At 37.9% G+C, this 58,305-nt stretch overlaps 3 protein-coding genes across 3 annotated transcripts; all 3 read right to left on the minus strand.

The window, feature by feature from the left end:
• Window positions 1-2,258: 2,258 nt before the first annotated feature.
• On the minus strand, window positions 2,259-4,037 carry LOC113114398 (microfibril-associated glycoprotein 4-like). The gene is made up of 6 exons (XM_026281331.1): window positions 3,879-4,037; window positions 3,711-3,763; window positions 3,421-3,627; window positions 3,087-3,183; window positions 2,767-2,934; window positions 2,259-2,577 (listed from the first exon to the last, which is right to left on the minus strand). Exons 1-6 carry the CDS (start codon window positions 3,967-3,969, stop codon window positions 2,321-2,323), a joined length of 873 nt encoding a protein of 290 aa, XP_026137116.1. The 5' UTR covers window positions 3,970-4,037; the 3' UTR covers window positions 2,259-2,320.
• Window positions 4,038-18,472: 14,435 nt separating this feature from the next.
• On the minus strand, window positions 18,473-49,347 carry LOC113114416 (microfibril-associated glycoprotein 4-like). The gene is made up of 5 exons (XM_026281350.1): window positions 49,305-49,347; window positions 20,272-20,473; window positions 19,556-19,652; window positions 19,224-19,391; window positions 18,473-19,032 (listed from the first exon to the last, which is right to left on the minus strand). The coding sequence occupies exons 2-5, from the start codon at window positions 20,425-20,427 to the stop codon at window positions 18,779-18,781; spliced, it is 675 nt and encodes a 224-aa protein (XP_026137135.1). The 5' UTR covers window positions 20,428-20,473; window positions 49,305-49,347; the 3' UTR covers window positions 18,473-18,778.
• Window positions 47,447-48,459, minus strand: LOC113114427 (microfibril-associated glycoprotein 4-like). The gene is made up of 3 exons (XM_026281365.1): window positions 48,378-48,459; window positions 48,054-48,221; window positions 47,447-47,888 (listed from the first exon to the last, which is right to left on the minus strand). Exons 1-3 carry the CDS (start codon window positions 48,457-48,459, stop codon window positions 47,638-47,640), a joined length of 501 nt encoding a protein of 166 aa, XP_026137150.1. The 3' UTR covers window positions 47,447-47,637.
• Window positions 49,348-58,305: the final 8,958 nt, after the last annotated feature.

Below are 58,305 nucleotides of genomic sequence, written 5' to 3' on the forward strand. Positions count from 1 at the left end.
AAGTACCTAATCTGGCCATCATAGAAAACATCATTCTGTAAGATGTATTAGCCTGATTCCTGATTGGGGACCTCAAAATGTCCACAAGGTCATTATTTATTACTATCCTTGTGGAGTCCTTTTGTCCCCATGACATATAGCATTACTAACACACAAACACACACTTAGTACAAAAAATCAAGAACATTATCATTCCATGTACAACAAACAAAGACCTTATTGTAAAACATGAGCAAACTGTGTTACTTGTACCCCTGGTTTCACAGACAATGCTTAAGGCCAGCCCTGGACTAAAATGTAATTCTGAGTGGTTTCAACTAAAAGACAATTGCACTGACTGATCTTAAAAAAAGAAAAAACAGTTGTTTTGTCTCAAGATGCACAACAGTAATGTTTTTTCTAAGGCATGTTACTGAAAATGACTTAAACGTCCTTACTTAACTATGATCCTTGCTTAGTCTAAGGCCTGTCTGTGAAACCAGGACATTAGTTCTCAAACCTGTACTAGCACCAACTTTAAATAGAAAAGTTTTCTTCTAAAATCTGGGATCCTCCTCTTTATCTGACATTTACATGAAAAATAAAAAATAAAAACACTTCAAATCTCTTTAGGACAGTAATGGGTTCGATTAAGGACAAGGTTTTGTTCATTTGACAACCTGCTTTGTCATACTCACCCATAGCCATCAGAAAGGAAATTTATTTCTACATTGATTTAATCTGAAAGTGATTATCTGATTGCAACAAACCCCTTAAGAAAAATAAAAGCTTAAAGGGATAGTTCTTCCAAAAAGTAGTGTATGAGTGCCTTTGTTTTGCTGAACATAAAATATTTCTACAAAGTGGACAAGAAATGCACTCTTCATCTTTCAATGTGATGAGTATTAAGTTTTATTCTGTACTATAGCAACAGCAGCTCCCATTGCATTTTATTTAAAGAGAAAATAAGATAAAGACCCCCATGCCATGCATATTATAAAATGTTCAATATAATTAATTACAGAACAATCACAGTGAAAAAAAAGCCATGAGCTGGGAAAAGAGAAACTGCCAAACCTACTGATGCCTTTTGAAACGACTGGATTTCACCCACAAAATGTTTTCCTCTCAAAAATGTAAGTGAATTTAATTTTACACATTAATAACTAAAGTTTTCTAAAGATGCCAGGGATTTGAGCAAAATAAACCTTCTTCTTCTGTGACAACTTGAAAAATGACTCTCTGAAAAATGATCAAGATAGTCTTGCTATCGCTAGATCGCTGGCATGATGAACTTGAAGCACAACGGTGACTGCACTTTTTCACAACAGATGTGTTGAAAATTCTTCCAGTGTCATGAAATGTTGACATATTGATCTAATGTCCAAGCAACACTAGGTGAACCTCACTCATGAGTTAACTACTGAAATATGTCAGGTCTATTTAACAGTAACACAGCAGATCAGGGCTGCATTTCCCAAAAGCATTGTAACCTTAAGTACATCATAGTCCCAATGAAACCTGAATTTAGGCTTACCATGCTTTTAGGAAAAGCAGCCCAGACCAGACTCCTAAACCTGTGCAAGAGTGAAATAAGGTTGGGTTTAAGACCCCGTTCTGTCATTGTCTTATCTGTGTATTTGTACATTTACTGGCATCATTCATTTCAAAATTTGGCTAAAACTATGTGGACACCCCTTTCTATTAATGTTACTGCTGGCAGTCTTACAAATGCAATGGCGAACAGAGAATCAGACAATATACCTGTGAACAAAGAAACATAGACATCTTTGACTGAGTCTGGTGTGGATGTTTAAAAACGGTCCTGCAAGCAAAATATCTCTCTGGCAACATTCCAGGTGACAAATTTAGTTTTTGTGTTTCTAAAACACTGAAATGTCCAGCGTGATGTGATTAAAAGATTCATTTCTTACAACATTCTACAAAATTGTATATAACATTGCATAATGCTATGAAATAATGGTAGTTATTATATAACATACAGTGCTGCTTTAAAAGTTTGTGAACACTTGATAGTTTTTAATAATTCTGCATAAATATAACCCTAAACATCATCAAGTCAAGTCCTGGAATTTCAACACAGTTTTTTTTTTTTTTTTAAAGGGCAAAGGATTTTTCAGGAACCTGCCAAATTATTTTTTATATATATTTTTTAATTCAAGAGAATATGAGTGAAATTGTTTCATATTAAAAAATTTCTTCATGTTTTGAAACAATTTTCATCATAAAAATGGACTTGTTTGTCACCATATTTAAAGATATATGCATGAAGCTGTGGATGTGCACAAAAAGCTGCAGTGAAGCGTTTGTAAGCCCGGCTCTACTTCACACGTTTGATCTTCATGGTGATGGACTTCAGAGGATCCCAGCTGTTCTTCCAATAGTACCAGGTGGCTCCAGTGTCCATTAATGTCCCATCATTCTCCCACAAATAGTGCCCAGTGGGGTTTGTGTAATAACATTTGTTGTACCAAAACCCTCCTCCAAAATATATCATAGCACAATTGCTCCCTGAATTATCTTGGTCGTTGTCATAGGTGGAGAACTTCATCCCATTGTGATAATATAAAGAGTCACCTACAGAAAGGAGAAACTTTCATTGGAGACATTTTCATTTAGACGTTTAAAATAAAGTGACTTTAAAAAATGTTTTATTAAAATCTTTAATTACTAAATACTTAATTACTATCATTTTATCTGCTTAAATTCTTCATTTCACTGGTACATTTAGAAATTGGAAACTAAACTGTCAGAAGTTTGTTTCACCTGCTCCTCCGTTGACGAAGCCGCTCACTTGCAGTTTGTATCCATCAGCCTCGGAGCCCACAGAGAAAGACTTGTACACAGCATAAGCCTTATTCCCATCAAAGTCCTCCAAATCTACTCTGAGTTTATACTGATCCTTACGCGTCAGCTGATGAAGAAGCTCTAAACCTGTCGAAAACATGAAATAAAACTGGTTTAATAACTTTAATAACAAATATAATCAGCATTTATACTGTAGTCCTTCCTGTCTCTCTGTTTGTGATTGTTTATTCTTTCACTGTTTGCGTTATTAAGCTCAAACGTCTGACAAAAATACACACCTAGCCAGTGTTCGCCTGTTTTATTACCGAAACCCGTCTTATAACTCTCCCATCGCCTAAAGAAATTCACCTCGCCGTCCATTCGCCTGAGAAACACCTGAAACATTCAGAAACCATTCATCGTTTTCACACATCATTCATCTTTTAAAAATATGTTAAAGGTGTACAACCTTTATTGTAACAAATGTAAATTCTGACAGATATAAAGAGCATAAATAAAATAACTGAGCGACTATTTGAATAACAGCTTATTATAGTTACTAGAAATCATGATGTCATTCATACTGGGGTGTGTCTGATAATAAAATATCCTTCTGCACATTGAATCACATACCAGCCAGTGTCCCGTTTCAATTTTTTCGACAGCCTCCACATCACAGTAGACCTGCACCGGTCCATCTGCTGTGGTGATGGTGTACACACCAGTGGTGCTATATCCACTCGCATAAATATCAGAGCAGTCTTTGACATAAAGAAAATCTGATTTGACCTCTTCACCGCACATTAAGACGGGAAACAGAGCAGACAAACACAGCAACACCTAAGAGACACAAACTCAAGATCTGAGTCTGCTGATCTACATCTGACAAAATCACACTCACATTCTCACATAAAGAAACTCACAATCATGTTAGTGATCATCGCTTCAGACGTCCAGCTCAGAGGATCAGATTCACCTGAAATACAGTTCAGACAAATACAGTCACTTTATTACAGCATAAACATGCATTCTGCCATTTTCTGAAGAAAGAAACCATAATATACATTTTCCTGTAAAATTATAAAACTCACCGTATACGCTCAGAATCTTGTGAATGTTCAGGCGATGAATGCATCTTTTTATATCTTTCTGATCATCAGGATCCTCCACTTTGTCTGACATGTACTAAAAAAAAAAATCTTTATAGGACGGTCATGGTGTTGATGCAATAAAAGGACAAGTTTTTTTGTCTTTGCTTTTTGCAACCTGTTCTATTATCATCAGAGGAATTGAAAAGGAAATTTATTTCAACATTGATTTTATCTGCATTTTCAACCAACGCCTCAAGAAACAATGAACAAGTTAAAGGGCTAGTTCAGCCAAAAATAAAAAAAGGTTGTCATTATTTAATTATCCTAATGTTGTTCTAAACCTGTATGTGTTTCTTTCTTCTGATGAACATATGTAAATAATATATAATATCACATAATATTTACTATATAATATGACATAATATTTTGAAAAGTGTTGGTAACCAAACAGATGTTGGTAGCCAATAGAAATTAAAGCTTTAGCCTAAGTTCTGCCAGGAAGACTCAATTACTTCATCACTTATTACCTTCATCATTATCCAATCACTTCTTTATACTTCGGTATAAAAGATCGTACTTTCACATGTTTGAGTTCCCAGATGCCGACGTGATAACAATTGCTCGCGTTTACTGCTAAACCACCATGTCCAACGATACCCCAATCGTCTTCCAACTCGGCGTAGCACGCACCTCCAACGCCGTGACTCGCCATGGGCTACGTGGTCTCTCGAGGATGTGTACAGTACTCTGGAATCAGCCGGCATTCCCGTCAGCCAAGGTCTGTCCAGAGAGGATCTTCTTCTTCTCGCCCAAAATACCCTGGGTAATCCACCTGAGTCCGTCTCTAATCTAGCTACTCCTTCAGCGCCCAGCCACTCAAAACAAGCCGGCAGAAAGAGAACAGCGAAGTCATCGTCACCACATCCAGCCAAAAGAACCACGGTGCATGCTCGGGCACATGTTCATCCGGACATCACCGAGCCTTATGTAGTTAAGACTCAACTCCTCCAAGCGGTTCAAAGCCTCTCCCAAACAGTCAAAAGTCTGGAATCAAGGATGGCAAAATTTGAACAGTCAGCTGCTAATTTCGATGGCCCAGATCCGGCTGGCAACTTCGCCGTAACTCCTCAATTTCGTCCTCCTGCCACGGGAATAAGCGATCCCCAGAGTGTTGCTTCTACTTCTTCAGCCCCGGCAAATTTTCACCAACCGGCTCAGACTCCATTTCAAGATGTCTCCGCTCCAACCGAAACTCCATTATTTAACCTTTCAACAGCAACCCCTGGCCAGCTATTCGGTAGGCATTTCATTACTCCAGCCGCTGCTGTGGTATCTCCCACATCAGAACAAACATCATCCAAGGTAAGGATTTAAACCTTGCTTCACTTCTGCTTCCCACGCCTGCTGCTGACAGGAAGGTGGTCGACTGTGGTGACGTGGCAGTCTAGCTTAAAACTTCAGATCCAAGGTTACAATGGAATCTTACATTCGCAGAGTTTGTCATTGCTTTCAGCTTATTCAGAGAGATTCTGTGTCAGGTTTTCCCAGGTTTTCTCGAAGGGAAGAATTGGATTTGTATTTAGCCATGATGGCTGACTTCAATCAACGTTACGGGGGGACATTATTCTACGAATATCATAAATCATTCTCCGCTAAATCCGCTTCCTTTATTTCGCTGTTTAACTCCAGACTAGACTGGTCTGTGACGGACACTGAACTGCTCGTTCGCCATTACAAAGGTGCCAAAACGCTGGCTTGTAACATCTGTAGTGCTTACGAACACTCAGCGTCTTTCTACCCCAAAGCATTTGCCAGCCAAGAGCCGCACGCTGTCCAAAGTGCTGATAACGTAAGGCTTCCACTTGACAGCAAGAAACGCTATATTACAGAACACAAAGGCGCTTTTATTTGCAATAACTTTAATGAATCCTTCTGTTCCTTCTCTCAATGTAAATATGAACATATTTGCAGTTTCTGCAAGGATCCGCATCCGAAATCGGTCTGTCCATGCTGATACAAACATCCAATCCGAGGAAAAGCCTCAATTCGGAGAAATCTGCAGTCTTGGACATTCTAAAAAATATTTTTAGCGACGTCGGCATCCCCCTTTCCGCTGAGAAAACTTTGGGACCCTCTACTTCATTAGAATTTCTGGGGATTTCCCTAGATTCAGTGCTAAAGCAAGCTTCTCTTCCCCCCGAAAAAACTCGCAAGAATGTTTTTTTTATCTTTCCCCTCCCTACATTCCATATCAAAGTGCAATTTGCTTTCGCTACACCTAAATTTCGCTATGAGAATCATTCCTCAAAGCAGGGCTTTCATTTCAAGATTGTTAACTCTGGCACATTCCGTGGAAAAACAAAGCAAACAGATCCAACTAGATGAAGGCTGTTTATCTGACATTAAATTAAGACTGCTTAACGAGTGGAACAGTATTTATTTTTTTTACAAGTAAGATTTTGAATCATCGCTCCAAATCAACGCGGCCCCTTCAATCGGTTTCGGGGGGGTTCTTCCAAGGGCAATGGTTTGCTGAAAAATGGCCCAACGACTTCCCCAAAACCACTTCTGACTCGGTTTCATCCGCGCTTTACGAGATATATCCTATAGCCTTCGCCAGCGTCCTCTGGGGCCCAGAATGGTCACGTAAATGTATCTTGATGCGCTGCGAAAATGAAGCCACAGTCGCCATCATTAATAAAGGTAGATCTTCTTCCCATATGATCATGCCTTTTCTGAGATGGTTAATTTGGCAGTCCGTTGTTTTTAATTTTATTATCAAAGCTGAACACATACCCGGTCACTTAAACGCTATTGCTGATGCGCTCTCTTGATTTCGATTTCAGACTTTCAGACAGCTGTGCCCCTCAGCCAACCCGGATCCTTCAATCTGCCCTCCGTTAGCAGACATAATACTAAACTAAATGACTTGCTTACGTCAGCTAGAAATTACATTTCTAAAGGCGTTGCTCCCTCTACACTCAAAGCCTACACATCTGCATGGTCCGCATTTCCAATGTTTTGTTTTTCCTTCCAAATTTCAGTTTTTCCTATCCTAATTTCGACCGTTTGCTACTTTCTCGTCTTTAATTAAAAAAATCGCAATCTTCTATCTTCTAATTTCTTCTATTCGCAGACTTCTCGCCGGCATCCAATTCTATGCTACATTTTATAATCCTAATTTTCAAAGCCTTTTTCCTGAATATTCCGTTCGATTACTACTTAAGGGGTTAGTTAAATCTTCCAACAAAATTAAAGACAAACGTCTGCCTATTACCCTGCCTATATTGAAAAATTAATTACTTCTGTCCGCTATGTCCTACTTTCTAAGTACCTCAATATTCTTCTTGAGGCAGTGTTTTTATCTGCCTTCTACGGGTTAATGCGTCCAGGGGAATTCACTTCAGAAACGAATCAATTTGATCCTTCTCGAAGCATTTCCTTTTCAGACCTACGATTCGAACCTAAATTCTTCACACCCTTCCTTAAGCACTCAAAACTGATGCGCAAGGTTCTGGTGCTACCTTAACAATTTCAAAAATCAATAATAATTTCTGTCCCTTCTCAGCCATGGTGAAATTCCTTAAAATCTGGCCTAGAACAACGCTCTTTATTTTACCTAACGGAGCACCCCTTTCCAAGGCCTGTTTTAGAACTCACTTAACCACTGTTCTCAAAAGCTGCAGTCTATCCCCCTCTCTCTATACCGGCCATTCATTCAGAATTGGGGCAGCTACTTCAGCAGCTGAACGAGAAATCTCTACGTCAGCTATTAAGATCATGGGCATATGGTCTTCCTCAGCATTTGAACCATACATCAGACTTGATTCAAAAACCATTCTCGAAGCTCAGCAAGCTCTCCAGTAACAAATCAGGTAAATTCATGCAATTACTGGTGGTGGTGTTACTGGCGGTTTATATACAGTCTTGTTCAAAATAATAGCAGTACAATGTGACTAACCAGAATAATCAAGGTTTTTAGTATATTTTTTATTGCTACGTGGCAAACAAGTTACCAGTAGGTTCAGTAGATTGTCAGAAAACAAACAAGACCCAGCATTCATGATATGCACGCTCTTAAGGCTGTGCAATTGGGCAATTAGTTGAAAGGGGTGTGTTCAAAAAAATAGCAGTGTCTACCTTTGACTGTACAAACTCAAAACTATTTTGCACAAACATTTTTTTTTTTCTGGGATTTAGCAATCCTGTGAATCACTAAACTAATATTTAGTTGTATGACCACAGTTTTTTAAAACTGCTTGACATCTGTGTGGCATGGAGTCAACCAACTTGTGGCACCTCTCAGCTGTTATTCCACTCCATGATTCTTTAACAACATTCCACAATTCATTCACATTTCTTGGTTTTGCTTCAGAAACAGCATTTTTGATATCACCCCACAAGTTCTCAATTGGATTAAGGTCTGGAGATTGGGCTGGCCACTCCATAACATTAATTTTGTTGGTTTGGAACCAAGACTTTGCCCGTTTACTAGTGTGTTTTGGGTCATTGTCTTGTTGAAACAACCATTTCAAGGGCATGTCCTCTTCAGCATAGGGCAACATGACCTCTTCAAGTATTTTAACATATGCAAACTGATCCATGATCCCTGGTATGCGATAAATAGGCCCAACACCATAGTAGGAGAAACATGCCCATATCATGATGCTTGCACCTCCACGCTTCACTGTCTTCACTGTGTACTGTGGCTTGAATTCAGAGTTTGGGGGTCGTCTCACAAACTGCCTGTGGCCCTTGGACCCAAAAAGAACAATTTTACTCTCATCAGTCCACAAAATGTTCCTCCATTTCTCTTTAGGCCAGTTGATGTGTTCTTTGGCAAATTGTAACCTCTTCTGCACATGCCTTTTTTTTAACAGAGGGACTTTGCGGGGGATTCTTGAAAATAGATTAGTTTCACACAGACGTCTTCTAACTGTCACAGTACTTACAGGTAACTCTAGACTGTCTTTGATCATCCTGGAGGTGATCATTGGCTTAGCCTTTGCCATTCTGGTTATTCTTCTATCCATTTTGATGGTTGTCTTCCGTTTTCTTCCACGTCTCTCTGGTTTTGCTCTCCATTTTAAGGCATTGGAGATCATTTTAGCTGAACAGCCTATCATTTTTTGCACCTCTTTATAGGTTTTCCCCTCTCTAATCAACTTTTTAATCAAAGTACGCTGTTCTTCTGAACAATGTCTTGAACGACCCATTTTCCTCAGCTTTCAAATGCATGTTCAACAAGTGTTGGCTTCATCCTTAAATAGGGGCCACCTGATTCACACCTGTTTCTTCACAAAATTGATGACCTCAGTGATTGAATGCCACACTGCTATTTTTTTGAACACACCCCTTTCAACTAATTCAACTAATTGCCCAATTGCACAGCCTTAAGAGCGTGCATATCATGAATGCTGGGTCTCATTTGTTTTCTGAGAATCTACTGAACCTACTGGTAACTTGTTTGCCACGTAGCAATAAAAAATATACTAAAAACCTTGATTATTCTGGTTAGTCACATTGTACTGCTATTATTTTGAACAAGACTGTATGTATATATCTGTATGCTCTATCGAGGTCTGTCTATGTCTGTCCTATCGCGGCTATTTCCATATGGTCTATCGAGGCCTGTCTATGTCTGGCCTATAGTGGCTATTTCTCTATGCTCTATCGAGGCCTTTCTATGTCTGTCCTATCGCGGCTATTTCCGTATGGTCTATCGAGGCCTGTCTATGTCTGGCCTATCGTGGCTATTTCTGTATGGTCTATCGAGTCCTGTCTTTGTCTGTCCTATCGCGGCTATTTCCATATGGTCTATCGAGGCCTGTATATGTCTGAAATAAAATGAAAATATTTATTTAAAAAAATATTCATTTAAACATAGGCATATGAGGTTTAATCTAACGTTTTTCATACTGATCATGCTAACTCTCTCTTTATATCTTCCAGAAACCTTAGCATTCACAACTGGTGTATATACTTTCATCTACTTATTTTGGGGGGAAGGCTGGCCCTGTCTGGTGGTTTCATAATCCATCTATTTTGGGGGTCGGAATGCGCCCCTGCCTTCGTCTTCAGGCAGGAAATGCATGTCCGCTACCCTCAGATTACGAACTATGGATGGGGCCTTACGCCAAAGAAATTTATAATTATGCTTGCTGAGTTGTCAATAAATGTATGCTTCGTACATTTTATCTCCCGAGTCTTTCTGGTAGAACTGTCCCTTTAAGAAAGCTCTTATTGTGAATTCATTTATAAATAAAAGTTAAGATTGTCTTAGCTTTAGGTGTTTGAAAAAAATTCCTGATGACTTTTTTTTATTCCTGCTTAACCACAATAATGTTACACTGAAATGCATGGTTATCTTCAAATGAGATGCACGTTAAAGCAGCATCCAAACTGCAATGTTTAACACACACAAGCACACACACACATTTAGATATTGCTCAATGGTAAGCCATGATGAACTTGAAGCACTAGAGTGACTCTACTTTTTCACAACAGATGTTTTGAAATTGTTACAATTTTTTTGCAATTTTTGACCTAATATCCTTCCGTCATGAATCAACTGCAGAAAACACGTTAAACACACCTAAACCTGTGCAGTCGCATGCAGGAGTGAAATAACTTCAGCTTTAAGGACCAGTTCTGTCAGTTTAATAGTCCTTTCTGTGTATTTGTCTGCAGCTACACCATTTATAACAAAATATGGCTAAAGGTATCCTCTTAAGACACGATTTTTTTTCAATGTCTTTACATTGTTTAGAGCATGAAAAATAATGTTTTTTGAGTCCTTTTATGGCATCAAACCCATGACTGTCCTATCAAGATTTGAAGTTTTTTTGTTTTGTTTAAATGTCACATAAAGAGGAGGATCCTGACAATCAGAAAGATATTTAAAGGGTTAGTTCACCCCAAAATGATTCATTAATTATTCACCCTCATGTTGTTCTAAACCGTAAGACTTTTGTTCATCTTCGGAACAACAATTCAGATATTTTTGATGAAATGTGAGAGCTCTCTGACCCTGACAACAACACAACTGAAATATTCCCAGTTCCAGAAACATAGCTAGGACACAGGGCCGTAGCTGGGGTCAGCGGGGCCCCGTTGCAGGTTGTACCAGTGGGCCCTGTTTGAAATTGTTTAATTTGGATGTCCGTTCTATTTATTTATTTGTGCTATATACACAATGTTTAAGTTTTTGTTTTCAAGTGTGTAGGTGTCCAGATACAGAAACCGAATAATTAAATGTATAATAGCACTGTATAGTCCTCACTGTAAAAATTGTATATACAATCAAACCAAAATTTATTCAGACACCTTCAACATTTCTAACATTATCACAGTTTATTTGCTATAGTTTGGAAAATGGTAATAAAATATGACAAGAACTCAAGAATTAAACTGTCAGAACAAATTAATCTTGATAATGTCATAACTTTGATAGAAAGGTATGTAATCAATTACAATCAACCAAAACTTCAGACAGCTGTTAGTATGACACTATTTACAAATTACCAAGCAATGCTTAATTTTGAATTTATTTATCGGTACAAGAGTGAAAATGTTAAGCTTTCGTGACTAAATGCAGTAGTGGCGTGTCAAATGTCCTAAACGTCCTTTTAGGCTTGCTTCAGCCAGACGGATGAGATCGTTTAAATGAGTCCATACCCCAAGATTACTGTTATAAACATGAGCCGCGTCTAAAAGGCAAAGGGGGAGGTGTTGCTTCAATTTATAACAAAGTTTTCAGGATTTCTCAGAGGGCAGGCTTCAAGTATAACTCATTTGAAGTAATGGTGCTTCATATAACATTATCCAGAGAAACAAAGGTTAATGATAAATCCCCTGTTATGTTTGTACTGGTTACTGTATACAGGCCACCAGGCCACCATACAGACTTTATTAAAGAGTTTGGTGATTTTACAGCCGAGTTAGTTCTGGCTGCAGATAAAGTTTTAATAGTTGGTGATTTTAATATCCATGTTGATAATGAAAAAGATGCATTGGGATCAGCATTTATAGACATTCTGAACTCTATTGGGTTTAGACAACACGTTTCAGGAACTACCCATTGTCGAAATCATACTCTAGATTTAATACTGTCACATGGAATTGATGTTGATAGTGTTGAAATTATGCAGCCAAGTGATGATATCTCAGATCATTATGTAGTTTTATGCAAACTTCATAGAGCCAGAATTGTAAATTCTACTACTTGTTACCAGTGTTTGGAATAACGGCGTTTAAAAGAACGGCGTTAGGTAACAACGTTATTTTTTCAGTAACGCAGTAATCTAACTAATTACTTTTCCTGTCGTTACAACGCCGTTAACGTTACTGAACGTTAAATGCGGTGCGTTACTATGCATTGATTTAATTAACTATGCAATCCAAACGGACCCCTGGCTCACACAGCGAGTGTGGAGGTGGGTTAATGATGAGATAAGCGGTTGTGATTGGCTAAGGCAGAGTCATGTGTTTCATGGTAGCCAATCAGAGCCAGTGTTTTTACAAACATGCCGGCACACGTGGCTGCACCAGCGGCGTCAAACACATACACACACGCAACAGCTACACAAAGATTAGCAGCAGAGATGGCGAGTCAGGAGCAATCCGATGAAAAGTTGGCATTTTCAAGGTGAAGATATAAGCACTACTTCAAATTCATTGTGGTCAAAGGCCAGAACGTGCATGTAATGTGTACATGTAATGTGTGACACGCATCTTCAAAGCTAGTGGACAAAAACATTTTTCTTACAAAAATAATACATGAAGTGCAGGATAAAACTCTTGCTGTCTGTTGACGTGCAATAAATATTAAAAGTTATGTACCTGTCTGTTCTACTCATTTCAACTGACTTGTGAAAACTACAAAAAAAAAAAAAAAAAAGTATAAATTCTCTGACATGTTTTTTTTTTTTTTTTTTTTTTTTTTTTACAGTAATGCAAATAGTTACTTTCCCTGGTAACGAGTTACTTTTATTATAGAGTAATTCAGTTACTAACTCAGTTACTTTTTGGAACAAGTAGTGAGTAACTATAACTAATTGCTTTTTTAAAGTATCGTTCCCAACACTGCTTGTTACAAGTATGGGAGGACCATCACTTCTACCACAAAAGACTGCTTTTTAAGTTATCTTCCTGATGTATCCAAATTCCTTAGCATATCCAAAACCTCAGAACAACTTGATGATGTAACAGAAACTATGAACTCTCTCTTTTCTAGCACTTTAAATACAGTTGCTCCTTTACACTTAAGGAAGGTTAAGGAAAACAGTTTGACACCATGGTATAATGAGCACACTCACACCCTAAAATTAACCTATCCTACAGGAAAGCATTAAAAACAACTAGATCTGATTACTTTTCTTCTTCTCTTTAAGAAGAAAACAGACATAACCCGGGTTATTTATTTAATACAGTGGCTAAAATAACGAAAAATAAAGCTTCAACAAGTGTTTTTGAACTACTTTACTTCTAAAATCGATGCTATTAGAGATAAAATTGTAACCATTCAGCTGTCAACTTCAGTATCGCACCAGACAGTGCACTATAGATCACCTGAGGAACAGTTCCACACATTCTCTACTATAGGAGAGGAAGAATTGTATAAACTTGTTAAATCATCTAAACCAACAACATGTATGTTAGACCCAATCCATCTAAGCTCCTAAAAGCATCCAGAAGTCATAGATCCTCTTCTGACTATTATTAATTCCTCATTATCATTAGGATGTGTCCCCAAAACCTTCAAACTGGCTGTTATTAAGCCTCTCATTTAAAAAACACAACTTGACCCAAAGAAGTAGTTAATTATAGACCAATCTCGAATCTCCCCTTTCTGTCCAACATACTTGAAAAGGTAGTATCCTCACAATTATATTCCTTCTTAGAGAAAAATGGTATCTGTCAGGATTTAGACCGTATCATAGTACTGAGACTTCTCTCCTTAGAGTAACAAATGACCTGCTCATATCATCTGATCGTGGTCGAATCTCTCTATTATTGCTATTGGATCTTAGTGCTGCGTTTGACACAATTGGCCACAACATTCTCTTGCATAGACTCGAACACATTTTGGCATTAATGGAAGTGCATTAGCATGGTTTCAATCATACTTACATGACCGCCATCAATTAGTAGCAGTGAATGAAGAGGTATCATATCGATCACAAATGCAGTATGGGGTACCTCAAGGCTCAGTACTAGGGCCGCTATTCTTCATGCTTTACATGTTACCCTTGGGAGATATCATCAGGAAACATGGTGTTAGCTTTCAATGTTATGCTGATGATACTCAGCTCTATATTTCTTCACGGCCCGGTGAAACACACCAAATTGTAAAACTAATGGAATGCATAGTCGAGAAATTTCTTACTGCTAAATTCTGAAATGCAGAGGTGTTAATTATAGGACTTAAAAACTCTGCATGTAACAACCTAGAACACTGTCTAAGACTTTATGGCTGCTCTGTCAATTCTTCGTCATCAATTAGGAATCTAGGTGTGCTATTTGATAGCAATCTATCCTTAGAAAGCCACGTTTCCAGCATTTGTAAAACTGTATTTTTCCATCTCAAAATATATCTAAATTACGGCCTATGCTCTCAATGTCAAATGCAGAAATGTTAATCCATGCATTTATGACCTCAAGGTTAGATTATTGTAATGCTGTATTGGGTGGTTTTTCTGCACGCTTAGTAAACAAACTACAGCTAGTCCAAAATGCAGCAGCAAGAGTTCTTACTAGAACCAGGAAGTATGACCATATTAGCCTGGTTCTGTCAACACTGCACTGGCTCCCTATCAAACAGCATATAGATTTTAAAATATTGCTTATTACTTATAATAAAGCCCTGAATGGTTTAGCAACTCAGTATTTGAATGAGCTCTTGTATAATCCTCTACGTCCGCTGCATTCTCAAAACTCCTACCTAGAATATCAAAATCAACTGCGGGTGGCAGATCCTTTTACTATTTGGCACCTTACCTCTGGAATAACTTACCTAATTGTTCGGGAGGCAGACACACTCTTCCAGTTTAAATCTAGATTAAAGACCCAACTATTTAACCTGGTTTACACTCAACACAATAATATGCTTCTAATATCCAAATCCGTTAAAGGATTTTTAGGCTGCATTAATTAGGCAAACCGGAACCGGGAACACTTCCCATAACACCCGATGTACTTGCTACATCATTAGAAGCTACATCATTTACAGCGATATTGTTGACTTGATTGCAAATGATTGCACATTTGCACAAAAATATTTAAACTGAACAGAGATGATGTCATCACTGTATTCAATGATGAACTGCCTTTAACTGTCATTTTGCATTATTGACATTGCATTGCATTGATTTCCTAATTATTGTTGTTCAGTTGCTTTGAAGCAATCTTTTTGGTTTAAAGCGCTATATAAATAAAGGTGACTACTGGTCATAGTACCATTACTGCTGCCATGGTTGTGTCAAATCTTAAATTAAATTAAGTAAATAAATAAATATATTTAAATAAATAAATTTATGCATTTAGCAGACGCTTTTATCCAAAGAAACTTCCATTTTTACCAATCATGTGTTCCCGGGGAATCAAACCCCCAACCTTGCGCTTGATAAGCAATCCTCTACCAATTGAGCTACAGGAACAAAATCTTATTGATGCTTTGGACAGAAAACTAACAGTGTGCTCCAGAGTTCCATTGTGGGGCCAGTTTTATTTTCTTGGAAAGGATATCAAAGAAAAAAATGAGAAATTAAAGACTTGTTATTTATACATATGCTTCTGCCATAGTATAGGAACTTGAGATTGAATTTAATTCATTGCAACCTGCTCTATGTGCTTAAATGTTTAGAAGCATATCTATTAGAAGTGGTGAACACCTCACTTCACTTCGGGGACTTTTCTAAACTTCCTGAAAACTTAAGTTGTTAAGCTCCTTGTGAAAATAGCAATCTTGAGAACACCATATTGACCAATTATATACTATCAAGAAGAATAAAATATCAAATATTCCTTTTATATGCAAGATTATTGAAGGTAGTTTATTGAAGGTAGTCTTTAATCAGCTGAACAAATACTTAAACTCAAACCTGTACAATTTTCAATCTGGTTTCCGACTGCATCACTGCACAGAGACAGTGCTCATTAAGATAATAAATTATATTTGCTTTAATTCTGATTCTAGCAAAATATCAGTGCTGCTACTATATCTTAGTGATGTGTTTGACACTGCTGATCATAACATATTTCTACAGAGAGTGGAAAACTGGGTCAGGCTTTCTTGGATGGTAATCAAATGGTTCATGTCCTTGACGTGGAGTCCCACAAGGCTCAATTATTGCACCGCTCTTAAGCCTGTATATGCTTTCAAGTCAAATAATGAGAAAGAACCAAATTGTCGTTCACAGCCAGTGTTGGAGAAATTACTTTTAAAAGTAATGCATTTCAATATTGCGTTACTCCCTAAAAAAAGTACATTTTATGGAAATTAATGCATTACATTACTTTTAGATTACAGTCAGGTGCAGGAACAATCAGGGCCAAGTATGTGAGCAAGTACTACTTTCCAGCCTCTCTGAGATCTAGATCTAGTTGTACAGTATGTAATACTCTGTCCGTGTCTGTTCTGTCTATGGTCACTGAATTCTCTCAAAATCTCAGTACCCTCAATGTACATCTCTGTCTGTTTATGTCCTGTTATTGTCACTGTACGTCTTAGTCACAAGCATTTCAGTGCCCACTTTTCTCCAATGTTAACTATGCAAAATGACAAATAAATGCCTCTTGACTCGTGTGTAGTCCGGATTGAAGTTCAAAACTTTGTAGAGATCTCCCTCTAGTGGACAGTGGGAGGTACAGTGGGAGGTACAGTGGGAGTCTCGTTTGTGACACTAAGGCCGGTGACACACTGGCTGCGTGGCGTGAACGTGATGTTTCTGCTGCGTGTCAGTTGTGTGGTGGCTGCTTCGCGTTTTCTGTGTCTTTACACACCAGAACCGTATGGGGTGTGGTTTGTGCATTTGCTTTGCAAACTAAACAACCATCCTCATAGTTAACATGGGAGCCGAATCAAAAATGTACACACCACGCAGCTGAAATGCTTGCGCTACGCATCCAGTGTGTCGCCAGCCTAAGTTTGATTTTCAAGTTTCAAATAGGCGGAGATAACATCACAGGCTCTGACGTAAAGCCAAAAACTCTGATTTTGCTGTCTACACGATAAAACTGCAACCAAAGTTTTTTGAAAATCCTCACCCTGGCAGGAGTTTCAGAAAAGTTCGGTTTGAGTAACCTGGCTCTGCTGTTACTACGTGTGGGCGAACATCCAAACCACATAGTAAAAGCTGCGGTTTTAAAAATATTCATGTGGACAGGAACTGATCACGTTACTTGTAAAGCATTACTCCCAACACTGATCACAGCTACAGTATGCTGATGATACCCAAATTTACTCGGCTTTATCACCAAATGACTACAGCCCCTGTTTAATTTAGGATTTATAGCTGGATCGATCTGCACTGACCGCTACAGTATTCTTGTCAGAGAACTCAGAGTCTTGTCTCAATGATAGCCTTTTAATGATTGCTCTGGCATCAATATAGATGGACATGTACAAGGTTTTCTAGAACAACAAAATAAAAATAATAATTAGCAGATGTTACATAAATGTTATATAAATGATAATGTTACATAAATGATATAAATAATAAACAACATAAAGTATCTTCTACTTATACAAATCACAGTGATCGATCGCTACTTTTAACTTCAAATGATTGACAGCATATAATACAGCGCGTATTTCACATGCGGTAAATACGTCACATTAATATACATGAATAAACTTAGAAACAGTATCTGCAACAACTATACTTGCAGTATAACATTAATATTCAAATAACAGTGGACTTACTTGTCCGTTACTCATATAATGTCCTTTTAATGCGAGCAATCCAGAGAACTTCCCGATCAGATCGGCTGATGCAACTCTCTGGCATTACGCTTATTCTCGGTCTATTAATCAGCGTAGGATCCGCAACTGTGCCGGTTGTGCACTATACCATTACGGGCAGCGCCAATTCTGTATGCATCTTTGTCACTACGCAAAACATGGAGAATTCGGAACAGCCCCATTGATTCCCTCTGCCAATGCATTGATGAAATTAACAGTTGGAAGTTTCAGAACTTTAATTGTGTTTCAAAACAAAGATGATGTTGAATGCACACTTTGACTCTAGGGGTCAAACAACTAAAAATCAAGTCAGGAATCTTGGTGTGATTCTGGAGACAGACCTTAGTTTCAGTAGTCATGTCAAAGCAGTAACTAAATCAGCATACTATCATTTAAAAACATTGCAGGAATAAGATGTTTTGTTTCAAGTCAAGACTTGGAGAAACTTGTTCATGCCTTTATCACCAGCAGGGTGGACTATTGTAATGATTTCAAATTGGTTTTCTGCATTTTAGAATAATTTTTGCTTGTATTATTTTATATTATCATTGTTTTTACGTAAATTATTTTCTTGATTTATATATGAAACCTATTTAGTTTGATAATGAAACACAAAGCAACCACAACAATATTTTGATGATAAACCTTTATTGTTTCAGACCAGATGTAATTCCAGCTGCTGCAGTGGGACAAAGAGGTTTTGCTGATGCAGAAGAGCACGAAGATGTATAAGAGGGCACATTCTTTTTTATATTTTATACATGACATTATGAGTGAAACTATTTAATATTTGAGATTTCTTAAACTTTTGAAATATTTTTCACAATAAAAAGTCAAGGGAAATGTTTGTTACCATATTTTAAGAAAGATCCACATGTATGCATCAAATGGATACGATGATATGCGCACAAGCTGCAGTGAAGCACATATAAAGGCTCTAATTCACACGTTTGATCTTCATGGTGATGGACTTCAGGGAATTCCAGTTGTTCTTCCAGTAGTACCAGGTGGCTCCATAATCCATTACTATACCCTCTTTCTCCCACAAATAGTGCCCAGTGGGGTTTGTGTAATAACATTTGTTGTACCAGAACCCTCCTCCGTAGTCCTTAGCACAATTGTTTTTATGATTATCTTGGTCTTTGTCATAGGTAGAGAACTTCATTCCATTGTGATTAATTAAAGAGTCACCTACAGAAAGAAGAAACTTTCATTAAAGGCACTGTCATTTGGAATTCCTTAATAAAATGACTTAAAAAAAAAAATAATAATCTTAAATATAAAAGCATAAGTTTAAACATTATGGTTTAAAAGTCCTTTTCAAAACTCCACTACTACCATTTTATTTGCTTGAAAAATTAAACATCTGTAGTTTGTTTCACCTGCTCCTCCGTTGACGAAGCCGCTCACTCGCAGTTTGTACCCTTCAGACTCAGAGCCCACAGAGAAAGACTTGTAGACAGCGTAAGCCTTATTCCCATCAAAGTCCTCCAAATCTACTCTGAGTTTATACTGATACCTGCGCGTCAGCTGATGAACAAACTCTAAACCTGTAAAAAAGCATGAAAGGAAACTGGTTTAATAGGTTTAATAACAAATATAGTTTGCATTTATACTGCAGTCGTGATTAAATGTCTACATTTTCAATGTCTTGATGGTTTCGTCTTTTTTTTTTTTTGCCTTTTTAAGCCCAAAACATCACAAAAACTCTCACCCAGCCAGTGTTCGCCGCCTTTATTACCAAAACCCCATTTATAGCTCCTCCACGGCCTATAGAAATTCACCTCGCCATCCATTCTCCTGAGAATTACCTGAAACATTCAGAAATTATTCAGCACTTTCACGCAACACATCATTTCATGTCATTTATCTTTTAAAAAGATTTTTAAGGTGTACAGCCTTTTTTACAAGCTTTGTTTTGCAACACATTAAAATTATTTTGTGTGATTTAAATGACACATAAAGAACACAAATAAGACCATGTCCACACTAATACGTTTTTGTTGAAAACATATATTTTTCTCTTCTCTCCGTTTTGGCCCTCCATCCATCAGAGTGTGTAGTGTGGACTGTGAAAACGGAGGCTTTTGAATACGATGACACACTTTTAGTTTTGTGATGCAGTCCCATGAACAATTCAGCCAAGATGGTGAACGACATTGTACAGCAATTGCTTGGCACATCTCCTAGTCTACATTCGCGCTTGCTTTTCAATGTTTCAAAGAACCGGAAAGAAATGGAAATGATAGTGTGGACGCGGAGCGTTTTTAGAAGAAAACTCAAATATATCCAGATTAGTGTAGATGTAGCCTAAAAGAACGGAGTGACTATCTGATAAATAGTTTATTAGAAATCATGGTGTCATTCACACTGGGGAGCATCTTATAATAAAATATCCTTTAGTGAGATAAAACACATTGAAATGCTTACCGTCCAGGGTCCTTGGTTATCTTGTCCATCAGACTTCATCTCACAGTAGACCTGCACCGGTCCATCTATTGTGGTGATGGTGTACACGCCACTGGTGCTATATCCACTCACATAAATATCAGTCTTTGGTACGAAGAAGATCAGATTTAACCACATCAGCGCCCATCAAGACGGGAAACAGAGCAGACAAACACAGCAACACCTAAGAGACACAAACTCAAGATCTGAGTCTGATGATCGACATCTGACAAAATCACACTCACATTCTCACAGAAACTCACAATCATGTTAGTGATCATTGCTTCAGACGTCCAGCTCAGAGGAGCAGATTAACCTGAAATACAGTTCAGACAAATACAGTCACTTTATTAAAACATGAACATGCATTATGCCATTTTCTGAAATAAGATTTTCAAAATGATCAGAATCAAACTCACCATATGCGCTCAGAATCTTGTAAATGTTCAGGTGACGTGTCTGTTATATTTTCCTGATCATCAGGATCCTCCTCTTTATCTGACATTTTCCATTTAAAAAAAAAAAAACTTTATGGGACAGTCATGGGGTTGATTCCATAAAAGGACCGGTTTTTGGTCATTTGGCAACCTGCTTTTTTTATCATCAGAGGAATTAAAAAGGAAATGTATTTCAACATTAATTTTATCTGATTTCAACCAACACCTCAAGAAAAGAAAGAAAAAAGTTAAAGGACTGGTACACCCAAAAAAGAACATTTCGTCATTATTTATTTACCCTCATGTTGTTCTGAACATGTATGAGTTTCTTTATTCTGTTGAACATAAAATAAGATATTTTGAAGAATGTTGGTAACCAAACAGATATTGGTAGCCGGTAGAACTGCCCCTTTAAGAAAGCCCTTATACTTCATTCATTTCTATGTAAAAGTAAAGATTTTCTTAGTTTTAGCTTTTTGCTGACTTTTCCTGATTACTTTATGATTTGCATCTCTTCTCAGGTGTTCTGGATCCAGACTGGAGCTTGTGTAAATCCTAATTACAGTACCACAGGATGTAAATCCCATGGCAAAAAAGGAGAAAGAAATAGAGACATAATTTGTATAGCTGTGGTTCCAACCAAGATAAAATAATTAGTTTAACCCAAGCTAAAGAATAATAATGCGCACTTGATCATATAAAACTGCTGTCACAAATTGTGATCTAGATTTAAACAGAGAGAGCGTGTCTGAACCCCGAACATTATCAGGAAGGCTATTCCAGAGTTTGGGAGCCAAATGTGAAAAAGCTCTACCTCATTTAGTGGACTTTGCTATCCTAGGAACTGCCAAAAGTCCAGCGTTTTGTGGCCTTAGGGAGAGTGATGGATTGTAACGTGGTAGAAGGCTAGTTAGGTACGCAGGAGCTTAACCATTTAGGGCCTTATAGGTAAGTAATGATAATTTATAACTGATGTAGAACTTAACAGGTATCCAGTGCAGAGACTGTAAAATTGGGGTAATATGATCATATTTTCTTGACCTGGTAAGGACTCTAGCTGCTGCATTTTGGACTACCTGTAGCTTGTTTATTGACGAACCAGGACAACCACCTAGAAGTGCATTACAATAGTCTAGTCTAGAGGTCATGAATGCATGAACTAGCTTATCTGCATCAGAAACAGATAACATGTTTCGTAGCTTTGCAATGTTTCTAAGATGGAAGAATGCAGTTTTTGTAACATTGGAAATATGATTTTCAAAAGACAAATTGCTGTCTAATGTAACACCCAGATTTTTGACTGTAGAGGAATCAACATCTAGTTGCAAACTGTAATCTACAAGATTCTGTGTACTGTTTTTTGGTCCAATAATTAATATCTCTGTCTTATCTGAATTGAATAGGGGGAGAATTATTGGTCATCCAATCATTTACATGTTTAACACACTCTGTTAGCTTAAATAAATTTAGAAGTTTCATCTGGTCTCGTTGAGATATATAGTTGAGTATCATCAGAATAACAGTGGAAACTAATCCCATATTTTCTAATAATATTACCAAGGGGCAACATGTATATTGAAAATAGTAAAGGACCTAGGACAGATCCTTGTGGCACTCCATATTTTACTGGTGATAAATGAGATGACTCCCGGTTTAAATAAACAAAATGATAGCGATCGGACAGGTAGGATTTAAATTATCTTAGAGCATGCCCTTGAATACCTGTATAGTTTTGTAATCGATCTAGGAGTATGTCATGATCTATGGTGTCGAACGCAGCACTAAGATCAAGTAAGACTAGAAATGAGATGCAGCCTTGATCTGACACAAGAAGCAGGTAATTTGTAATTTTAACAAATGCAGTTTCTGTGCTATGGTGGGGCCTGAAACCTGACTGAAATTCTTCATACAGATATTTTTTTTGCAACTTTTTCAAAAATTTAGACATAAAAATGGAATATTTGAAATGGGCCTATAATTTGCCAGTTCACTAGGATCTAGTTGTGGTTTCTTAATAAAAGGCTTAATAGCTGCCAATTTAAATGTTTTTGGGATGTTACCTAAAGATAACAATGAGTTAATGATATTGAGAAGCAGTTCTTTGGCTACAGGCAACAACTCTTTCAGTAATTTAGTGGGTACAGGATCTAATAAACATGTTGTTGGTTTAGATACAGTGATACGTTTATTTAGCTGTTCCTGTCATATAAGCACTGCAGTTTATCTTTGGGTGCGATGGATGAAACTGAAGTATTAGACAATGTAGAATGTACATTTCTTATTGTATTTCTGATGTCCTCTATTTTATCAGTGAAGATATTCATAAAGTCATTACTATTAAACGTTAGCAGAATATCTGATTTGGTTGGTTTCTGCTTATTTGTTAATCTAGCTACTGTGCTTAATAAAAACCTTGGATTGATTTGGTTATTTTCAATAAGTTTGTGGATATCTTACTTTAATTAGTTTTGTGTAATTCTCATTTGCCATTATTAAATTGTATTATATAAGCCATATCTCTGCTGTTTACAAAATATATAGTTTTCTAAAGATGTACAAGACAAAGCAAAATCAACCAAGTTCTTTTTCTGTGACAAGTGACCCATGACTCACTGAAAAATGATTAAGATATTCTTACTATCACTAGATTGCTGGCATGATGAAGCTTTTCACAACAGATGTTTTGAAAAAATATATCTAAATTACGGCCTATGCTCTCAATGTCAAATGCAGAAATGTTAATCCATGCATTTATGACTTCAAGGTTAGACTACTGTAATGCTTTATTGGGTGGTTGTTCTGCACGCTTTGTAAACAAACTACAGCTAGTCCAAAATGCAGCAGCAAGAGTTCTTACTAGAACCAGGAAGTATGACCATATTAGCCCGGTCCTGTCCACACTGCACTGGCTCCCTATCAAACATCGTATAGATTTTAAAATATTGCTTATTACTTATAAAGCCCTGAATGGTTTAGCACCTCAGTATTTGAATGAGCTCCTTTTACATTATACTCCTCTACGTCCGCTACGTTCTCAAAACTCAGGCAATTTGATAATACCTAGAATATCAAAATCAACTGCGGGCGGCAGATCCTTTTCCTATTTGGCGCCTAAACTCTGGAATAACCTACCTAACATTGTTCGGGAGGCAGACACACTCTTGCAGTTTAAATCTAGATTAAAGACCCATCTCTTTAACCTGGCATACACATAACATACTAATATGCTTTTAATATCCAAATCCGTTAAAGGATTTTTAGGCTGCATTAATTAGGTAAACTGGAACCGGAACACTTCACATAACACCGTACTTTCTACATCATTAGAAGAATGGCATCTACGCTAATATTTGTCTGTTTCTCTCTTGTTCCGAGGTCACCGTGGCCACCAGATCCAGTCTGTGTCCAGATCAGAGGGTCACTGCAGTCACCCGGATCCAGTACGTATCCAGACCAGATGGTGGATCAGCACCTAGAAAGGACCTCTACTGCCCTGAAAGACAGCGGAGACCAGGACAACTAGAGCCCCAGATACAGATCCCCTGTAAAGACCTTGTCTCAGAGGAGCACCAGGACAAGACCACAGGAAACAGATGATTCTTCTGCACAATCTGACTTTGCTGCAGCCTGGAATTTTTTTTTTTTTTTTTTTTTTTCTCCAGTCTGTCACCGATGGAGTTTCGGTTCCTTGCCGCTGTCGCCTCTGGCTTGCTTAGTTGGGGTCACTTCATCTACAGCGATATCGTTGACTTGATTGCAAATTAAAACAGACACTATTTCAACTGAACAGAGATGACATCAATGAATTCAATGATGAACTGCCTTTAACTATCATTTTGCATTATTGAGACACTGTTTTTCCAAATGAATGTTGTTCAGTGCTTTGGCGCAATGTATTTTGTTTAAAGCACTATATAAATAAAGGTGATTGATTGATTGATTGAAATTATTTCAGTGTCTTGAAATGTTGACATTTTGACCAAATGTCCATACAGCCCCAATGACAAAATAGTTTACTTAAGTACAATTTATTTGTATGCACTTTAGTATAACTAAATGCATTTGTGAGACAATATAAATTGGAACAACTAATTTTGTACTAAATGCATTTTAGTTGTGGAAAAGCAGTGCCAAAATTCAACTAAAGTTGTATTAAATATGCTTGTTTTTGCTAAATTGGAACTATTCCAAGTGTACTTAAGTACACTTTAAATATCCTTTGTTTTATTTAATATTTGAAATGCAGAATTCATTCAGCATTAACTTTTTGTTACATTACATTTGCAATTCAATTATACTGTAAGATTGTTGAGCGTGCATTAATATTATACTAATAACGAACTGAGGTAATATATTCAATTACTGTGTGCTTCTAATACAATAGATTAACTTTTATAAATAATGGCCCAGCTTAAGAAATGTCCTTTTACTAGCACCCCCTAGCATACCACTCAACTCAATTAACCACATGTGCTACCAAAGCAGATATAAACTGTGAAAAGCACTTTTTAACTTGTGGTTAAATTATTGAAAAGTTGTTCTCTGATTTTTTTTTTTTTATAACTACATTTAGAATGTATTTTCAGTTAGTATAGTCATGTTAATCTATGTTTAGAAAACGTATTAAAAAATAAATATATTTTAAATAGATAAATGTGAAATTATTTGATGTATGAATGATTTCTGAATGTTTCAGGTGTTTTTCAGGCGAATGGACGGCGAGGTGAGGTTTCTTTAGACCATGGGAGAGTTATATGAAGGTGCAGTGGTAATAAAACAGGCAAATAGTGGCTGGGTGAGTGCATTTTTGATGTTTGGGGCTACCAAAAATAAAAAATCTGACATGGAAAACTTAAACATTTATTTTGTACTGCAGTATAAATGCAGATATATATTTTGTATTTGTTTTATGATCTACTAAACTGGGTTCCTTTCAATTTTTTTAACAGGTTTAGAGTTTCTTCATCAGCTGACCAGCAGGGATCAGAATAAACTCGGAGTATATGTGTAGGATTTTGAAGGGACGGAACGCTTATTCTCTTTACAAGTCTTTCTCTGTGGGCTCTGAGGCTGCTGGGTACAAACTGCATGTTAGCTACTTTGTAAATGAAGGAGCAGGTGAAACAAACTACAGCCATTTAATTTTCCAGTTTTCAGTTGTGTGACCCTAATAAGAGTTTCTCCTTTCTGCAGTTGACTCTTTGAGTCTTCACAATGGAATAAAGTTCTTCACCTTTGACAAAGACCAAGATAATTGGAGTGACAGTTACGCTGTGAAATACTCTCTAGGAGCATATTTGTTTATTTGTGGGGAAAAGATGATGGCAGTTTGGTTTTGGGGCCCACCTGGTACTACTGGAAGAACAGCAGGAAATCTCTGAAGTCCATTACCATAAAGATCAGACATGTGATGTAGAGCAGTGGTTTCCATATACCTTATACCAATATATACCTTATACCTTATACCAATATTCCATATTCCATTTCAAGTAAACATATATCAATTTAATAATGTTTAGATGATTCTGGCTTCCCTATCATTCGAATGTTCTTGCTTACTGCTCCGCACTTTGCTTCCTTCTGTATTTTTATCAGATTTTTATCAGATTTTTATTTAAGCAGATCAGCACAGTGCTCAAACAACACATTTTTGGAATGAACACTAAAACTAAAAACACAAAAAAAATAAGACTCTGCCTCTCACTGCCAGGAGCTTACAAAGAAAATGGCTCCTGCTGAATCTACATGCTACATGATTTTCTGCAAACTTCTACAAAGGAGTGCGGTTCTTGAAACAAAGTTACTTGCTGGATCTCCAAAATAGGTAGAACACACAGCAGACAGCCGGTGCATCCTGTGAATCTAGTGAATTTTTAAAGTTTATACCAAGTGTAGAGGAACCAGACGAAACTGATCATCACATTAATTGATGGCACAAACAGGGAGCGAGACCCAAAATCAGGCTTGTGAATACTGGTATTCTACCACTCCCTGTACATCTTGAGAACAGATTTGAAGCATTAATGAATGAGGTTGAGGAATCCCCAAATGTGATTAAACATGGATCGGATCAGCCAGCAGCTAACACTGCTACTAACAGGCACTCCAGGTCTAGCAGACAGTGGGATTCAGAACCATCATCCATGTGGGGAAGAATTATATTTGTAAAGAGCTGTCATAACTCCTTAAGAAGGACTTCAGTGAACTCTTTTTGAAACACTTCGAAGAGTCAAAGTTCAGTCTTTCATCAGTTGACCACTCCCAGCAAGGGGAACTAATATGTTTTCACATTTGCTTGGGCTGAACACATGGCTACAAAGAATCTTAAATTTAAAATCAATTTCATCGACAACTTTAATCTTTTCTGGGGCAATAGACAACTCTTTAAACTGGATGGCCTCCACCCAAACAAACTTAGTGCTAGAGAGCTAAAGGACAATATCTACTTCTCCCTCTGTCATCCTTCAGTTGTGTGTGCCAAACTACTCAACCTGAATGGCACAAACACATCTGGAAAGAGTATGAGTGACCACAGGACTTCATATTCCACAAGGACACTGATAACACCACGCAGCCACAACAAGCACTGCCCATGGCAACCATCCCGACCCTGACCACAAAGCTCATCACAGACACATGGTGACATCCGAACAGCTCTAAGACTCATCACCCAAGGATGACTTCTAGAAAACAGCCAGGGAAGCCAGGAAAACAAATCATAGCCAACAGAAACACCAGAGCCACAGCCCTACTCACCAGACACATTATACCTCTCTCCAGCATCTCCACTTCTAAGCGTCTCACAGAAAATGGAGAAACTGGTTTATGCTGGGACCAAGCTCTCCCACTGTGCTGCAAGCCCCCAGATATCCACTAAGCTGTTATTGAAAATAAGAACTTGTTCTTAATTAATTTGCCTGGTTAAATAAAGGTTAAATTAAAAAAGGGCGGGCCCCACAACCACCAAAGCCTGTGGGCCCAGCTGGTCCTCCTCCTGTGAGAGCTCTCTGGCCGCTGTCACAACACCAGGGGCCAAACCCTCCTCCATCTGCTCTAGGTGAACCAAAAACCAAAAAATAGCATCTCTCAGTGATATGGAACCCAGTGTGCTTGTAGTGTTCTCTACTTCTGTTTTATCATGTTATATAAAGTCTAAAGGCCCATTCACACCAAGCACGATAACTATAAAGATAACGATATTAGCGTCCACACCAGCGAACGATATCATCTGTTTATTCTGAGCGCACGTGCGTCTGCCGCTTTAAATCCTCGAGCTCGTTACAGCAGGATGGATTCTGATTGGATGTGAATGTTTGTATCGTTCATCAGCTGGAAAAAAAAATCGTTCTGAACATGATTCCAACGATACCATTTTCTGTGCCTTTATCGTTATAGTTGTAGTGTGGACTCTGCTATTCTTTAATATTGAGAACGATTTTTAGAACTTTATCGCTATCGTTATCTTTATAGTTATTGTGCTTGGTGTGAACAGGGTTTAAGGCCTTCTCAAGATGTACAGCTGAATCTTCTAATCTCTTTTATTCTTCTATTCTGTTATGCATCAAACTATTATTGATGTTGAGACAAAATGCAATGCCATCAAGTTAGCATTTTTAAACATTTGCTCACTAAAAAAAAAAAATAGTCAAATGTTTAGGTGAATTTTGAGTGAATATTGTAAAAAATGTATTGTTTTAGAATTAGTGTAATTACTTTTTTCAGTTTTGTACTTATCATTTGAATCATTAAATTGTATTGTGTTAGCAGCATCTTTACTGCCTTCTGGTTAATTGCTAAAGTTTTCTAAAGATGGCAATGATTTTAGCTGGTTGCAAACTGACTTTTTCTTCTGTGACATCTGAACCATGACTTGCTGAAAGATATTCAAGATTGGCTAATCACAAATGCGATGAAGTTGAAGCAAAACAATGACTTTGATGATAAATTGTAATCTTCATATCAGATGTTTTGAAACACGTCAAATGTTTCATCACAACACTGCAGCTTTCCATTAACTGTTGACCTGATGTGACCTTTACCCTGCCAGGACAACAGGACATCATCTCTGTAGAAAGAGGAGGAGAAGAATGTCCTGCAGAGTTTCCTCCAGTAAAAAAATCCATCTCCAAGTCCAGAAAGTTGTCTCTCACATCAAAACCCAACCACATATTTGTTAAGAGCTGTTTTGGACTGTTTTGGTTTGTTAACTGTAAAATTTCTCTCCTGATTCAGACCAGACCACTTTTCACTGGAGGAAACATTAATATGGACTCACTCTGAATTTAAAAACTGCTTTATGGATTTGTTTATTTTGTCTTCTCCAGATGTTAACTGGTGGACTGGACTGGTGTGGATTACTTGTGGATTATTGTGATGTTTTTATCAGCTATTTGGACTCTCATTCTGATGGAACCCATTCACTGCAGAGCATCCATTGCTGATACACTGACACAATTCTACATTTCTCCAGATCTGATGAAGAAACAAACTCACCTACCTCTTGGATGGCCCAAGGTCTCACTGTGCTTTGTTATTCTTCCTAGGTATGCCTCTGATGCATATGGCACACAAGTTTAAAACACTTCTGGAGTTTTGAAATCACAATCTGAACCCTACTGGTTTTCTGGGAGAAGCATGTCCCACGTAAGGTTATGCCAAACGCCCTCATGGAAGAAGAAAGCCTTTGTGTTTACAACTTTGAAATAAGCATTTATCAGCATCAATTACAAGCTTTTTAAAAGAATTTGAAATATGTAAAGTTTATGGCATAGACTCTTTATGCTGTGTTCACACCAAACGCGAATAGAGCATCAAATTTGCGTCCACTGCGTCTAGTTTGCCGCTTGAACATTTTGAGATCATTCACTTCATTCCTGCATGAAATTAACTTCACAACAGACGCAAATTTGCGTCATGGGGGGGCTTCTGCCAGTTGAGTTTACGCAGCATTTTCAACCGCCACTTTTATTCGGATAATTTTCTAAATATTACTGTTATAGTGTCATGAAATGTACAACCCCAAATCAGAAAAATTTGGGACAGTATGGAAAACGCAAATAAATTAAAAAAAGAAGTTATTTCTAAATTTACTTTGACTTGTATTTCATTGCAGACAATATAAACAAAAAATATTTCATGTTTTTTCGGGTCAACTTCATGTCATTTGTAAATATGCATCCTTTCCTGTCATTCAGACCTGCAACACATTTAAAAAAAAGTTGGGACAGTAAAGCATTTACCACTTTGTAATGTTGCCATTCCTTTTCACAACATTCCTTTTCACACACATTCCTTTTCACACACATTCCTTTTCTCTATTGGAGAAAGGTCGGGACTGCAGGCAGGCCAGTCAAGTACCCATACCCTCTTCCTCCGCAGCCAGGACTTTGTAATGTGTGCAGAATGTGGTTTCGCATTGTCTTGTTGAAATATGCATGGACGTCCCTGGAAAAGATGTCTTCTTAAAGGCAGCATATTATGCTCCAAAATCTCTATGTACTTTTCAGCATTAATGGTGCCTTCACAGAAGTGCAAGTTACCTTCGCCAAGAGCACTGACACAACCACATACCACGACAGACCCTGGCTTTTGGACTTGTTGCTGTTAACAGTCTGGATGATCCTTTTCTTCTTTGGTCCGGAGCACACGGCGTCCATTCCTCCCAAAAAAATACCTGAAATACTGATTCATCTGACCACAGTACACGTTTCCACTGTGTGATGGTCCATCCCAGATGCCTCCGATGATTCTAAAATCATCAACCTGTTGTCTTGACACAAACTCCCTAAAAACTGCAGTTGTAAAGCCCCTCCTGAAAAAGACAAATTTTGATATCACAATTTTGAGCAATTCTAGACCAATATCTAATCTTCCTTTTATAGGCGAAATTATAGAAAAGGTAGTTTTTAATCAGCTGAACAAATATTTAAACTCAAATGGATACCTGGACAATTTTCAATCTGGTTTCCGACCACATCACAGCACAGAGACAGCACTCATTAAGATAATAAATGATTTTCGCTTAAATTTTGACTCTGGCAAAATATCGGTGTTATTATTGCTAGATCTCAGTGCTGCGTTTGACACTGTCAATCATAACATACTACTAGAGAGACTGGAAAACTGGGTCGGGCTTTCTGGGATGGTACTCAAATGGTTCAGATCATACTTAGAAGGGAGAAGCTATTATGTGAGTATAAGAGAGCATAAGTCTAAGTTGACATCCATGACATGCGGAGTCCCACAAGGCTCAATTCTAGCACCGCTCTTGTTTAGCCTGTATATGCTTCCACTAAGTCAAATAATGAGAAAGAACCAAATTGCCTACCACAGCTATGCTGATGATACCCAGATTTACCTAGCCTTATATCCAAATGACTACAGCCCCATTGACTCCCTCTGCCAGTGTATTGGTGAAACTAATAGTTGGATGTGCCAGAACTTTCTTCAGTTAAACAAGGAAAAAACTGAAGTCATTGCATTTGGAAACAAAGATGAAGTTTTCAAGGTGAATGCATACCTTGACTCTAGGGGTAAAACAACTAAAAATCAAGTCAGGAATCTTGGTGTGATTCTGGAGACAGACCTTAGTTTCAATAGTCGTGTCAAAGCAGTAACTAAATCAGCATACTATCATTTAAAAAACATCATAAGAATTAGATGTTTTGTTTCCAGTCAAGACTTGGAGAAACTTGTTCATGCCTTTATCACCAGCAGGGTGGACTATTGTAATGGGCTCCTCACCGGCCTTCCCAAAAAGACCATTAGACAGCTGCAGCTCATCCGAAACGCTGCTGCCAGGATTCTGACTGGAACCAGAAAATCTGAGCATATCACACCAGTCCTCAGGTCCTTACACTGGCTTCCAGTTACATTTAGGATTGATTTTAAAGTACTTTCACTAGTATATAAGTCACTAAATGACCTAGGACCGAAATATATTGCAGATATGTTTACTGAATATAAACCTAACAGAGCACTCAGATCACTAGGATCAAGTCAGTTAGAAATACCAAGGGTTCACACAAAACAAGGAGAGTCCGTCTTTAGTTTCTATGCTGCCCGCAGTTGGAATCAGCTTCCAGAAGAGATCAGATGTGCTAAAACACTAGTCACATTTAAATCTAGACTGATTGCACTATATTTTCACTGTTTTATTATTATTATAATTTTTTATGTAAAATCATTTTCTAACTGTTTTTAAATGTTTTAATCATTTTAAAAGTTTTAAAATTGCTTGTTTTATTTTTGTTATAATTTTTCTTCATGATTATTTTACTTTATTTTATGTAAAGCACTTTGAATTACCATTGTGTACAAAATGGTATGATTCAACTCATCAACTCATTAACCCATGTGATAATGAGCTAATGAGTTGAATCAGATGTGTTTAATTAGGGAGACAAAGAAAACGTGCAGTGTTGGGGGTATTCCAGGACAGGTTTGGGAACCACTGATCTAGTCCATGTCTCCTTTTGTCTCTCACATCAAAATCCAAACAAACATGTTTGTTTAGATCTGTTTTGGACTGTTTTGGCTTGTAAACGGTGCTTAATCTGTGCAGATTTCTCTCCTGATTAAGACTAGACCAGTTTTTCATTGGAGGATTATCAGCATGTCACAATGCATCTGGTTTGGTCTTAAAACACTAGAAGTAAAACAGCAAATACAATACACCTTAAAATGCAAGCATGTAATAACAGCCAAAAGACATAAACATTACATGTGATAAAGCTGCATACACCCCAAAACTCTCTAACACTCAAGCTAGTAAACCCTGCTACTTTCATACAATATGTGCAAGGGTACAAGAAAAGCACTGTTTAGAACAGTAGTTCCACCTCAAAATAATTAGGACACTATACAACTCAAATAATGTAGATTTTGTTTCGACAAAAATACAATAATGGCATTTCTGCTTTAAATTCACCAGAATGGCTTCATTTAGTTCCATTGTAACCTCTTGACTCAATGTTGTTTTGAACCATGAACTTTCAAGAAGGCTTGTGTATATTTTGTGAACAAATTTGGGAGGAACTGTAGCTGTCTTTGCAGAACTGTCCAACAGGAGGCACTGCCACATCTGAATTCACATTGGTTAATAATCAGTTCAAATGGATAATGCCTCACCTTACTTTTTGATGGACTTTGACTTATTGAATTTGACAGAATTTTTAAAGTGAAGAAATTATGTGATGGCTGTAGGAAAAAAGAAATAATTTAATGATGAATGTATGCTGTATATTCTGTAATACTGTAAATAATAATACAATTTAATTATACCGTTTAAAACGTACATTACATACAAGTTTGATAAAAACATTTAATAATTTCTGTTAATAGTGTTTGTGGTGTCCTGTTATTCAGTGTAATACTTACTGAGAACACTAGAGGGAAGTAGCATTTAAGAGGGAGATACAAGGAGGAGAGTAGTAAAAGAAGAGAGATGAGCACAAGTTGTGTGTTAAATAGTGAGAAATAAAGAAAGCATGTAACCCGTTGCACCTGGCCTCGTTTTGATAATGAAAATACAACAGTGTTCACTGTCTGTTTGATTACATGACATTGACTGTTTGATTTTTACTGTAAATCTTTGCTGTATAGACATCAACTTTAGATAGTGAAAAATATCTATTTTGCAGTGTATAACATAGCTATCCATAAATGAAACCAGTCTGCAAAGTTGTTAATCAAAGAAGTGCATGATAAATAAAGATATGTCTCTCAAAAGAGAGAGCTGGTTCTGAATCGTCTTAACGATTAGTCATACTTTCAAATATTTTGCCTGTTAAAGGTCTACGTCACTGGGTAACACATTTGCATAATCCCGCCTGTCTGCGAAATATGAACAGAGTCTTAACTGCACACAAACACTTCACAATCCTTGTTGATTCTGGAACAACATTCCAATTAACCAATCAGAATTGAGGGATGACATTATAGGAAGTATTAGGCTTATGATCAGGGTTAGGTGCTTCTACACCCTTGTTAACCAGATCATTTCACACTGATTTTAGGAATAAATTATGGGTAGGGTTAGGTTTAGGGGTAGGGATTGGGTCTAGTCTATATTCCCAGGGTCAGCAAAAGATGTTGATCCAGAAACATGTCTTACTTGGCCTTTCAGCTGGAAACATTGAATATGACTGTCTGATTTTAGAACTGGCCATAGTATCATTACTGCTGGTATTTTGATCGTAGCTCACATCCATAATGATAAATTCCAAGTTTTGCATTGAAACAACCGTATGCCCAGTTTTCTGTCGTACATTCGTTTCATAAATGAGGCCCATTTTGTATGTGTTGAAGGAAACAAATCAGGCTTTCTCAAGATAACTAAAGGTGTTCCCCAGGGTTCCATTTTGGGGCCTGTTTTATTTTCTGTTTTCGTAAATGATTTTGTAAAGGATATCAAAGCAAAATTACACTTGTATGCAATGACACTTTATACATAGGCTCTTTCCATAAAGGCAGTGCAATATCTTCAGATTAAATTTAATTAATTACAAACTATTCTACTTAGTTCTATATACTGATGAATTTAAGGAATTTAATGAATGACTGACAGGATAATTGGCCCTAAACCTCAGTTGTTTTGTAATATTTATTTGTGTGGAAACTCTAATGTGAGGTGTCCTGTATGGTAATGTTACCAAAACATTCTTTGAACATTAATTTCTTAGCTGGGTAAACAATGCTTAAGTTCTTGAATACCTTAAATCGCCAAGGAAGCTGTCAAAATCATTTTTCTAGATTTTCAAGACAATATAGTTGAAACAATTTCATTTATTTTTTATTTTTATTTTTTTTAGAAATAACATAATTTTCTTTGTCATGTTGGTTTTTCTATTTTGCAAGTTAACATGTTTTTATTGCGTTAACGCTGTCATAACCGGTCCCTTCCTCCTGTTTTGCTTACCTTCATTCACACACGTGTTTTTATTGCGTTAACGCTGTCATAACCGGTCCCTTCCTCCTGTTTTGCTTACCTTCATTCACACACACGCACACTCATACAGCTGATTACTATTATCTCAGCGCTCACGCTGCACACACACTAATCATTCCCATTCATGTTTCTCCTCCTCTCTCGCAGCTGTTTCCCTTTAGAATCAACACTTACACTGGTTATCTCTCACCTGATCCTTTTCTCTCTCTAATTCCCTCGGCTACTTCTAGTCACTGTTTGCTCTGTCTTTTGTCGGATTATTGTTGAACGTTGAGTATACGCTCTGTTTTTCAGTTACGACCTCTTCAGCTTTTTCCTCTGGAGTATACCCTAGCCTTGTCTTGTCTTGTTTTGTCCTGTCCTGTAGTTACGTGAGTAAGAGCCGATCACTCTCTTTGTTCTCTGCCCAGTTCACCTCCATCCAGTGGACCTTCACTCACCTGCCATCTGCGAGTGGTTAGCACCGGACGCAGGACGGAGAACTGTTGTGACTCTTTGATACCCTGTTTCTGGACTCCGGTTCCTGACCTCTGCCCGTCAAGTATCCTCTTTTATTTAGGTTGCGGACCAGGGGCGATTCTAAGATTTTCATTTTAGGGGGGCTCAGCCCCCAATAAGGGTATGATTAAAAAATATTATTTGACTATTAGGGTAGGGTTGTATACTACTAACCTTATTGCAATCCACTATTCCATTGTATTTCCTGTATTTCATATATGGGAGTAGGAGTACTGACTGAGCCATATACAACACTGTAAAAAAAACTAATACAGTTTTTTAGATGTGACCAGTCACTGGAAAATTTTGAATTGGGAATGTAGATTTTTTTTTTTTTTTTTTACAATAAAGACTAACTGATTCAGTATTAGGACATTCATGTTTATCCTTTGATGATACCACTGGTTTTTCTTATGAAATGTACGTGGAAATCGGCAGAATATTAAAACAACATAAGGGTTCAATGACTGCAGTGAATCTTGGGAACACAGTGGTATTGTGTGTGTGTGTGTGAGCGGCTGTCTGTTCTATTCTCACCTGACTGTTGCTCATTTGCAGACCTACTCCCGCACAACAAAAAAATGTTGTATATCCATCTACAATGAAACATAAATTATTATATTTTATTATTATTATAAATTTTTAGCTTTTTAGCCTTTATAATCAACAATACAGTTGGTTATACATCAAGTCAGCCCCTGAAAATTTATTTAATTTCAAATCATTTAACTAACCAGCTAATATTCATTAAGAATATAGACAAAACATGTATTAATGTAATTGTCTATTGGCAGTATGTTTAATCTGTTCTATATTTATTTCAATTTATTAAAAATAACACCATTATCAATTTGCCACTTCTATAACTCAATTACTTAAAAAAAAAAAAAATCACAGATCCCTTTACTCTTACTCTAATATATGTATCATGATACACTAATGATTCATTATTACTTAATACAAAATTATATTTAATAATAGAAAACAAAATATCTCCACATGATGTTTCTCTCTCTGTGCCATTTAGTACTTTCAGACAATGATGTGTGTCGTTAATAATTTCTTTTGCATGGCTGCATAATGTAATGCCGAAATACACAATAATATGTTTTCAATTTTAAAAAGTAAATTAAAATAAATCATGATCGTTTTCTAAAGTATGTTTTCATGGGTGTTAATCGCTTCATTTTTGTTGGAAGAAAAAACAACTGTCACACTGTGATAAAGGCTGAAGGTGAACGCAGCGAAGACGTATTGGTATTGGATGCGAGAACACACACACGCACACACACACACACACACACACACACACACACACACACACACCTTGTACTCTCTGATGTTCGCTCTGCTCGGCGCCACTGTGGATTGAAAAACGCGCTGAATCCATGCAGACTAAGATCAGGGGAGGAGTCGGAACTTGATGCAACTTGCCACCGTTTCAAATGAGTTTTTAACTAATCTGTTAAAAAATCTAATCTGACTAATCGCTTCCAGCTGTTCAAGGAGGTGATGGTTAAGGTGTTTGACCGCTTGGGCCATGGTCAGGAGGCGTCTCGCCAGCTCGCGGTGCTTCAACAGGAAAGACATTCGGTGGCTGATTATGCTATCGAGTTCCGCACTCTAGCAACCTCGTCAGCCTGGAACGAACCTGCTCTCATTGCTCACTTCCTGGAGGGTCTGAATTCCAACTTTAAGGACGAGATTTATGCACGCGAGGTTCCTGAGCAGTTGGATCAGCTAGTGGAGCTGGCGATCCGTCTGGACAAGCGCTTCGAGATTCGTCGTCACACTCGCGGTCTGAGGACCGAGCGACCTGTAACTCCGCCCACACCTTCTGTTTCTGCTCAGAGCGAACATGACACGGAATCTATGCAGCTGGGTGGTATTCGGATCTCGACGGCTGAACGTCAGCGACGGATAATAAACCACCTCTGTCTCTACTGCGGTGCCGATGGCCACTTTGTGTCCTTCTGTTCTGTAAAAGCCAGAGCTCACCAGTGACCAGGGGAGTTCTGGTGAGCGCAACTACTCTTCTCCCCTCGTCCAAGACACGCACCACTCTCCCGGTGACGCTCTGCTGGGCCACATCTTCTGCCTCCTGTCTGGCTCTCATCGACTCTGGCTCAGAAGCAAGTTTCGTTGATGAGAGATGGGCGCGTGAACATGACATCCCTCTTACAGACCTTGATGAGTCCACTACTGTGCTCGCGCTGGATGGTAGTATAATTTCTAAGGTTCGTCGCACCACCTGACCGGTGAGTCTCACCATCTCTGGGAACCATCAAGAGACAATTTCTTTTTTTGTTTTAAAATCCCCTTTTACACCTATTGTTTTGGGTCACCCTTGGCTAGTTAAACATAATCCCCATATTAATTGGACTAATGGTTCTATTTTGTCTTGGAGTCTTTTGTGTCATGTTGATTGTCTAATGTCTGCCATTCCTCCTGTTTCCTCTGTTTCTGTGTTTCAGGAAGAGGCCGGGGATTTGTCTGGAGTGCCGGGGGAGAACCTCGATCTGCGAGCGGTTTTCAGTCGTGCCCGGGCCACTTCTCTTCCTCCCATCGGCCATACGATTGCGCTAACGATCTTCTTCCTGGCACTACTCCTCCTCGCGGTCGATTGTATTCTTTGTCTGCGCCTGAACGCGAGGCCCTAGAGAAGTATCTCTCCGAGTCTATTGCGGCTGGTACAATCGTTTCTTCCTCCTCTCCCGCTGGTGCTGGATTTTTTTTTGTGAAAAAGAAGGACAGTTCCTTACGTCCCTGCACTGATTATCGGGGGCTGAATGACATCACTATTAAGAACCGCTATCCCTGCCTCTCATGTCTTCAGCCTTCGAGATCTTGCAGGGGGCGAAGTTTTTCACAAAACTAGATCTACGTAATGCTTACCATTTAGTTCGAATCAAGGAGGGAGATGAATGGAAGACTGCGTTTAACACGGCCCTCGGTCACTTTGAATACCGGGTCCTCCCTTTCGGTTTGGTCAACGCCCCCGCTGTCTTTCAGGCTCTTTTTAATGATGTCCTGAGAGATATGCTTAACGTCTTCGTGTTTGTATATCTAGATGACATACTTATTTTCTCACCCTCCCTCCAAGTGCACGTCCAGCATGTTCGTCGAGTCCTGCAGCGCCTCTTAGAGAAAAGCCTCTTTGTTAAAGCTGAAAATGCATATTTCATTCTAAGTCAGTTACGTTTCTGGGATCTGTCGTTTCCGCTGGGGGAATCAGCATGGACCCTTCCAAGGTTCAAGCCGTCACTGATTGGCCTGTACCCGATTCCCGAATCGCTCTTCAGCGCTTCTTAGGATTTGCAAATTTTTATAGACGGTTTATTCGGAATTTTTGTCAGGTGGCTGCCCCGCTTACTGCGCTCACCTCAGTCAAGTCCCGTTTCTCTTGGACCGAGGCGACCCAGTCTGCGTTTGATCGTTTGAAGACGTTATTTACCACCACTCCTATTCTTATCAATCCTGATGTCGAGAGACAATTCATCGTTGAGGTCAACGTGGCGGATGTGGGGGTGGGGGCGGTACTTTCACAGCGCTCACCGTTAGACGATAAGGTTCACCCGTGTGCATTCTATTCACATCGCCTCTCCTCCGCGGAGCGCAATTATGATGTAGGTAACCGCGAGTTATTGGCCATTCGTCTGGCGTTAGGTGAGTGGCGCCATTGGTTAGAGGGCTCTTCACAGCCATTCATTGTCTGGACAGATCACCGGAATCTTGAGTAAATTTCGATCTGCTAAGAGGCTCAATGCTCGTCAGGCTCGTTGGGCGCTTTTTTTCTGTCGCTTCAATTTCACGATTTTCTATAGACCTGGTTCTAAGAACACCAAGCCTGATGCTTTATCTCGTCTGTTCAGCTCCTCAGAGGGTGCCGCGACCCAGGAGAACATTCTCTCCCGGGAGTGTGTGGTTGGGGCTACCATTTGGGGGGGTTGAGCGGATAGTCAAGCAGGCTCTAAATTGCGCTATTACTCCACGACAGTGTCCCAAGCAAATATTATTCGTTCCCGAACCTGTCCGCCCGGCGGTTCTCCGTTGGGGCATTCGTCTAAGATCTCTAAGATCTAAGTTCATCCTGGAGTCAGGGGTACGCTCGCCGTCATTCATGTTATAATGTTACACTCAAAAAAAGAACTCTTTGGCTGAACATGATTCTTTCATGGACAGTGGTTCCACATGTTTGTACCATGTTATTTGGACATGAATAAATCAAGTTATAAGGACATGTCTACTTTTAGTTGAGTTTACTCAGTTTGCTTTAGTTCATCCTACATGAAATATCTGAGTAGAGATAATATGTTTACATCATGTGGAACCACTGTCCATGCAAGTTTAGCCAAAGTGTTATAAAAACATTAGCAAGTAAGAAATAACTTTTCTTTACACATGATGATAGTTGTTTGCAGTTTAAGGATGTTACTATGTGTACATCATGCACTAGTACTCTCCTTAAAGTTGCATTTTTTTTTAATTAAGTATTTTATACTTTCTTTTAACCAGGTCCTCAACCCAACCACAAGCTCCACACTTCACCACAATGGTAACTCACACAAAATACACCAATATAAAGTCTTTTAAAATGCCCACATAACAAAGCATTAGACATGAAAAAGACTCCTTATTATCACATTTTATTAAAAACTGCATAAATTAACACTTTATTTCAACATTTTCTCTCCCCATATCCAGTCATGTGCAAAGCATGAGAGAGGGGGTTCAGCGAAAAATCGGCAGCTGTCAGCAGGAAGTGGCTGTCACTGGCAGCAGGAAGTGGCTGCCAATAAAACCGGATGGAAGCTGTCGCTAATACCCGGAAACTGGAGGAGGCTGCCGGCGGCAACAAGACAAATAAATAATTATATACACTTATGATTATGTTTAAAACTTTTTTAAATAAGTATAAAGGTCAGTATTGTATATTATTTGATTTAAAATATTGATCAAATATAAACAAAGAAATAAGATAATTTTGCTAAACGTTAATTTCCAGCTGAATGTTTATGCATGCATGTATCATTGTTCGTGTGAAATAAATGCACACAAACACATGTATATGTATTTACATACGAGAGTGGCACTTACTGGGTGTATGTTGTATATTTATTATAGGCTATATACACAAATGACTGAAAAGAGAGAAGTCTCAGAAACCTTTATTTAAAATCATATTTTGCGGTTATATTTGTAGTATTTCAAGAAACAACTATATATATATATAGTATAAAGTAGCTGTTAAATTTGTAACTGGGTTAGTAAGTTGTCAAAGTCAGTGCTTTACAATGTAAACAGTATAAAATATATCCAGTAAGCAAGCAGACTAAAATATCAATCAGAATCACTAACAACAATCCGGAGGTATTTTCAAGACTCTTAGATCAGAACTGACGAGGTATACGGAGTTACTTCTCCAGCATCTTGCACCAATCACTTTAAAACCCAGGGTGGATGTGCAGCTCTCCTCATTTTCCGCTTGCAACATGGTCAAGTCAAGCATCGTTTATTTATATAGTGCTTTTAATAATACAGATCAAAGCAAAGCAACTTTACAGTATTAAAAGGAAAATAGTGTGTCAGTCAATAATGCAGAAGGACATTAGTAAACTCAGTTTTTAGTCAGTTTAAAAGGCAGTTTATCATTGAATTCAATGATGTCATCCTTCAGCTCGGTTCAGTTTAAATAGTATCTGTGGGATCGTTTGCAATCATGTCAATGATATCACTGTAAATGAAGTGACCACAACGAAGCAAGCCAGAGGCGACAAGGAACCAAAACTCCATCTGTGACAAAATGGAGAAAAAACAAGGTCTTTACAGGGGATCCACCATCTGTTCTGGATATGTACTGGATCCGGGTGACTGCAGTGACCTCCGAATAAGAAAGAAACAGATTAATGTAATTGAAGATTGTCACGACCGGCTCAAAGCCGTGACAAATGGGAAGGAGGACATAGTCAGGTTGGTATGTTGCAACAAAGATATTTATTAATATAAATAAAGAACATAAAATAAGAAATCAACAAACCAAAACACGATTCCTTCAAACAAACGAATGCTCCAAGCATCCAACAGAACAGAGTTAAACTAATCATAGCCAAAGCAAAACCAAACAACCGGGAGTTCACCCTCCACACCAAACAGAGCTGAAACTATATAGGGAAGGAACAGGTGTACGCAATTCCGTTGACGAGCCTTCCAACCACACCCACTGACCGGTCTAAGTGGAAGTAACGAGGGACTCGTCACACACCCCCCCCTAAAAAAAAGGAACAAAGTAGTTTACACAAATCATAACTCCACAAAGTTTTAATCCCAAAAAAGAAAAATAATAAGATTCAATCCAGATCTCAATTCCAGCAGTCTTAACTCTCCAACTCCTTCCAGCAACCTGGCGCCTAGGAAGCAATTTAAGAAAGAATAGAGATAAAAGACAAGGAAATAGGACAAATCCTATAATATTAGACTATATGAATACGCGATAAAGCATCAGCAGTTGTGTTCTCTGTGCCTTTAATATGGCGAATGTCCAACAGGTATCCCTGTAAAAACAAACACCACTTCATCAACCTTTGGTTAGGGTTCTGTAATGAATGAAGAAAAACTAATGGGTTATGATCAGTAAAAACCACCAGAGGTCCCACAGATGAACCCACAGAACTTCAAAGTGTTGCAAAGCCCATTTCTTCCAATGACCAAACGCACGACAATAATTACACCGGTTTTCTCGGTCTTTCTCTCCAACAGAGAAACTACGTAGTCGATCAGATGAAGCGCGCACAATTTTAGAAGACCTGCTAGGATCATAAGATTCTTTCTGAACCCTTTCTCCTACATTTTTGTAACCAAAAGAGGTTTTATGAAATCAGAAAAAAAAAAATCATCAGCCATAATGGCTGCCTCATATGCAGTGGCGGGTTTTTTCCTCACTGATATATGTTGCTACTCTTTGTGAAACTGAGTTTTTAAACGGTTCAAGCAACATCAAGTCCTTCAAATTATCTAACGTCTTCACGTCAGAAGCAGTACACCAACGACTGAAGTAAACTGAAATATCATGTACAAACTCAACATGCGTTTGGCTATCTTTTTTCCAGGACCTTTTTTTTTGCCTATAGGCCTCTGGAACCAATTCATATGCCCTCAACACTTCATTCTTAACGGTCAAATCATCATTAGCATCTTCTACACCAAGAGATGCATACGCTTCTTGAGCTTTGCCTGTAAAAACAGACTGCAACATAAGTGTACGTTCCTCATCAGGCCACTTTCTTGCATCTGCCACACGCTCAAACAACAAAAGGAAGCGTTTGACATCTTTCTCGTCAAACCTAGGGATCAATCTCATATTAGTCACTACATCAAATTCACACAAAGTCAAGTCACGGTCTACACCTCCCATTACCCCAAGTTTTCCTCCTCGCAATAAGTTTGTCAGGGGGACCACCAATGTAGAAAAATTCCTACAAAAACGACAATAAAACTCTACCATTCCAAGAAACCGCGTTCAACAAACTTTCAAATGGAGCACCAATAAACTCCCCAATTTTTGAGGCCATGGTCAAACAACAAATTGGCTACTTAATTTTTCCAAACATATTTGAGGGCTAGAATTTGGATAAGCAATTCCCTCTAACTAAACTTCAAAACTACATAAACTCATCCCTAATCTTCATACAGTTACTTGCAGTGGGTTCTTATACACCATAAACCAGTGTTTGCAATAGCAACCGATTAACGAGTCACTACCACAAAACACGGATGTGTTCCCGAGACAACTGCTCTGACTGCTTTCACCGTACAAAAAAAATAAACTAAAATAAAAAAGATCAGAGTATCCCGTTAAGGATACCCCGCTAAGCCTAACCAGGGAAAAGCAAATCCAATAATAAACTTCCCCTCTAAATATATACAAAGAGTAGCCAATACTTACCAAACCTGAACTCCCACAGAGCAACAAAAACAAACAAACCAACCAACCAACCAACCACTATATCCTCCAGAATTTGTAGAACCAAATATTAAACATTACCAAAAGAGCAAACAGAAATATTAATTTAACAAATCAATCATCAAATCAATAAAACTGAGTAATATTTTTACCAAACAAATCACTTAAATTTAAGGACGAGCCCCCACATTTGTCACGACCGGCTCAAAGCCGTGACAAATGGGAAGGAGGACATAGTCAGGTTGGTATGTTGCAACAAAGATATTTATTAATATAAATAAAGAACATAAAATAAGAAATCAACAAACCAAAACACGATTCCTTCAAACAAACGAATGCTCCAAGCATCCAACAGAACAGAGTTAAACTAATCATAGCCAAAGCAAAACCAAACAACCGGGAGTTCACCCTCCACACCAAACAGACCTGAAACTATATAGGGAAGGAACAGGTGTACGCAATTCCGTTGACGAGCCTTCCAACCACACCCACTGACCGGTCTAAGTGGAAGTAACGAGGGACTCGTCACAAGATGTTAATATCTATACGATGTTTGATAGGAAGCCAGTGCAGTGTTTACAGAACTGAGCTAATCCAGTCATACTTCCTAATTCTAGGAAGAACTCTAGCTGCTGCATTTTATTATAAGAAAATGGTGACATTAATACCTAAATTGCTTTATTAACAGTAGACATGCATGCACAACCATATTAATGATTATTCCCATTGCATCTTGTCATCATGTACAGAGCAGTGGTTACATTTTCATGCATAATTTGCACACCTGGTAAGCAGTTGTTGTAAACCTCGTCGCAGTGTCTGCAGGGTGTACATTTTGAAGAATTCCTGGCATGGCTTAGACTTGTTCTCCATTTTTGTTCCACCTGTATATTGAGATGAGGAGCATGAAAACAGCATTATTACAAAGATAAACATTCAGTACACAGTACAACAGACTTCTGAATTTGGAACAAACCAAAGACAGACTTAATGTAGCATCACCCTCCTCCAGGATCACGTAAAAAAGAATTTCCAACAGGACAGCATCTGGCAACTATTGGGTATTACAAAAAAAGAAAGAAAGGTGTCAGTGCCATGGTTTTGTCTCAAGATGCACATCAGTATTTTTTTTTTTTTTTTTTCTAAATGCAGGTTTACAAAAGCTACTTCAATGTTCTAAATTTAACTACAGCCTAATCCTGGCTTAATCCAAGCCCTGTCTGTGAAAGTAGACCTAAAAGTTATAAGGAATTATGAACCGGTCCATTATATTTTGTATAAATAATAAAAAAAAAATTTAAAAAAATTTAAAAAAAATTGTTTTGCATTCACATGATTACAACTTCAACTGGTACACAGAACAGTTCTGCGCATACTGCACATGCATAGTATTAGAGAAAACACACCTTAATAGTGCAAAAAAAAAAAAAAAAAGGATTCTTCTTTTAAGAACTCTTAAGTTAATGTATATCACACGATCTCCTGAAAGACTAAACATGCAAAAACATATGGTTAGTGTTGCACATTTATCTTCTATCATTCCAGTCAAACAACATTCTTTATATTATTCAATAGACTGTTAACACGCTAACAAACGTTTAATATTTAATGGTACGTCAAACGTAATTATTTGAAGTTAATGGTAGGCCCCTAACAAGGTACACAAACAACGTTGCTACCACTAATTAGATTTCATTGAACAATTAAACCAAAGTAGGCAAAGTTACACTGTCGTTCACCAAGATAACAATTAAAATCAAACTTACAACGCAAAAAAACATTAATTACTCCGATGACCAATTTCTGAACTTACCGTTTGATCAATCGCAACCATTACTGAAGCGTTTGGGTGCAGTTATATCTGATTGGTTGTGCTCACGTTGGTCGATACTGATTGGCTCCGTCCCGCCTACCATCCAGCTGCCAGTTACTGCCTTCCGGCTGTCAATGGCAGCCACTTCCTGCTGCCAGCTGCCGATTTTTTATCTGAACCCCTGCTGAAGCATGATGGGAAGTGTAAAACTTAGTTTGAGGTACTTGATTGAAACATGTTCTTTCAAAATGAAAACTTTGTTAAACCAACTGAGTGAGTTTAGCATGACACAATCATGTTGAAATGAAAAATAGCCAAAATGGCATTAATTCAACATGAATTGTTCAGGTTAAGTGAACAAAACTGAAAATTATTTTTTTTTAGTGTATATTTAATTTGATTACATTAATGTTATTAAGTTAAGATTTACAAGAAATGTTAACTGATACTAACTTTTAACTGCTGTAAAAAAGCACTTTATTTGTTTAATGTTTTAACAAACCAAATGTTATTTGTTCAAACAGCAGAACTTTGAAAGAATAAAATTAGACAATACACTACTTTTGATTTCATTATTGAATTTTGCGCATGTTGCGATTAATCGTGAAAATAATGTGATTAATCGCGATTAAAATATTTAATCGTTGCCCAGCACTAATTTTAAGGTAACAAAATATGAAAAAGTATGGCGGATATTTAGGCCAAAGTGCATGGATGAAGATACAAATATTTGTCATTATTTTATCTTTGTTATTAATAAATGAGAACAAAGATACAGATAAAAATACAGATATTATACAAATAAAATAAAGTGTTTTATTTCCATGTACAATAGGTGTATTTAGCAGGAGCAAATTGAATTGATTCCTATTAAAGCAACTGTATTCAAGTTTGTCAGTCAAGAGTGATTTTTCTCTGTGTGTTTGGTGTTTTATTAACAGTAAAGGAATAATTCACCCAAAAATACCTTCATGTACCCACTCTTAAACCTGAATGAGTTTCCTTCTTTTGCTAAACATAACACTATTTTTTAAGAAGGTAGAAAACCAAACAGTTGCTGGTCCACAATGACATCCATAGTATTTTTTTCTTACTATCAAAGTTAATGTGGACCAGCATCTGTTTACAAAGATTCTTCAAAATATCTTCTTTCGTGTTCAGCACAAGAATTCATTTAATATAGGTTTGGGACAACTGAGTTTCTGACCATTGTTGCCTGCTCAAGCAACATGTGTTTCGCTCCTGCAATTTTCGTGTCCACTCCTTTAAACATTCTAATATTGTATATAATTTTGGCACATCAGGGAGTCGTTCCGTTACTTTTAAACTGTTGCCATGGATTGATTTTCCCAAGTGGGTTAAAGGTCTAAAATATTGCATAAATTACATTAAAATTAAATGCTTTTGAAAAAATTTAGCATTCTAATGAATTTTCATGAAACAGCGGAAAACACATCTCTTGCACTCTCTATGCTAATTTTATTTTATCTGCTTGTTGTTGTTGTTTTTTACTTGCTCCTGTAATATTCTCCCTCTCTATTCTTTTTCTATTTAACTAATTGTTTTATTTAAAAAATAAAAAAGAGTATTTAACACTAGCATTCTCTATTCGTTGTCTATTTCTCTACTTATTTCATTATTATATATAATCAGGGGAAAGTCTCTGCGATTCTCCAGCTGTGATCCTCTGAGAGTCTTGGGCCACTCAAACTCTCTTCCTCAGCATTCATTAGGACAATATAGACACACGTGCTCTTCCACGCAGATTTGTAACATCTTTAGTTGACTGGAAACTCTTTAATTATTGCACTGATGGTGAAAATTGAGATTTTTAATGCTTTAGCTCTTTTCTTACATCCACTTTCAAAATGTATGATGCTGAACAATCATTTGCTGCACATCAGAAATATATTCTTTGATTTTACTTTTTGTGATCAATGATTAAGGGAATTTGGCCTTTGTGTGTCTCATCTTTGTAATCCTGTGAAACAGGAAGACAAGTCTGGACAATTTCATGTTCCTAGTCAACTAGTGTGATAAAGAAAAAAGCCAATATGAATGGGAATATTCTTGAGATATTTGAATCATACGAAATTCTAAGTGTACCAATAATTGTGGCCATTGTGGAAAACTATTTATTTCCCAATGTGATTTTCCCCCATTTTTAATTCTTTTAATTTTTAATCTTTACTTCAATTAAAGGTTAGACTTTTTGACTTTATATTTTTTTTTAATGAAATATCAAATTGAAAAACAATGCAGACTTGATTTCACAGCCTTCTTTGATTATATTTACCAATGGTATGAATAATTCTGAGCGCAAATGCATGTGTAGAGAACACATTGACATATTGTGTTTCCATTAATTGGTCCTTAAATTTGAATTTGAAAATTTCCAAGAAACCCTGAATAAACTACTTTAAATCATATAGGAAGCTTACATGAGCATTGCGCTCCTTGGTTGATTAATACTTAAAACACACACACAAAAACAGCACATTGCTTTGCATAAACTTTTATTGCTTAAAATCAAAGCAGACAAAGCATGCTGAAAAGTAATTAACCCAATTTTAACACATTTTTATTTATGGACAATGGATTTAATTCTTGTGCATATTTTAAAAAGGATCCATATGAATGCATGAAGTTGTGGATGTGCACAAGCAGCAGTGAAGCGTTTGTAAGACCTGCTCTACATCACACGTCTGATCTTCATGGTGATGCCCTTCAGAGATTTATAGTTGCTCTTCCAGTAGTACCAGAAGGGTCCACTCATCAAATTGTTATCATCTTTCCCCCACCAATACAGACCAGTAGGGTTTGAATAATCACAAGCTTTGTACCAAAACCCTCCTTGAATGTACTTTTTAGCACAGCTATATCCTGAATTATCTTTGTCAAAGGTGGAGAACTTCATTCCATTATGATAACTAAAAGTCTGACCTGCAGGAAGGAGAAACTTTTATTAAAAGCACTTTAATTCCGACATCAAAAAGTTACTTTTTTTTTTAAACTTAAAAAAAAAAAAAGAATCATTAGTTTATGCATGGTCTAACACATTCTATTCCTAATTCATTATCAAAATGAATCATCTGTAGTTTGTTTCACCTGCTCCTCCGTCAACGAAGCCGCTCACTTGCAGTTTGTATCCAGTAGCCTCAGAGCCCACAGAGAAAGAGTCGTACAAAGAATAAGCTTTCTTCCCTTCAAAATCCTCCAAATCTATTCTGAGTTTATACTGATATCTGTTGGTCAGCTCATGAAGAAACTCCAAACCTGTCGAAAACATGAAAGGTTACTTTTTTAGTAAATCAATGAACAAATATAAATCTCTATTTATTCTGCAGTCTTGATTAAATGTACAAGTTTTCAATGTGCTCTTTTTTTTTTTTTTTTTTTTTTGTAGCCCAAAACATCATAAAAATCACTCACCCAGCCAGTATTCGCCTTCTTTATTACCGAAACCCTTCTTATAACTCTCCCATGGTCTAAAGAAATTCACCTCGCCGTCCATTCCGCCTGAGAAACACCTGAAACATTCAGAAATTACTTTCACACACAATGATCATTTCACATCATTCATCTATTTAACTTTTACATTTAACATGTAATACCCAGATAGAAGAAGAAGAGCACAAATGAAAGCACTGAGTTACAATTTGTATAATATTTAATAATAATATATGTTACTATAAAATATGCAATGTGTTATCATGCAATTGTACCACACCATGTAAATGATATCAATCACGACAAGAAATCTGAGAAAAAAAAACTTCCTTAGAATAGAAAATATTATTATTAAATAACATTATGTTTTAGATTAAAAAGTTGGTAGAACATAGTAAGAAATGTTTTTTTGTAGCCTTTAAATAACAGAAAACCAGGCATTTCAACATTTTAGAAACACTCAAAACAATGTTACCATAATATTTTTATAAACTACATATGTTATCTGCATGGGAATCATGCTGAGATGCACCTGCTAATACAATTTCTGAAGATTAAAAAAAAGATCAGAATAAAAAGAAAGAAGAATAAAACATCAGCTCAAAGTGAAATGCGTACCGTCCAGTGTCCTCTGTCATTTACTCCACCAGAGACCATCTCACAGTAGACCTGCACCGGTCCATTTAATGAGGTGATGGTGTACACACCACTGACATTTTTCCCACTTGAATACACATCAGAGCAGTCTCTGGATAGAAAGCAATCTGATTTGACCTCTTCAGCGCACATCAAGACGGGAAACAGCGCAGACAAAACACAGCAACACCTGAGAGACACAAACTCAAGATCTGAGTCTGATGATCGACGTCTGACAAAATCACACTCACATTCTCACATACAGAAACTCACAATCATGTTAGTGATCATCGCTTCAGACGTCCAGCTCAGAGGATCAGATTCACCTGAAATACATTGAAATATATAAATAAATGCATTCTGTCATTTTCAAAATGACCAGAATAAACTCACCGTATGTGGACAGAATCTTGTGTGTTCAACCGACGAATGTGTTTTTAAATATCTTTCTGATTGTCAGGATCCTCCTCTTCATCTGACATTAAAAAAAAAAAAAAAAACTTAAAATCTTGATAGGACAGTTAGAGGTTTGATGCCATAAAAGGATACCATTCTGTTCATTTCATATTTTTTTAGAGCAACCTGCTTTATCATCTTAAGAGGAATTAAAAAATGTATTCATTTCATCTGAAAGTGTTGATAAAAAAAAAGTGAAGTGACATTCAGCCAAAGTGATTGTATGCAACTGATTGCAACAGACAGCTTAAGAAAAAGAGTAAAGAAAACTATTTTCTTAGTTTAAGGGGATTGATATGACCAGGTCCTGATGCCTTGGTTGACATGCAAATAATCAAACATCTTTAACATGATGTTGATGACTAAATAGGGTGACCATACATCCTCTTTTTGGACTTAAAAAACAGCAAAAACTGGGATTTCTAAATCGCCGAAAATGTCCAGGATTCAGCTTTTGCTATTACAGTCGCCATTTATTGCATTTATTGCAAATTTTGTGTCCAGTCCTGCCTGCTCCTGCATACGTTCTAATATTGCATATAATTTTTGTGCATCAGGGAGACCCTATCAATATGCCAAGTATTTTAATCTCTTTTGAATGAGTGCTCACCATTCACTTTCAGTTTCAGAATTTCTTTGTAAAGGAACCACATCTTACAAAATAAGATAATTGTGAGTATTAGCTCAGGATCTATTGAGTGGCAAATTTCATCTCTCATTAAATCTTTCATCTCAACCCGAGATTTTTTTCATGGGATTGGGCTACTGTTGCAATGGGCTGATTTCTCCCCATGAGTTAAAGATTTGAAATATTGCATACATTAAATTTGACTGAAATACTTATACGTATTGAAACCTTTTCTATTCTATCTAAAACGATGGTAGATGTTACGTTTTTGTGAAATGTAGTAATTTGGGTCAATAATGCTAATTAATATTATGCTGAATATGCATTTGTCCTGGTTTAGGGACTGTCATGGATAGATAAAGATGGCATTAGAATCGCTCGTAGGTGGCAGCAAATCCATGTTTTAATATATTATTTATTGAATCAATCAAACCAAAAAAATTCATTCAGAATTGAGTTTTATTTTTGATCTCATTAGCATCAGCAGCGTGGTTGCTGCTAACCGTGCTTGCATTGCTAATACTCTATTCTCACACATTACCATTGCTTTACTCACTGTTACTTGCTTTAAAGGTGCCATCTGTAATGTTTGGCAAAAAAAATCAAGTCATACTCCACATTCCATACCAGATGGGGGCAGTATGATTCAATAAAGTGAATTGGTCTACTCTAGAGTAACAAACGAGAAACGGCATAGTCTCTATGCTCCGCCCCCTACTTTCACAACAACACTACAGCCATAGCCGAAGCCTAACTGTGTGTTCACACCGCCGGCGTCTAGAGCATCAAAATTCGCTCTTGCCACTCTGCTCACGACGCTGCAGAAAGATTTGTGAGCGCTCAGACGCTCTAACGTAGATCGAATGCTTATTTTGTATTTAAAGCGGCCGCAAAGCAAACAAGCTTGTTGATCTCGTGCAGACTAACCACAAGGAGTTAAATATTGTTTTAACCTCATTAAATATTGTTTGGACGAAATATTAGGATCCTTTACTTAAAATGAACAATCTCAGACCACCTTGGTCCACGTATAACTTTTAATTAATTTTTTTATGTCCCTGTAGGCAAACAGGGACACATCATAGATTGATACAAACGCTAAACAGCAATAATCAACCTGTCCTTTATTCTGCTTGAGAACTAATGTGCCAACTCTCAAGCATTCACCGTGAGACACACGCAATTGACTCTTTTCACACGCTTTCAAGCCACACGTCAATTTTTTCAAGCACAGAAAAACCACGAAGCAAAGAGGACACGGAGACCAACAGACTAGACAGAGCAGGTTAGTTATGATACATAGGGCTGTGCAAAAAATCGAATGCCATTTCCATGCACCTCTCATCAGTAAAGACGCTCCTGTAATTAGAAGTATATCTCCAGCATGTGCATTCAGATCAGGGTTTCCAGGTTTTCACAACAAATCCTGCCCAGTTGCTTCTTAAAACTAGTCCAAAACTAGCCCAATCGCGTTTCCCCGATAAAACTTGCTTCCCGGGGTAAAAATATAAATTTTGGGGAAGGGTTTCCCTGGTAAAATTAGCATTTTAGGGGCTAAATATCACGTTATTGGTATTGCTTCAAACCGCGGACATGAAAAACAACCGCAGACTTGGCAACACTGGTTCAGGTGGAGCGGCAGTTACTGCACAGAGCCTTAGTCTACTGACAACTAACACAAAATCGCTTTCAAAATCGACAAAGAATCGCCTGCGATTTTAACATCGATGTTGTGTAGATTGTCAGTGAATTACGGCTCTGTGTAGTAAATGCCAACCAGTGTTGCCAAGTCTGTGGTGGTTGTTTTTCATGTCCGCTGGTAACAGCGACCCCAATACAAATAACGTGATATTTAGCCCCTAAAATGCGAATTATACCAAGGCAACCCTGCTAAAAAACCTATATTTTAACCCCGGGAAGCAATGTTTTATCGGGGAACCTTCTGGAAGCGAGATTGGGCTAGTTTTGAGAAGCAACTGGGCAGGATTTGTTGTGAAAACCTGGCAATCCTGATCTGAAACACACGTACTGGAGATATGATCCTAATTACAGGAGCGTCATTACTGATGAGATGTACATGAGTAAAGACATGCACAGCCCTATATAATAAAATGGGTAACATTAAGTTATAGCTAGCTAATTATCAAACGCAGCTACGGTTAGCCATCGCTAACATTAGCACGTTTATCGAACAGCCCTTCGATACATTTCTATGTTATAACTTCCCGAAAACAAATACACAAACATCTAAAACAATCTTCTAGCGAAATACTAACAGCATCTAACTTGCAAGTTCGGAGTCTAACCTCATTTCTTTCAGGTCCATCAGTTGTCTCCAGCGATTAAAAGCAGTGCCGATGTTTACTCTGGTATTCTTATCGGATTTGATTTGTGATTCCGAGCGTGGTTGTTTCCCTGTAGCGGGTGTTGGTCTCTTGCCAAGGGCTTCAGCTATCCTTCCGCTCTCATCTCTGAACTGAAAGTAGTGGGCTGTACTTTCCACATGATTGACATCAGGTTCAAGTACACGCCCACAGGCCCTGCGAGTTATTCGTGTATTGTAGGTTGGCTGGTGGTTATGTTGCCCGCATACTGCCTCCCACGGCCGAAACTGGTATTACAACACCTGTCGGGCCGGGGCTAGTAATGCTAATGCTAATTAAGGTTGATATCTCTGCAGCACTATAACTTGACATCATCGCCCTTATTTCTTCTCATTCTTTTGATGCGTGTATGTCATGTTATGGATATTTTTACCTCAATTTCTGCTTATGGCACCTTTAATGGCGGATGAATGTTGACCTTTACATTACATTTAATCATTTAGCAGACGCTTTTATCCAAAGCAACTTACAAATGAGAACAATAGAAGCAGTCAGGTCAACAATAGAACAACAACAGTATACAAGTGCTCTAACAAGTCTCAGTTAGTCTAGAACAGAACGCATATGAAAAGAAGGAAAAGCACTAGTATTAGTTAGTTAAGGGCTGGTGAAAAAAGATGAGTCTTTAGATGTTTCTTGAAAATGAGTAAAGACTCAGCTGTACAAATTGAGATTGGGAGGTTATTCCACCAGCTGGGCACAGTCCAGGAAAAGGTCCATGAGAGTGACCTTGAATTCAGTACCTTGAATTTGATGCATGCGGCTGCTGGTAGCCAGTGTAACCTGATGAGGAGAGGAGTAACATGAGCTTTTTTGGCTCATTGAAGACAACCCTCGCTGCTGCATTCTGGATCAATTGCCAGAGGCTTGACAGTACATGCAGGAAAGCCTCATACATGGGTATTACAACAGTCCAGTCTGGAGAGTACAAGAGATTGGACAAGAAGTTGGGTGGCTTGCTCTGACAGGAAGGGTCTAATCTTCATAATGTTGTATAAGGCAAATCTGCAGGACGGGTCGTTGTAGCAATGTGGTCTGTGAAGCTTAACTGATGATCCATCACAACTCCTAGGTTTCTGGCTGTCCTGGAAGGATTTATGGTTGACGAACCCAGCTGTATAGAGAAGTTGTAATGAAGCAATGGGTTAGCTGGAATCACCAGGAGTTCAGTCTTTGTAAGGTTAAGCTGAAGGTAATGGTCATTCATCCAGCTAGAATGTCACTCAGGCAGAAATGCGAGCAGCTACTATTGGGTCATCTAGTTGGAATGAGAAGTAGAGTTGGGTGCCATCAGCGTAGCAGTGATAAGAAAGCCATGTTTCTGAATGACAGATCTCAATGACGTCATGTAGATGGAGAAGAGAAGTGGTCCAAGTTCTGAGCCTTGAGGAACCCCAGTAGCAAGGTGTTGTGACTTAGAGACATCACCCCTCCTTTAATTACAGGTGAGGACACGTTTGAGCTGCCATTCGGTGCAGCTCGAGCTGGAGGGGGTGGAGAAGCAGATTCGAGACCTGGAGGTGAGGGCAGGCCAGCTGAGAGAGTGGAGAGCCGCGCTGGAGTCATCCCGGGTTGACGCTCACAAGTCAGGGGTAAGTATACAGCGTGCTGCTAACAGTCCCACCACGTCTACTCTGTGTGTTTCTTTGCACAGGCCCGGTGCACTCAGGACACGATCTTCCCAGATGTCTTTCACCCTGGTGCCGGGACACTACAGACCCCGGGTGCATCCACAGTGGAGGACGCGAGCCAGGCCTTCTCCCCCTCCGGTCTTCGAGATCTCCACTTCAAAGTCAAGGTGTACTTCAAAATAGTCATGAACTAGATGAAATGACTGGCAACATGGGCATTTTTTCTCTAATACATTAGAAGCTGTTGCCCCTATCAAATTGAAAAAGGTTAGAGAAAAACGTACTGTGCCCTGGTATAACAGTAATACTCACTCTCTCAAGAAAGATACTCGTACTATTGAATGCAAATGGAGAAAAACTAACTTGGAAGTTTTTAGAATTGCATGGAAAAGCAGTATGTCCAGCTATAGACAGGCTCTAAAAACTGCTAGCACAGAGCATATACACAAACTCATAGAAAATAACCAAAACAATCCAAGGTTTTTATTTAGGATAGTGGCTAAATTAACAAATTACCAGACGCCACCTGATTCAAATATTCCATCAATGTTTAATAGTAATGACTTTATGAATTTATTTACTGACAAAATAGATAACATTAGAAATACAATAGCGAATGTAGATTCTACAGCGTCTAACACTTCCATCGCACCCAAAGATAAACTGCAGTGCTTTACAACCATAGGACAGGAAGAGCTAAATAAACTTATCACTGTATCTAAACCAACAACATGTTATTAGATCCTGTACCATTAAAGGGGGGGTGAAATGCTATTTCATGCATACTGAGTTTTTTACACTGTTAAAGAGTTGGATTCCCATGCTAAACATGGACAAAGTTACAAAAATTAAGTTGTACGTTTGAAGGAGTATTTTTGTTCCAAAAAAACCTCTTCCGGTTTGTCACAAGTTTCGGAAAGTTTTTCCGAGTATGGCTCTGTGTGACGTTAGATGGAGCGGAATTTCCTTATATGGGTCCTGAGGCACTTCTGCCGGAAGAGCGCGCGCTCCCGTATAGCAGAGCACTGAGACACAACAGACTTCACTGATCAGAGCGAGAGCGGCGCCAAATGTCACAAAGAAGTGTGTTTTTGGTTGCCAGGGCAAGACAACCCTGCACAGATTACCAAAAGAGAAACAGCATTAATGGACCAGTGGATGGAGTTTTTTTTTTACAGAGCATCAACGGAGTTGTGCAAGTGTTTTTGTTTGTTACCTGCATTTCGAAGATGGTTTTTTACAAACAAGGCCCAGTTTGACGGCAGATTTGCACATCGTTTATTTCTTAAGGATAATGCAGTCCCAACAAAAAAGGGTCACGATCGTGTGTTGAACCGCAGGCGGTGAGTAAAACTGCTTCAAATATCTCTGTGTTGTAAACTTAGCTATCAGCGCGTAAGCAGATCAAGTAAACAACATGCGATGTTGTCATCAAACTGCACTTTCACATGTACAGCTTAAAAAAAAAAAAAAAGACGACATAAAGTGGAACTTAGTCATTTTCCAAAACCGCTAAGCAAATATATACAGTTTCAGTATATACCACATAGAGACTTTGTTGCTGATGCTGCTCTTGTTAAATTTCAGCCTCTGGATCTGTGTCACAGCTTCCAAACGCTCTCAACGCAAAAGCCTACTGGCGCTCGTGATTCTTTAGCTCCGCCCACACGTCACGCCTCTAGGCGCTCGTGTTTTTCCGGTAAAAATCGGTACAGACTATCTTTCTCTTATAAATATAATAAAAATAAAGACTTTTTGGAGTTATGAAGGATGCAGTACTACTCTATAGGTACTCAAGATGAACAGGATATTGAGTGAAAACAAGCATTTCACCCCCCCTTTAAATTAATGAAAGAGTTGTTACCTGTAGCTGAAGAACCGCTTCTCAATATAATTAACTCGTCATTATCTTTAGGTCACGTCCCAAAATCTTTTAAGCTGGCGGTTATTAAGCCTCTTATTCAGAAACCAAAACTAGATCCTAGTGAACTGGCAAATTATAGGCCTATTTCAAATCTTCCATTTATGTCTAAAATTTTTTGAAAAAGTTGTGTCAGCTCAATTGAGCTCCTTCCTGCAAAAAAAAAAAAAAAAACTATTGTAATGCACTTCTAGGTGGTTGTCCTGCTTCTTCAATAAAAAAGCTACAGGTCGTCCAAAATGCAGCAGCTAGAGTACTTACCAGGTCAAGAAAATATGATCATATTACCCCAATTTTACAGTTACAAATTATCATTACTTACCTATAAGGCCCTAACTAGCCTTCTACCACGCTACAATCCATCACTCTCCCTAAGGTCACAAAACGCTGGACTTTTGGTAGTTCCTAGGATAGCAAAGTCCAATAAAGGAGGTAGAGCTTTTTCACATTTGGCTCCCAAACTCTGGAATAGCCTTCCTGATAATGTTCGGGGTTCAGACACACTCTCTCTGTTTAAATCTAGATTAAAAACGCATCTCTTTCATCAAGCATAATATCCCAAAGATCATTTATTATAAAACATGGAATATGACATGTTTGGGGGGTGTTTAAAGAAAGAGCCATTTTGATGTGTACCATTTTAAAAGCAAATGGGTTTGCATAATCCTGCCCAGTCTCCAGAAGAGGGCATAGTGTATACATCTCTGTTTTGCATACCTAAAGCAATAAACAGTCGGTAGAAGCTACATGACTGAGAGCGAGATAACCAGTGTTAAGCCATGCGTTTGAACCTAAAACACCTATATTAAAAAAAAAAAAAAAAAAACTATGAAACTGAACCAGGACATCTCGGAAATGTTATTTGAAACTTTTATGTACTTGAAGAGTTTTCACAACCCATTTACATTGAAAGATAACTAACGCACATACACACAGATACTTTGATAATTTTTCTGCTATGCGCTTTATTGAAATCACACACAAAAATATGGTTAAAATGTTAGCTGAGCACTATAACCACATCATTTTGAAACACATTACTTTCAAAAATGAAAGGGACCCAGTGCATCCTCAGTGGCTCAGATCTTTTGATAAAATGATGACTCTTATGTTCAGTCTTACATCCAAACACAGAACACCAGCATTGCTTACAAGACATTGTTGATGTTACAGCTGTTTGAGCGCAGAAAAAAATGTATGACACCGTACAACCAAACACAACTCGCTGAGGTAGAAATGATGGTAATGCAGGACTCTCAGTCAATGGCCGTGAGTGAGGCTAAACTATATGATATCACACTGCTCAGAGAATAAAAATGGCATGTCTAATGAGATTTTATAATGCTTTTATGGGGATTAAAAAAAAAAAAAAAAAGAGTTTGTGGATTTTTATCATTGTAGGCTGGTTGTGTTCACACACTGGCAACACACATTTATGTCCAAACCATGGAAAATGGATTTTGCATAACATTCCAAAAATCATTAACATGGTTTTGGTGACTGAACACAACTGCAGTGACATGGTGTTAATGCTGCTGATCAGAAGGTATGAAGCAAATTGTGCTTGACCACAATTATAACACTGAAATGCACTGGTTATCTTTCAACGAGATGCATATTAAAGTTGTGTTCGTTACTATTGCGGTTGTAGGAGCTCACAAAGTATTTTATTTCAAGAGATTTAACTTAAAGACCCTCACCATGCAATGTTTAAAATAAACAAGCATATATATGTATATGTAACATATGTATCATAACTTTGAGATCATCTTCTGAGAATGTTCCCTGTTAGCTGTTTAAGCAGTAAACTGTCATAACGTTCACCTTGGAGATGGAAAATGTTTCTTTTTTGAGACCCAAATTCAGACCCAGAACAATAAATCCCACAGAGGTGGGAGTTCAAAGGAGGAATTTTTATATTAGGCTACCAAACTGCATGGAGAGGAAGAGTAGATATAAGTCATGATCTGCAAGATTAACCACAATCTGATGTGATCCAACCACCTCAGAGAAAACTAGTGTTGAGCTGCTGCAAGAGCTTTTGAAGAAGAGTTCTCAAAGAGTCAAAGAGTTCTCGTGTGTTCTGATTGGTGGATGATGATGATGATGAGTGGATAAAGACTGGAGCAACCAAATATAGTGAGAGAGTGATCTGCTCACCTGGTTATTTTGTTGATATTTCGACGTGGAAAGCAGTTTGGAATGGAAATATTGATATTTTTGTTGTTAACAACATACTTTTCGTACCTTAATT

Source organism: Carassius auratus, chromosome 14, assembly GCF_003368295.1.
Source record: "Carassius auratus strain Wakin chromosome 14, ASM336829v1, whole genome shotgun sequence".
Lineage (NCBI taxonomy): Eukaryota > Metazoa > Chordata > Actinopteri > Cypriniformes > Cyprinidae > Carassius > Carassius auratus.

What these genes read in the sequence shown, in the direction of transcription:
- LOC113114398 (XM_026281331.1), bottom strand. Translation starts at nt 3,969, where the DNA reads ATGTCAGACAAAGTGGAGGATCCTGATGATCAGAAAGATATAAAAAGA. An exon ending in CGATGATCACTAACATGATT is followed by an intron (nt 3,628 to 3,710) that starts GTGAGTTTCTTT and finishes TGTGTCTCTTAG; the next exon opens with GTGTTGCTGTGTTTGTCTGC. An exon ending in TTGAAACGGGACACTGGCTG is followed by an intron (nt 3,184 to 3,420) that starts GTATGTGATTCA and finishes TGAATGTTTCAG; the next exon opens with GTGTTTCTCAGGCGAATGGA.
- LOC113114416 (XM_026281350.1), bottom strand. Translation starts at nt 20,427, where the DNA reads ATGTGGTTAAATCTGATCTTCTTCGTACCAAAGACTGATATTTATGTG. An exon ending in ATAACCAAGGACCCTGGACG is followed by an intron (nt 19,653 to 20,271) that starts GTAAGCATTTCA and finishes TGAATGTTTCAG; the next exon opens with GTAATTCTCAGGAGAATGGA. An exon ending in CTTCGTCAACGGAGGAGCAG is followed by an intron (nt 19,033 to 19,223) that starts GTGAAACAAACT and finishes TTCTTTCTGTAG; the next exon opens with GTGACTCTTTAATTAATCAC.
- LOC113114427 (XM_026281365.1), bottom strand. Translation starts at nt 48,459, where the DNA reads ATGGACGGCGAGGTGAATTTCTTTAGACCATGGGAGAGTTATAAGAAG. An exon ending in AGAAGGCGAATACTGGCTGG is followed by an intron (nt 48,222 to 48,377) that starts GTGAGTGATTTT and finishes TGTTTTCGACAG; the next exon opens with GTTTGGAGTTTCTTCATGAG. An exon ending in CTTCGTTGACGGAGGAGCAG is followed by an intron (nt 47,889 to 48,053) that starts GTGAAACAAACT and finishes TCCTTCCTGCAG; the next exon opens with GTCAGACTTTTAGTTATCAT.